Raw genomic sequence first — 59166 nt, 5'->3', positions numbered from 1 at the left:
ATGGTGGTGTGCACCTGTAGTCCTAGCTACTTGGGAGGCTGAGGGGAAGATCGCTTGAGCCCAGGAGGTCAGGCTACAGTGAACTGTGATTGCGCCACTGCACTCCAGCCTGGGCAACAGAAGGAGACCCCATTTTAAAAAAAGGACTGTTTTTGCTCATGAAGTGGTAAATAAGGTGGTGTCACCAGGGCTGAGATTGTCCAAGAGGGACTTGCACCTGGCCACTGTCGTTGGCGGTGAGGAAGAACGTTTGCTAAATTGAACAGCATGGCCAACAGGTCCAGAGTGCAGCAGGAGGAGAGCCTTCCTGAAGTCACTGTCAGCCCGCCAGAGGCTACAAAGAGAAGCTGACTCAGACACATCTGCTCCAGGCCCCAGGAGCAAAGGGCTGGGAAGCGGTGTGGCCTCCACTTGGAGGCACCAGGCCATGAACCCACCCTGCCTGGACCCCTTCAGATAACCGCAGTCTGAGAGAAAGAGGCAGGTACAGGTGGAAGTCAGAGGCCAGAGGTGTGGAGTGGGGAGGACTCCCTCCCAGGGGCCTGGGGGAGCTGAGCAGAGGATATGGGAACCCCTGTAGACGCTCAGGGTGGGGGTCTTCCCGCCTGCCTCCCTACCCCTCCGCTCACCCTGCCCCACATCAGGAAGCTGGGCTGTGGGCCACGGTCTCATATGTCTTTTCTGGTCAATAAAGCCTGGCTCCTGGGGCTGGGGGAGCTGATGGCACTGCCTGCCCCCACCGGTGCACTCTGTCATAATTAAGCGCATGCAGCCTAACTAATTGAGTGGTCAGGATGCTAATTAGTGACTTTATTGAGACTGAAGGAGGGTGAAGGGCAACCTGGCACCAAGCCCCGCTCCCCAGTCTGTACAGCTCTGCTCTCTGCATCCCCAGGAAGCGGCCCCCACCCTCTACCTGGCCCTTGTCCGGCCCCTGTGCCCTCACCTCTGCCTCCTGTTACCCTCAGCCCCAGCTGTTGGCTGTGATGTCTGCACCTCTGGCCTGGGCCCCCAGGCCCTGCCCCTCATCCCACCCCTGGCCTGACCCCCAACTTTGATGGTCCCAAATCTCCCTGGTTCTGGTCACCCCTCCCTGTGCCGGGCTCTCTCCTCTGTCACACACCCCTCAGCATCCCTGCCTAAGGACAGCTGAGCGTCCTGGGGGCTGGGCCTCAGGCCCTCTCCGGGCAGCCTCCTGGGACAGAGTGTGTCCTGGAGCCTCCAGCCACTGGACCTGTCCAGGCTCTGCCCCCAGGGCAGCACACTCACTCCTCACCACAGTGTCCTGGTGCCATCTGTGACCCCCGGCCTCTCCAAGCAGCCACAGGTCCACGGGAACCTGAACATGGCATCAGGTGAGAGGCAGGTGAGCACGGCCAGACCCCACACCCTGGGAGTCCTTCTACTCCGAGTGGCCCCTCCCCAACAGGCTCGTGGGGCAAGGAGAGGGGCTAGGGGGTGGGAAGGCTGACGGAGGGAAGCCAGGGGATAGGTGGAGAGCCTGGGGGTTGGGGACTGTCCTGAGAGACCTCCTGCCACTCTCGTCCAGCCCACCAGCCCGGATCTCCATCCGAGCCAGGCCTGGATCACCAGGGTGGCAGTAGGGCCACACTCTCTTTTCCCTGGAGGAGAGGAGAGGGGCCCTGTAGGTTGGCCACGTGCTCGCTGAGCCTCAGTGACCTCAGCTGTAAGGTGGGTGCTGATGACAGACGTACCTGCTGCGGCGTGGGAGGAGCAGGTGACAGGCTCATTCCCGGTAAGGCGGGCCTGGTCCCCATCCTGGCTGCTCTGCCTGAGGCGCTCTGGGAGAGCAGAGGGGGATCCAGAGGCTGGGACCACCTGAGGAACTTGCTGGGGCTGGAGGGATCCCAGGGCAGAGGCGGGCACGACAGGGCGGGGCGGGCGCCGGGAAGGGAAACGGTGGGCGGGGAATGGGCGGGGCCGATGTCGGAGCGACGGGACCGGGAAGGGGCGGGGTCGAGGCCAGAGGGGCAGAGCCGGGAAGGGGCGGGGCAGATCGGGGCAGGGGCCGTGGCAGGGAAGGGGCCGGGCGGGGACCGGGCGGGGACCTGGGCGAGGCGGGATGGGCTGGTGCTTGAACCCGATCTTAGCCCTAGGACAAGGTCCGGGGGTGGGCTCCTCTCAGAGGGCAGGACACCCACCTCCCCGTGCACCTGCTTCTTCTCCGGTCTCCCGCCCCCTAGCAGCATTCCAGGACCCAGGGTGTCATCGGGTCGGGGAGGGAGGGACTGAGCCTGGGTTTGGGGACATCGGGACAGGGGGAGGGGCTGGCGCTCCCGCCTGGCCGGGACCCCTGGCCTAGAGCGGCTCCACGACCGACAGACTGCAGCGGGCGTGGGGGGTAGGAGCGCGCAGGGCGGGGGCGTCAGATGGCGCCGCCCGGGGCTGCCCCCCGCCCACCGTGAGGAAGCGAGCTGGGGCCCCGGGCTCTGCTTATCTGGAGGGGCCACGTGCCCGCTGCGCCCTGCGGATGGCAGGAAAGGTGACACGCCGACTACCACCGCCGGTGCCCGGGGCTGCCCCGACCTGGAGGGTGGGGCGGGGGTACCGCGCGCGGGCACAGCTGTCTCCCCGCAGTTGTCCGGCTAGGGGGGCCCCGGGCGGCCAGTGCACGTGCGCGGGGTCTGCTCCTGCGGGGTACAAGGGGGACAGCCGCCAGGGTGGGCGAGGGGGAGGCGAGAGCGGAGGCGAGAAATGCGGGCACAGGGTGAGAAGCCTGGGACCTCCTGAGAGGGTGAGGAGAAGGCCTGCCCCCCACGGACACCCTCATGCGGTCTGAGCTTCCGGTGGCCCACTGAACCATCAGCCACTGAGCTCTCCTTGTCAACAGTCCTGGGGCCCCTTGCCACGGAGACCCCAACTGAGCACCCAGCAGGACGATGCCACGCAGGGAAAGATGGCTTGGGTTGGGCCTGGGGAGTCCCTGCCGCCTAGAGGGGTCCCTGGGGAGCGCTAGTAGCACAGCCTGGTAGACTGGGCCTGAGCCAGGCAGTCTTTCGAGGAGGACCCCTCACTCATCGAGGGACCAGCACCCCGATTCCACCCTGTGGGCCGGGCTGGTACCTGCCTTCCCCTCAGGCTGTGGGTGCCAGGACCCCAGGGCCCCTCTTAGTTTCTGCCAGGTCAGCAGCAGAGCCTGTGATGGGGCGTGGAGGGCACAGGCAGCTCGTGCATGGCTGCAGTGGGGCCCGGCACAGGGCGGGAGACCCGGGACAGTGGCTTTGCCCCTGGGGTGGTGGCCAGCCCCACTCGGGTGTGTGATCACCCCTGGTCCCCTTACCAGGAAGGGGCATGACCTACCAGGCAGAGATTCAGGCCCTGTGGTCCTCGGCTCTGAGCTGCACCAGCGCCCAAGCCAGCCCGAGGCAGGCAGGGCAGAGCTTGGTCGAGCAGAGCAGGGGTCCTCCAGCCTTCCCTCCTACCTCTGCCTCCTCCAGGGGTTGTGGGCTGAGGAAGCTTTCGGATGGGGACCCAGGAGAGCCTCTTGGGAATAGCTGAGGCTGCCTGGGGTTGGGGAGGAAGCCTGTGAGGAGGCGGCCTCCTCCACTGTCCCTGAGGGCCACTGTGGGGAGCATGCCCTGGGCAGAGTTCCCTTCCACCTGGGTCCTGCCAGGGAGGCCAGGTCAGCCTACCAGGTCCCCTGGCTGAAGGGGAGGGGCCCCAGCCCTCCCTCCTGGCTGCTGTGGGTGGCCTTGAGCCTCACATCTCACCGGGACCCGTGCTGTGGGTAGAGGTGGGGGTGGGGGCCCCACAGGGGCACATCCCCCCAGTCCTTGGAAGAGGAGATGGTGGCTATGGGCAGTATGAACTGGAAAGCACTTAGGCTGGCCGGGGCCACGCAGGGCCAGGGAGTTGAGGGAGTGAGGGCTGGGGTGCAGCTGTCTTGGTGGCTGGCAAGCAGGAGTGGTCAGGAGGCTGAGGTCCCCGGGGTGTGGCTGCAGAAGGGCCTGCAGGCCTTGGGATTTCAGCCTGCATCTGCGCTGAGCCAGGCGTCCTGCCCCCCCGGGCTGTGATGGGGACACCTCAGATCTGCCTTGGGAGCCCAGGCTGGCAGGGAGAGTGAGCTGGGAGCTGGCACAGTCCTGCCTGGAGGCAAACAGCTGGAGGTGGAGGCCTGGCAGGGGCCTCCTTAGGACCGGGGATGCTAGGAGTGGGTGGGGCTTTCTCCTAGAAACCCCTCGGGCCAATACACTTGATTAAAATAAAAAGAATTTGATTCCAACCAGCGCTCAATGTGTTTTTTTTAAGCAATGAAATTCTTTGCTCATGGTTTCCCCAGTCAAATCCTTTTGAGCAAAGTGGAATGTGTTGGTCACAGACAACTAATTTTCTCAGGGGTTGGGGGACTCGAGGCTGAGACCGAGCAGCCACTGAAGGAGGTGGAGCGCAGCAGGGGCTTCTCAGCTGCAGGTTCCTGAGCCCCTTCCAAGACTCTAGTTCTGTTAGGGTCCCAGTGAGGGGTCCTCGGGAGGAGTCCAGGGACAGGCTCCCTGCAAGCCCCCTCCCCTGCTGTCAGGGGCAGGGACACCAGGAGCTAGCCCCGTGCAGATTTCCAGCCCTGCCCTCGGGATTCCGAGGCCCAGGCCGGCCGAGGAGCTGCAATTTTACAAATACCCGCAACACTGCCACTTGCTCCAAGGGGACACCTGGCATCAGGCCGGACACCTGGCATCAGGTCAGGCATGCAGGATGGGACAAGAAAGGATTGGGATCTTGCTGGGGAAGGCAGGGCAGGCCTCCCTCGCTGACAGGGGATTCCCCAGCAGGGGCAGCAGGCAGGATGGGGGTAGAAGCCCACAGACTTCTGGGAGGGATGTGCCGGGGCCCAGCTGACCACGTGACTGGATCACCAGGGCCCGCAGGAAGCGTAGGGACAGCAGCGTGAGGGAGGGCTTCCTGGTGGAGGTGGCATCTGACATGACCCTGCAGGGACCCACAGCCAGTCAGAGAGGCCAGAGACCAGCTGAGCCAGGGGACCGAATAGCAGGGACACAGGGGCTGGAGAGGTCAGGGCCCCAGCTGGGTGGCAGAGGCAATGCCACCCTTCTCTAATTGTCTCTGACTTGTACACCCCGCCACCCACAGGGCTCCTTGGGGTGTGGGGAAGTCATCCCCAGTCAGCCCAGCCCTCCCGGCCCTGCCAGAGGGAACTGGAGCCTTGGGGTTGGGTTTCAGGCCACTCTGCCTGGCGATGAATAATGCAGCCAACTGAGATTGGAAGGTGACCTCAGCCCTGGGGGTGGGGGGCAACCCCAGAGCCTCCCGCCTGCCCCAGCCTCTCCTCTGATGACCGGGGGTTCCCCCCTGGACCTGCCTGGGTATCCAGCCAGCTGGCGGCCTGGACCTGGACTCCTGTGGCCACCAAATCAGGCTGTGACTGAGGTGGGGGATGGGCATGGGTGGGGCAGCTCCAGGATGGACTGTCTGGGGATGGGGACCCTGCGGCAAGACCCTCCACCAGACGAAGAGGTGGGAGCTTCCCTGGGAGGGTCCCAGGGTGCACACAGCTGTCCCCGGAGTGCCAAAGATTGCACAGGACCACCCAGGCCCTGCCAACGACGGTGACACATCCCCACCTCTGGGTTGTGGGCACCTCCTTTGACACTTGGTGACCTACATGTCAGCATGAACTTCACAGCCCTGAGGACTGTGGGCACCTAAAGGCTCGGGGGCTGGAGGAGCAGGTCACACACAAAGAAGGACATCAGAAAGGCGGGGCCCTCCCCAGGAGCAAGACCACCGACGAACAGCCTCTTCACAATCAGTTTCCACGCCAGGGATTGCCGCCGGGCCACCCGCTGCCATGGGGATTGGAGAAGGACGCTTCAGGGTGGGCAAAGGCTGGGAGGTCTGCCTTCCATGTTCCCTTTCCCTTTGTTTTCCCTTTCTTTCTTTTTTTTTTTTTTTTTTTTTTGATGGAGTCTCACTCTGTCACCCAGGCTGGAGTGCAGTGGTGCGATCTCGGCTCACTGCAACCTCTGCCTCCCTGGCTCAAGCGATTCTTGTGCTTCAGCCTCTTGAGTAGTTGGGATTACAGGCATGTGCTACCATGCTCGGCTAAATTTTTGTATTTTAGTAGAGACAGGGTTTCACCATGTTGCCCAGGGTGGTCTTGAACTACTGAGCTCAGGCGATCCACCCGCCTCAGCCTCCCAAAGTGCTGGGATTACAGGCGTGAGCCACCTTGCCCAGCCCCGCATTCCCTTTCTGAGGGAGCGAGCAGGCAACGCACTCTAGAAATGGGAGAGGAAACTAGGAAGGAAGAAGACGAGGGTTCCAGGAAAAGCCCGGGGAAGCCGCCAAAGGGCAGTGACTGTGTCATCCCAGAACAACAGACATACTGGAGAGAGATGGGCCTGAAGTCCCTCCTTGGTAGGCTGAGTTAGCAGAAGCCTTTGGGGAGTTCGAGACCAGCCTGGTCAACCTGGTGAGACCCTGCCTCTACACAAAATTTAAAAATTAGTTTGGTGTGGTGGCACCAGCCTGTAGTCCCAGCTACTCCGGAGGCTGAGGTGGGGACCGACCGAGACTGAAAGGTGATCTCAGCCCCAGGGGTGGAGAGGGGGCACCGCCAGAACCTCCCACCTGCTTGAGGATCGCTGGAGTCCCAGGAGGTCAAGGCTGCAGGGAGCTGTGATTGTACCACGGCAGTCCAGCCTGGGTGACAGAGCGAGACCCTGTCTCAAAAACAACCCAAAACAGAAGGTCCTGAAATCATGCTGTTGACACTCAGTGTGGGGACAGGCCATGTGCAGGCCAGGACAGAGAGGGGTGAGTGAGCAGGAGAGACGAGAGTGGGGGTGGAGACGAATGGAGACGTGAGAGAGAGGGAAAGAAAGAGACAGAGCGAGACAGAGACAGAGAGTGCATGCCGGACTTCAGGACAGTGCAGCCCTCAGGTCACCATGACTGTGGGCAGTATCTACACTGTATCTACGCTGTCCAGGGTGACCAACCAGACCCACTGCTGTGACCACAGCTGGTGATGACAAGCAAGAGGCAGCTGGGGTCAGGGGCAGGAGATTCCTGTTCTGTTGAAGGAAGGCAAGGGCGACCGTCTAAAGCTGAAAGGAGAACGCTGCGTGGCCGGCCACGGAGAAGCACAGAGAGAAGGCGGGAGTGGCAAGAGGCACCAATGGCAGTGGCCGTGCAGATGGGGCAGCCTCGGCAGGACAGCTGGGCACTGCTTAGGACACTCAGCACACTCTCCCCACACACAGTCCGGGAGCGGCCTCTCAGTGTTCACCCAGATGAGCAGAAACTGACCAACTCCCATGCGGATGTCAGGGCAGCTCTGTTCGTCAGTGCCAAGCCTGGAGCGGGGTTGGGAGATCAGCCCCAAACCTCCATACAGGGGGATGTTACTCAGCACCGCAGGGAAGGAGCTCTCCAGCCCCGGAAAGACCCGGAGGAGCCTTCGAGGCACATTTCTAAGGGCAAGACGCCCTCTGAAAGGGCCACGTGCTGTGAGTGCCACCAGAAGGCACTCTGGGAAAGGCAAAACTACAGGGAAGGGAAGAGTCTGAGGCTGCCAAGGTCGGGAGAAGGAGGGCTGGGGGCACAGCAGGGGTGCTGAGGGTGGTGATGCCCCTCCATGCGGTACCACGACGGTGGAAACAGCAGTGTGCACCAGAACCCACGTGGCACACCTGGCGTGAGCCCCGGTGTCAGTGCAGACTTCCGGCGGGCCCTGTGGCTCATCAGTGATGCCAAACGGAGCACTGTGGGGCTAAGCGGGGGGCGGGGGCAGGTCGAGGGCAAGGCAGCGGCTCTGCACTTTCTGCTCACTTTTCTGTAAATTTTAAAATGCTCAACAAAAAAGTCTATAAATTCTACATTCAAATGGAAACAGGAGAAAGACTTGCAAGCCAGGATGCCCCGCCCCATTGGAGGGGATGCCGGGCAAGGGGGTGCTGAGGGGCTGGGATCCACCTGTCCCAAGGGTCTCCAACCCTCCTCCCAGCCCTGGGTCACAGGTGGGATAACGCTCGGGCTGTGGGCAAGACCACGCTGGATATGCCCCTCCTTTGTCTCTGTCTCTCTTCATCTCCCTGTCTCTTCTCATCGCTCTCCCCTACACCGCCCTCTGTTTCTCCCACCCTGCCTCCCCTCCCCTCCCCTCCCTTCCCCTCCCCTCCCCTCCCCATCTCTGGGCCGGCTCCCCTGACAAGCTGATCAATTGCTCATCACCGCTTGCAGGAGGTTCTAACTCAAGTGTGGCATCTTAATCAGCGCCTCTGCTGTCCCAGGCCACTGACTGCCTGCCCCGGCCAACAAATGAGCCCATTGGCCAGGCCCCCTTGCCACCCCCCAGGCCATGTATGCCTGCTGGGCTCTGCACGCCGTCTGGTGGCTGTAGGGCACAGCACAGCCCGGAGTGTGGAGGGAAGGCGGGGGAGGGGAGGCTGGCGAGGTGTCCCTGAGATCTGGGCACTGGGCAGCTGGGAAGAGGCTCCAGCAGACGCCCCCATCTTGAGCCCGCTGCTCACCCTGGACCCCTTTCTCCCACCTCCCACACGACTGGCATGCCCTGTCACCCTTGCACAGCCTCCTCTCGGCCCTGCAGCCACTCACCCCCGCACAGGGGGCCACAGACCCAGCACGCACACCATGCCCTTGCAGGTCCCCCCTTGCCTGCGAGCCCCTCCCCGCTTGCCGACGGACACTGTGGCTGGACCCGCCCCCACTCAGCTGCACATCCAGGCCCTGGAGGGCAGGGGTCTTAGTCCACTGGGTCACAGCTGTTCCTCAGGGCCCCGTGCTTGGGGGACGCTCAGCAGGGCCTGCTGCTGAATGAATGCACTGAGCTGTCCAAGAGCAGGAGAGCCCGGTGGTTCTAGACCGGAGTCCGGGCGCAGCCCGGGTGGGCACTGGCCTCAGCTTGGGGTGCCTGAGCTGCTCCTCTGAGGAGCGTTCCCAGGTGTGTCTGTTGAGGTTATGAGGGTTCAAGGGACTCCTGGGAGTTGGGGGTCAGGGTCTTTCCTGGAGAGGGGTGTGGAGTGGTGCCTGAAGGCACCGCAGGATGTTGTGAGACAGAGGGAGAACAAGACCCATATGGACTATGCCCCGGGGCTGGAGGGGGCCTGGCACACTCCCACCCCTCCCGCCCTCAGCCAGCCTGTGGGGCCGGCCTGCAGGCACGGGTGTCCCAAGACCTGTGCCCACCCCATCACAGGTTCTTAGTGCTCCTCTCTGCCCAGATGACAGCCCGGTTACCGGGGATGGGGGCGGCGGCGCAACCAGCCCCCAGGTTTTCTGTCCCCTCCCTAGGCTTCTCTGCCCCTCCCTGCTCCAGATGCCCCCCGGTGGGGTCCGAGATGGTATCTCCTCAGGAGCCTGGGACCCCCAGAGTCTCCTTTCCTCAGCCCATGAAACCGTTTGTCTTTCACGGGGCCATCTGGTGACTGCCTCCCCCATCAGACTGGCAGCCTGAGCCGGCCCTTAGCAGGTGCCCAGTGGGGGTGTGGCCCGGAGTCCCCAGGGGCCTCTCTTCTAGGGCTTGTACCCTCCCCCTGCCTGGGCCCGACCCTCAGCCTGTGTCAGTGCCCCCCTGGCTGTGGGGGTGAGTGTGGGCCCTTGAGTACAGCAATGGGGCGGTGCAGGGGCGAACCCCACTGCCCACCCCTTTCCTGCTCCCGAAGCCTCTCCGGGAGATCCCAGCCCCCAGAAGACTGCAGGCCCAAGGTCAGCGGTCTGCGTATTGACAGCGGCCGACCGCCCCGGCTGGCAGGGGAGGGTGGAGGCTGCACGCGGCTCGATGCGGCCCATCTTGTGAGACAATAAATTTGGCCATTGACCCAGCAAGCAGACGTCGATAAATGAATGGTTAATATAAACATTGTCCTTCCCAAATTAATCCGGGCCTCGGGGGCGGGGGCACAGGGCAAGTGGGAAGTTGAAATATGGAGGAAACAGGGCAAGGACAGTGATGTGTGGGTGGCCAGCCTGTCCCAGCCTCCCGGGACACACCCCTGCCAAGGCGAAGTCTTTCTCTCCTCTGGGGGCTCCTGGGCAGGTGTTTGCCCAGTGCCAGGAGGGCAGCCAGCTTTAGCAAACAAAAATCCGGGGGGCAGAGTTACATTTAGATTTCTGATTTAAAAAACAACAAAACCATTTTAGTGTAAGTATATCCCATGCACTGTTTGGGATATACTTATACTTAAAAAAAAAATTCATTGCTTGTCTAAAATTCACAAGTACCTGGGTGTCCTGAATTTTATCTGGAGACCCTGTGTAAAGGGCAGGAGGGGAGTCTGGTGGCCACAGAGCTTGGCTGGGTCCATACCGCCTCAGTCCTGCCCAGCTCTGGTGCCCCTGACACCCCCAACCCTCACGGAGCCACAGCCAGCAGGATCTCAGTGAGCATGGGGGGCAGCCTGGAGCCAGGGCTCAATAGAGGTGGTGACGTCAGACTGATGTCATCATCATGTCCTGCGCTGTGTCTTGGTACGCCTCCACTGACGCTCACCTCTGTGGCCTTTGCTTCCCCACCGAGGGAGGAGGTGGGTTCGGGAGCAGGGTGTGCAATTGAGGACTGCCTCCCAGAGGAGCAGTGGGCATTGGCTGTGGCCCAGGGGTACGCCCTTGCCCCTCTGCGGTGGGGCTTGCGTATCTCTAGGGTACAGGCCAGGGCCCGCACCTCCCATCAAGAACCCTATAAATAAATAAGCTGGTCATATAAATAAACCACAGCCTGCCAGGCAGTCCTGACCCCAGGGCAGCTGCAGTGCCGGGCCAGGCTATCTCTTGTACCCAAGGCCTGCCCACACCCTCTGGGAAGAGTGAAGAAGCTGCCAGAGCCTCCCCACAGGCCCAGAGGAGGCTCCTAGAAGCCCTGGGCCCCCAGCACCCACAGCTGGGCCTGGGTGCTGAACCAAGGGGAACCCCGGGGTTCTGCCGGCTCCCTCCCCCGCACCTGGCACCCAGTCCCACAAGGGCGGTGGCTGGACCCTGTCTGGGCTGCCTGGAGCTTAGCTGGCCTCCCACGAACCCTCCCGCCCAGGTGATAGGCAGCTGAGGCCCAAAGCCCCAGCTGAATGAGCTTGGTCGGGATGGGAGAGCTAACAAATCAGCTCCAGGCTCCCCCAGCCCAGGCAGGTGTCCCCGGGTTCTGGTGCCCCCAGGGTTGGACTGTGGTGGTGCTGGGATGGCCCTGCGCTGCCCTGTAGGCCAGAGAGCCTCCTCCTCCCACGCTTCCTCCCTGCTGTCCTTCTCGGAAGACACCCGCCCCCCTTCCCCGGAGCCTGGGTTGGGGGAGCTGCCCTCAGAGGCCTCCAGCCCAGACCAAGGTGGAAGAGGAAGGCCCCAGGGTCCAAGATGGATGGGCCCCTGGGGCCTTGGCCCCGCCCCAGCCAGGCAGATGGGGAAGCAACTGTCAGCACCTAATGGCCCCCTGTGACAAATAGGGCGGGGGTGCTGGTGGAACTTCCGAATATCCCTGCAGAGCCCCCAAGGGCAGGGCAGTTCCGGCCCAGCATGGAAGGATCAACACCGGGGTCTGGGGACCCGCAGGGCTCTGTCCCCTGCCCCTGAGTTCTTGGGTGGGTTCTGGGGGTCCTGGCAGGGAAGAGGCGGCAGTGGGAGATGTCTGAGGTGGTCCCGGGCTGCCCCACGCCCCCTCCCAGGCTCACTGAGGGGATGCTGAGCTCAGCGCTGGCTGGCTGAGGGCTTTAGGGACCATTAAAAGTGCTCTCTGCTGGCCGCCGTGAGCTGTCCATTTGCTGCTGGCCTGTAGTTACTGCGGCCCCACCCCCACACATCCGCCCTCAAACCCTCACCCTCGGGGCCTCTCTGGCTTCCGCCACCCTTCCTGGGTGAGTGGCCCCCTCCACCTGCCCAGCCAGAAGGATGCCCGCCCCTCACCAGAGCCCCTTGGGGAGACCCTGTGCTGAGCAAAGGTGGCGGGCACAGGACACAGGCTGTGACCCCAGTGACCTAAGGCTCTGAGGCTCCGATTCATAGGGTGGGGCCCGGGGCTGGGAAGGGGAGTGTTTCATGGGAACAGAGTCAGTTTGGGAAGATGGAAGATTCTGGAGGCATGAGGATGTGGGCACGCTTCACACTACTCAGGTGCACCCTCAGAGATGGCTGAAATCCTAACACATTTTACCATAATCACAATTTTAAATAATCAAGCCGTTCTGTGGGGTCCTCTATGGAGGCCCAGCTCTGTCTCAGTGGGACACTGGGCTCGGGAGGTGACTGTTTCAGGACAGCCTGTCCAGGGGCTCACGAGGCCAGCCTAACCCTCGGGGTGACCGAGGGAACTGGGGGACATATGGGTAGGTGGGCCCCTTCCATCACTGCCCCCTAGGAGGAACAGTGACAGTCCAGGAGGGGACAGTGGGAGGGGAGAGCACCCAAGGTTTGCGCAGAAGGGCACGGGCAGGGCCCTGCAGCCCAGCACGCTGTGGGAGTCCCTGGAGGGCAGGCCTGGCCCAGGCCAGACCTGGGAGGGCTCTGGGAAGAGCAGGGCTGGAGGCAGGCGCCATATGCAGTCAGAGTCCAGCTCCTGGAACAGAGGAGTCAATGCTGGGGGTGCGGGGAGGGAGTTCCCTTGCTGGCAGTGGAATCTGGGACCCTCAGGCCACTGGAGCTGCCCTGTCTGGCAGGCAGCCACTGCAGGCCTTTGCTGTCTGCGCCCGCCCTGCACTCTGCACCCTCGCTGGGTTGGGGTCTGGGACAGGGCAGGCTGGAGTGGGAGCACCCCCATGCATGGGGCTCTGGGGTCGGCGGGAGGTCCTCAGGCCTGGGACCCTATCTTGGCAGTGGGATTTGGGGCTCAACAGAAGGAGCAATTCTGCCTCAGTCCAGTCACCGAGGGGCCTTAACTCCCTCCCTGGAGCCCTGGCAGGCGGCTTTGGGCTTCCCTGTCACACAGAGGCCGGGGATGCTGACCTGGCAGTGGGTACAGTGAGGCCACGGGAGGGCTGCCTGTAGAGACAGGGGCCACCGCCAGTCCAGGAGAGATTCAGAGGGCGGCTGGCTCAGCCCGGCCACGATCGACCCCGGGAGGCTCTTCCGAGGTGCATAAAACTGCTTGTTCTCCCAGTTAGAAAAATGGCCCTGCTCCGGGATAATTGATTGATTTTCCTCTTTAGGAATATTCACAAGCGCCAGTTCCAAGAACGGATCAATCCCAGCCTCCTCACAAGTCAGCCACGGGGAGGGGGAGCAGCCAAATGCAACCCCCCCCCCACGGCAGGGCCCACCCAGCCTCCTCTCAGCCCCACCGTGCACCCCCAGACACTGTGCCAGGGCGGGGAAGGGATGGATGCTGGGGGCAGGGGCCGGGCCTGCCCTTGGAGGCTTCAAGTCAAGCCTCAACAGATAGCCCTGAACAGGCCAGTAGGTGAGTGTCTAGGTCCCACCTAGCCAGGTCCCAAATGCTATGTGACCCTGGACAGGTCTCTGGACTTCTCTGGGTGCTAAAATAGGAGCACAAGTCCAGCCCCACGGACCTAAGGGGCTGTATCAGGGTCCTAGGAAACCTTTCAGCTGCTCTTCCAACCCTCTCCCCACAGTGACCAGGCGACCTGCCCCAAGTTCTGGCCCTGCCAAAACCTCCTCTGCAGGCCCCATGAGCTGGCCTGCCTGACCTCCTCTCCCTCCTCTCTACCTCCGCACACCATGCTGTTTCAAGCTTCCTCAGTCAGCCTAAAGAACTCCTATTCATTCTTCAAAACCTCTGCAGTTGCCCCTTCCCAGGGAGAACTGTACTTCTCCCCTTTGGGTAGCTCCATCCTGGCATCTGTGCACCAAGGACTTGCCCCTGGGCAGCTCCCCTCACTCCTCCAGCCCATGGGGATGGAGGGCTTACAGAATAGACGGCTGGGGCCAGGGCTCCTACAGGGCAAGCAAAGACCCAGGTTCCCAGAGTGGGTAGCAAACCAGTCTCGAGTGTTTTCTTCTTGAAGTGCTTGTCTGTTCAGCTGAGCTCACATGGTATGTGCATTATAAAACCCACAACCCAGAAACACACCAGCTTATTCAAGGATTTACCGCAGCCTGGGCAACAGAGTGAGACCCTGTTTCTACAAAAGATAAAAATAAAGTAAAAAAATTAGGCTGGGTGTGGTGGCTTACACCTATAACCCCAGCATTTTGGGAGGCTGAGGCAGGTGGATCACTTGAGGTCAGGAGTTCAAGACCAGCCTGGCCAACATGGTGAAACTCCATCTCTACTAAAAATACAAAATTAGCCAGGCATGGTGGCGCATGCCGTAATCCCAGCTACTTGGGAGGCTGAGGCAGGAGAATCACTTAAACCTGGGCGGCAGAGGTTGCAGTGAGCCGATATCTGCCTTTGCATTCCAGCCTGGGCGACGAGCAAAACTTCGTCTCAAAAACAAAACAAAACAAAAAAGGTTAAAAAATGTTTAAAAATTAGCCAGGCACAGCGGCTCATGCCTGTAATCCCAGCACTTTAGGAGGCTGAGGCAGAAGGATCACTTGGGCCCAGGAGTTCAAGACCAGCCTGGCCAACATAACCAGACCTTGTCTCAACAAGAAATAAAAAAAGCTAGCTGGGTGTGGCGGCACGCGCCTGTGGTCCCCGATGCTTGGGAGGCTGAGGCGGGAGGATTGCTTGAGTCCAGGAGGTAGAGGCTTCGGTGAGCCATGATCGTGCCACTGCACTCCAGCCTGGGTGACAGAGTGAGACCTTGCTAAAAAAAAAAGAAAAAGCCTTTCCCTGTTCAGAACTCATGTGTCCATTACAAACACACAAAGAGGAGACCCAAGCAGATGTGAACCCCAGCTCTCGCACTTTGTCCCACTCCCTCATCTGCTCTGGAGTTGCTGCAATCGCCACTGTCAGGAAATGAGGTCAGCTGTGCACACAGAGAGGAAGGGAACCCCGGCAGAGGGGACTCTGCAGGAGTGGGAGGCAGGGCCCCATCCCAGAAGTGCTCACCGCTAGGATCCTGCTGGGGGAGGGGCCTGGATTTCTTCCCTTACTTGCAAGCCCCGCAGGGCCCTTCCTGGGGAAGCTGCCCCTGACCGACTGCTCCACTGTTCTGGCCACAGCCTTCACCTGGGAGGAACAGACATTCTTTGCCCTGGATGGGCCTGGAGAGGCTGGGTGGACCGTGTCCACCCTCACCAGGGCAGCACCCACTGGCTGCCATGCTTTGTGGGCCAGGCCTTGACCCCAGGTGGATTAATCTCTTCTCTGTCCCATCTGTGTGTCCCTGGCCTCTGTGTCTTATGTGAACTGCCCAGCCAGGACTCCTAAGGGCAATAATGGAGGTGGCCGGGCAGGCCTGGTGAGGAGCTCTGAGCCCTCTTCCTGGGGACAGTGAGCCATAGGCCCTCTAACCGGGCAGGGCCACTGGGCCTCCCTGGGGACACCCCGTGATGGGGGCCCACCTGCCCCACAGCCCCACGGCCCCACAGCCCCACACGCTCTGGGTCAGCCCTGCCTGTTAGCAATTCCAACTGAGAGTGATGTGTCCAGGAGTTCCTGCAGGGGCCCCAGCTGGCCCAGTCTCAGTATCCTGTTGAGGGTCAGTGGCCCACATGTCTGTGCTAAAGTCCCAGGAGTGAGGCCTGGGGGGCTGCCCTGCTGGGCTTAAGAACCCACTGGGGAGATGGGCTGAGTGTTGAAGCCATGTGCCACCAGCTGGCTGCCCGACCTGTCTCTCAGGACGGCGTCCTGCTGTGGCTCCAGGGCCAGGCCACTGTTCCTGCCCCAGCTCCCCAGGGGGCTGAGGACAGCACCAGGCCGGATGATCTGCTATTGATGAGGTGGGGGCGGCAAGGGGCAGGCCAGGTCTGGGTCAGCAGATCTGCTCTGGCATCAGATGTGCCCGGACATTGATCAGACAGACGGGGGCCTGGCTGGGCCTGGGGTGGAGGCGTCCACCCAACAAAGGCTGCGGAGTGAGCACCGACCTGGAGAAGCACCTCCTCCCACCTCAATCCCCACCAGGCACTGCTCCATGGACCCAGAGGCCTGAAGGGACTCCAATGCTGCCTAGGGCAGTGGACAGAGCTGAGGCCTGGCCCCCGTGCTGTGAGTGACACTCAGCCCTGCCCAGGCTGGGCAGGGGGACCCAATCCCTGGCCCGTGAGCTCCACCTTGGCCCCGGGCCGAAGGGTGGGAGGGGCCGTGACCTCTGCACCCAGGGGCAGGTACAGCCCCTTCCCAGGTGCCTGCTGGCCCTGAGGGCCGGGCTTTACTGGCTGCCCAGCCCTGGGCATCCCAGATCCTCCCAGGTGTGAGAAGAGACAGCCCCAAGGGAGACCCTGAGGGGAGGATCCCCAGCAACAGAGAGGGAGGAGGCCTCTCAGAGGCTGTGGGGTGGTGGGGAGAAGGCAGACACAGACCCAGAGAGAAGAAGGGAGCAGGGACCCCAGATACCCACAGACAGACACATCGGGGAAGGATGAAGATTCCAGGACAGAGACAGAGACCAGCAGGAGGGGGTGTGTCCCACCGGCAGGGAGGGGCTGGGAAGCCAGGAATGTGGCTGCTTGTGACATGGGCCCTATGCCAGCCCTGGGCACCCCTCGGAGGTCACCTTGGGGTGGCCCTGCCAGCCTGAGCAGTTCATGGCTGGTGCATGTCATCCACCAGATCGACCATGGGAAGCAGGTGTGCTTGGTGGGCACTGGGAGCCTCTGGGGCCCCGGAGCCAGGCAACCCAGAAAACCAGAGACAGGTCCTGGGGCTGCCACACCCACCCCACCAATCCACCACTAATGAATTGGGATTTGATCCATGAGACCACAGCCATGGCCAGGCTGGCTCCAGCAGGGCTGAGTGAGCCGAGTGCTGGAGCCCCGGAGACAGCTGCACACCGGCTGGGGCGTTGCAGGGTGGGGACTGGCACTGCCCACCACCCCTCATGCTTGAGCCCTTGGGCAAGGACACTCCCTTCTGGGCTGCGGCTCCCCAACTCAACGCAGGTGGGAGCACCCTGAGTGTCCCCTCCTCCCAGCCCTGGTATTGTCCCTCCCTGGCTCCGGCTGCTAGGCTCTGTATGGGCTGCTGCCTGTGCTGGCCCCAGGCCAAGCCAGTGAGGGTGGGGGCAGAAGGCCTGTGAGAGCCAGAACCGAGACACTCCTGGGCGGCCAGTTTGCAGTAGGGCAGGAATCCCAGGAGAACCTCAGGGACCCTTTGGTGAATGGATGGATGGATGGGTGGATGGGTGGATGAGTGGATGGATGGGTGGATGAGTGGATGGATAGGTGGATGAATGGATGGGTGGGTGGATGGATGGCTAGATGGGTGGATGATGGATGGATGGGTGGATTGATGGGTGGATGGACAGATGGACAAGTGGAAGGATGGATGTGTGGATAGATGGATGGGTGGATGGGTGGATGAATGGGTGGATGGATGGATGGATGGATGAACGGGTGGGTGGATGGGTGGATGGATGGATGAATGGGTGGGTGGATGGATGGGTGAGTTGATGGATGGATGGGTGGATGGGCAGGTGGATGGATGGATAGATGGATGGTCGGATGGATGGGTGGATGGGTGGATGGATGGATGGATTGATGGGTGGATGGACGGATGGGTGGATGGATGGGTGGATAGATGGATGGGTGGATGGATAGATGGATGGATGAATGGGTGGGTGGATGGATGGATGGGTGGGTTGATGGATGGGTGGGTGGGTGGATTGATGGATAGATGGATGGTTGGATGGATGGGTGGATGGATGGATGGATGGATTGATGGGTGGATGGATGGATGGGTGGATGGATGGGTGGATAGATGGATTGGTGGATGGATGGATGCATGGATGGATGCATGGATGGATGGATGGATGAGTGGATGGATGGATGGATGGGTGGATGGGTGGGTGGATGGATGGATGGATGGTTGGATGGGTGGATGGATGGATGGATGGATGGATTGATGGGTGGATGGATGGATGGGTGGATAGATGGATGGGTGCATGGATGGATGCATGGATGGATGGATGGATGGATGGATGGATGGATGAGTGGATGGATGGATGGATGGATGGATGGGTGGGTGGATGGGTGGATGGGTGGGTGGATGGATGAGTGGATGGATGGATGCGGTGAGAAGCAGATCGGGAGCTCCAGAGGGAGGGTAAACCTACTGGAAAGTGCAGTCCGGGTGCGCAGGGCCTATACCTGGGGACAGGTGGGGCACAGGCAGGTGGGCCACGTGCCACTGTGGCCTTGGCTGGAGGAGGGTGAGGCAAGGGGGCCAGGGAGAGGGGCCCAGGTGAGGGGAGCTGCCAGATGCACATGGCCTGAGGGCCCCTGGACTACAAGGTGAGGGGTGGTTTCCCTGGAAGTCCTGCCCTGCCCCATGGAGAGCCCTTCAGGGAGGTGGGGACAAGAGAGCTGCTGGCCTTGTCTCTCTGTGAGGGATCAGAGGGAGGGGGCCACTGATGGAGGCAGCTGTCAGGTCCCCAGGGAGAGTTTTAAGGTGAGATTCCAGGAGAGACCAGGGCAAGAGAGACTTTTGTCAATTTAATAAAAAATCCATCTAGACTCCCAGTGCCTCGCCTGTTCCATGTCGGGCACACAGAGATCTCAGGCAACCCCTCTGTCTATGGCTGCCCCACCTGGACGCACCCCATCTCAGCTCAGGTGGGCAGGGGGCAGGGTGAGGTGGAGGGGAGGTCTTCCTCTTGGGGGGAAGGAAGGAGTTCCCTTCGAACCACCTGCTCCAGGCTCCATCAGGGTTGCTGCTGTCCCAAGACCTCCCTGGGGCCACGACGCTGGCTCTGCCTACCTAGTAAGTGACCTGTGTGAGGGCAAAGGGCCTCCAGGTGGGCTGAGGGGGGGACAGGATGTTCCCAGGAGGGAGCTGTCCACGTCTCCTCAGGGTGCCTGGCCACCACAAGGTCACTGTTATGGCTGTACAAACACCTCTTTCCAATATCTCACAGCCCGGTTGGCTCAGCCCCAAGACCAGCAGCCTCCTATGTCGTCCACCCTGTCTCCACACTGCAACATGGTTACTGACCCAGTCATTCACCCCACAGTCACTAAAACTAGGTCACTCACTGCACGGTCACTCACCCCACGGCCACTCACCCACAGTCACTAAAACCAGGTTACTCACCCTCATAGTCACTAAAACCAGGTCACTCAACCTACGATCACTCATCCCAGTCACTCACCCCAGGTCACTAAAATCATGTCACTCACCCCAGGTCACTAAAACCATGTCACTCACCCCAGGTCACTAAAACCATGTCACTCACCCCAGGTCACTAAAACCAGGTCACTCACCCCAGGTCACTAAAACCAGGTCACTCACCCTCACAGTCACTAAAACCAGGTCACTCAACCTATGGTCACTCACCCCACGGTCACTAAAACCATGTCACTCACCCCAGGTCACTAAAACCGAGTCATTCAACCTATAGTCACTCATCTTACGGTCACTCATCCCATGGTCACTCACCCTCACAGTCACCCCAGGCCACTCACCCACGGTCAGTCACGCTCACTGTCACCCCAGGCCACTCACCCACAGTCAGTCACCCTCATGGTCACTTGGTCACTCACTCCACAGCCACTCACTCCAGGCCACTCACCCCGCGGTCACTGAAACCTGGTTGCTCACCCCATGGTCACTCACACCAGGTCACTCACCCCGTGGTCACTCACACCAGGTCACTCACCTCACAGTCACTTGCCACCATCACTGTTAGCCACCCTCACCAACACCACACCAGGCCCTCCGCCACCCCGGCAATGCCACCCTGGCAGCTGATTACCCTGGACACCACCAAAACCAGCGGCGCACTCCCTGTCCCATCCACACCACTGCCCTGTCTACATTCCTTCACCCCAGGGCTCCCCACAGCCTCTGTGTGTGGTCAGGGAGCCAGGGCAGGGGCCCCCAGGGGCTCTGGGCACAGGGCAGGTGTCACTCTCAGGAGTAAGCACCGTGCGGTGATGAATGGTGGGCGGGGGCACTGCCGCGAATTTAACAGCCGGCATCGGATTGTGCGGCTCAGCCTGGAACCAGCGCATTCTGAAGGCTAATGGATTTTTGAGGCCACATTGATTTTTCATTAATTTGGTAAAAATCTTTTTCCTCTCCCCTATAATTCTGTCTTAAAACGCTCCCCCTGACAGCTCGATAAGTCACTCCTGCCTTAATGCATGTCTGGCGCACCGTCTAGGGGCCGAAGGGGGTGTGGGGGGAGCCGGAGCCGCGGGGGCCGCCAATCGCCCCCACCAGGTAAACACTGAGTTATGCCCGGGCGTGCAGCCCAGCCATCACGGGGTGGGTGCCCAGTAGGGTTACCCCGCCAGGCTGCGGGCAAGGCCTCTCTGTGGTGCGGGCCTCAGTGCCTGGGCCACTGGCTCCTGAAGACAGCACAGCCTCTGGGGCAGAGCTCTGTGAGGAGGGGGAAGCCGGAGACCCTACTCCCAGAAGGGGTGGACGGGGCCAGGCCAGAGCCCTGACTCCAGAGGAGATAGCCTTGAGAGGGGCCTGCCCAGGCCTCTTGTCCAGCCTCCCCCAGCAGCTCTCAGGCTCCCAGACCCAGGAGGGCCCACCCCAAGCCCAGCCTGGGCTGCTGACCCGCAGGGGCCCCTGCCTATCTCCCTCCGCTGGGGCTCCCACCCAAAGCCGGGCTGCACTTGCCCTTAGGGGGACAGAGCTCACCACTTCTGCTTAGTTTTGTCCCCTCCCTTCCTCTTTCCCCACTCCTCTCTCTCTCCTCCCGCTCCTCTTCCCCTCCTCCCTGCCCACAGCACAGCCCCTGTGCCCCTAGTCTCCTCAAACTCCTCTCCCAGGGGTCCCCAGGCAGTCCTCCCCTCAGCTCCAGCCCCCAACCCTCTCCCACGGCTTTGGGTGATCCCCAGGTCCCCCTGAGTCCCCCTCCAGCCACACAGTGTGCACCCAGCAGTTTCTTGGAGGCAGCCCCCTGGGCACCCACTGGCATCCTCTGACCAGCGGGCCCACCTTGGGCTGAACCCCCAAGCTGCCCCTCCTCTGCCAACGCCCAGGCTGAGACATCCCCCGGTGCCCTCACACCCCGCCCCCGGCGGGCCCCCACACCCCGCCCCCGGCGCCCCCCACACCCCGCCCGGCGCCCCCCACACCCCGCCCGGCACCCTCATAAGCCGTGCTCTGGGGTGGTGCCCTCTGGTCCTTGGGTGCAGGTGCCAGAAGCACCCACCAGGCATCGGCGCAGTGCCCCAGGCAATGCCCTCTTGGGGCAGCCCCCCATAGGGGCCCAGGTCCCCTTCCACAGGTGGCCTGCCCTCCCCTGCCAGCTCCATCCCTGCCTCTCCTCCCTGCGCCCACACTCCTTCCACACCATGCTCGCCTGGAGGCGCAGCGGGAACCAGGCCTCTCACACCTCCCTGAGCTTCCTCCTGCCCTGAGATGCAATCTCAGCCTCCAGATGGTCAGCCCCGCAGAGCCAGGCCTGTCCTCACCACTGAGAGCCCAGAGCCCAGCGTGGCGGAGAGAGTTTCCAGCAGCTCTCCCGAGCTGAACCTAGGTCAGCCTGCCATGTGTCTCCCAGCTGGTGGCCTGCTCACCCCCGACCTTGACTGCATCTCCCCCACCACTGGCTTCTACTCCCTCCCACAACTGCTCACTGGGAGTTGTGGGCAGAACAGAGATGTGGTCAAGACTGAGCCTGGTCCTCAGGGAGCATCCGGGACCTTGTCAAGGCTCTGAATCTGCAAGGCTCCCTCAGCAGCTCCATCTGCAGATGAAGAGCCTGGGGTCTCCGTGACAAGCTATTAGGCGTCATCTTCTGACTTCCAGGTGCACCTCATGTGTCGTAATGATCACTGGGATGTGCAGGACATAAGCACACACAGAGAGGGGCCAGGGCTCCAGGGGGCTCCTGGGAGGCAAGCATCCGGCAGCAGGTGCTCAGTCATCGCCGATGGGCAATGAGTGGCCATGAGGACAAACAGGAAGGCAGAAGGGCGGCACTGCAGCCTCCACCACCCACCCTTCCCTGAAGAAGTGGGTGCCCCTTCCTCCTGCTGACTTGGAGAGGTCGTCACCCCCGCTGCAGATCCCCAGCCTTGCAGATCCCCAGCCTGTCCCACCTTGCTCTCTGGAGCCAAGAAAAAAACAGTGGAGGCTGGGCGCGGAGGCTGGGTGCGGAGGTTGGGCGCAGAGGCTGGGCGCGGAGGCTGGGCACGGTGGCTCACATCTGTAATGCCAGCACTTTGGCAGGCCAAGGCGGGAGAGGATAGCTTGAGTCCAGGAGCTCAAGACCAGCCTGGACAACACAGTGAAATGTCTCTACAAAAATACAAAAATTAGCCAGGTGTGGTGGCAGGAACCTGTAGTTCCAACTACTTAGGAGGCTGAGGTGGGAGGATTGCTTGATCCCAGGAGGCAGAGGGTGCAGTGAGCCGAGATCGCGCCACTACACTCTGGTCTGGGTGACAGAGCAAGACTCCATCTAAAAAAAACAAACCAAAACAAAAACAGTGGGGACCAAGCAGAGAAGCTAATGCACTGAACACCATGGTGAGGGTCAGGGGACCATCGCCACAGGGCAGCTGCCGAGAGGAGTGAGCTGGAGGTGAGGGTGGCAGTGACGGGGGAACTGATATCACCGGTGACAGCCTCATGGGGACCAGAGATTGGTGTGGGGAGGGTGGGGTATGTGCTGTCCACTCTATGACAGGGGCAGGCGACGTGATGTCAGCAGTGGGTGGGGACAGTGATGTGCCATGTGACCTCGGGTTGGGGAGAGTGGTGGGGGGTGTGACATCAGGAGTTCGGGGGGAATGGTGGTGTGTGTGTGACCTCAGGGGTGGTGGAAGGGGAGGGTGGTTGGGCTGTGACCCTGGTGATGGTGGGGAGGGTAGTGGGGTTGTGGCTTTGGAGTCCCATCTCTTCCTCTCACATCGGGAGGGTTACAGTGGCCACAGGCAGGCGTGAGTGCCCTGGAGGTGGCTAAGGACGCGGCCACAGGCTGTCAGCCTCTCTCCTTGTGCTGAGAAGCTGAGGCTAAACTCAGCCCTCTAAGCTTGTCTGCTACCCGTGGCCTGACCTGGCCCCTGCCACCTCTCCTGTGCACAGCAGCAGTACCTAGGTGACCCAGAGCCCCCAGTTCCACGTCCGCCATTCTGGCTTGAGGCCTCACTGGGTCTAGGCCCCATGCCCTCTTCTCCTCAGGGCCTCTCCCAGCTGCCCACTCGGCACCCCTGTCCTGGGGGTCTGAAGTCCGTGGAGACGGTTTCTATCTGCAGCTTTGCGGAGTGCCCCCAGTCCCCGCCTTCTGCTGGCTCCCCTCCAGGGTCAACCCCCGGGCTCTCTGGACCTCCATGCCATGTCTGCAGATGGTCTGCAGTGCTGTCTGCGCTTGAGGACAGCTGTAGCCTCGCCAGCCCACCGGCCACTGTGGCCCACCTTGCACAGGCACAGATCCTGACCACGGCCATTGGGAACAGGGAAAATATAGTGCTCTGGGGACTGTGGGAGGGTGCAGTGGGAGGGGGGTGCTGGACAAGGCCTGACCCCCAACACCTGCAGGCAGTCTGCATTCACTCATCTTCTGGAACTGCTGGCTTCAGGTGGCGGGAGAGGCTGGGAGGGGGTGAGGAGGAGAGTGAAGTGGGGGACCCTGCCCTTGGCTCACCTCAGTCTATCCCTAGTTCCCACAACCCATCCATCCTCGTGCCCCCCAATCCATCCCCAACCTCACTCCCAGCCCTGTCCATCCCCAGGCTCCCGCCCCCACCCCTCCCCACTCCCTCTCCCTGCGTTAATCCTGCTCACTGCTGACCCAAGCAAAACGGAGTCTGCCTTCTCCCTTCTCGGCAGTTTTCTGTTGGCAAAGCAGAAAGGACGGCAGCGCAGGCTCAGCCCAGCCTCCTGCCTGGGGACCACTCTGAAAATGGAGCATCACCCCCTGGGCCCCGCGCCTGGGCAGGGTGCACACACGCTCCCGATGTGCCATCGGCCCCTGCGCTGCTCAACATCTGTCGTGGGCCCTGACCCTGTGTGGGCATGGGGAGCGGGTCGGGACCATACCGTGGCCTCAGCAGCTCCTGGGCGCCGGCCCCTCCCTGCCAGGCAACATATGCCCCACACATCCAGGCACTCACGGACATGCCGATGCCATGCCTGCCCTCAGCCCATCTGTGACAGTGACCAAAGTGATAAGGCTGGCCCAGAAAGTGGGGGATAAGGCCATGCATGGGGTGTGTCCAGGCCAGGCCATCTGAGGAAGGGACACTAACCCGTCCCTAAAAGCCAAAAAGATGCTAGCCAGAAACGCCCAGGAGTGCACACGCAGGACTTCAAGGGAAGATAACGGGCTCCACAGATGCCGTGGCATGGCGCTGTGGCGGGCAGGCAAGCACCAACACGTGCTGCTGCAGGGATAGCCTCAAGCTGGCTCCTCGGGGCAGCTGTGCCCCCTGGGAAGTCTCAGCTGGTGGCTCTCACCGCACAGCCTGTGGACTGAGTGCTCCCCAGCAGCCAACCCTGCCTTCCCCTAGCCTCGCAGCCTCACCCCGATCCTGCTTTGCTCCCCAGCCTGGGCAGATGGACAGGACCCTGAGCTGCTGCCTCCTGCTAGGGCAGGCTCAGCACAGGTGCCGCCCTGTGTGCTGGCCCCAGGGGCTGCACTGCCCTCTGGTGGGGGACAGGCCACAACTGGCCCCGGGGGTGAAGCTGCAGGTCCTGCCAGGCCTGGTATCACACCCTTGACCAGTCCCTGAGGCCTCCTGGAGCCATGGTGATGCCCCCCACTCCGCCCACCGCTGCCGACTCAGCTGCCTGTGTGGACTTGGAGTGCCCGGGTGGGCTGGACAGGGCAGTCCCCTGTCCAGCAGGCCCCTGCGCCTGGCAGGCAGCCACCGGCTGCTGCAGGGGTGAGGATGGGATGGGGCGCGGTCCCTTCCTGCCGCCCAGGGGCTGTCTGGCAGGACTCCCACAGAGGCCGGAGGGGCATGGTCCGAGTCAGGGGCTGGGCTGGTAGGCATCCGCTTTCTCTTCTGGAGAGGGGCTCACTGCTGCCCCAGGAGCAGCCCCAAGTGGAAGGTGGGGAGGGACCCCCCTCCTGCCCGGCCCTGCCTTGACTAGAACTCTGGACCCCAGATCCCAGGACCTCCGCCCCCCTCCCCCTGGCTGGCAGCAGGACCTCAGGGCCTCCGACATCACCACAGCACCCCTGTGCACCAGGCTTCCTCCACTTCACAGGACGGAGGCAGTGACGGGAGCTGGGTCCCAGCCACGTGTGACTTCAGCTTTGAGGCCCCCCCTCTGTGGCAGAGGGACATGATGGTGGGGAGGCAGCCCCAAGGGAGACCCCTGAGGGGGCAGCAGGGGACAAGATGGCCTGGGGCAGACAGCAGGGCCAGGAGCACAGGCCCAGGCTTGGTGGCAGCCAAGGGAGAGGTGTGTGTGTGTGTGTGTGTGTGTGGGCAGGGGTGGGACGGGTTGGGCGCACCCCAGGGGTCTGTGGTGGGGAGAGGCATGCTCTCCGGGCAAAAGCCCCCTCCCCCAGCCTATGGTGGCCCGGCGCCCAGGAGGCGTGCAGGAGGCGGGTGGCAGCTCTGTCCCCAGCTTGGGTCTGGACAGGCCACAGGAGGTGGGGAGTCCCTGCACTTCCCAGACAGGGCCGCCACCCTGTCATCCCCAATTAGTGCCCAAGGCCTCCTTGATGCACAGTTTTATTAACCAAATTAATATGTGCTGGGAGACCTGCGTGACCTTGGCCCATTCTGCTGAGACAGGGATTTTCCCACGAGGGCAAGTGGGGGACCTGGACCCCCACCCCGGCTCAGGCAGGTTGAAGAGTCCCGCCCTCCCGCCCAGGAGGATCGCACCGCAGCGCCTACGTCTCTGGGACCCCAAACACCCCACTCGCACCCCCATTTTCTTGGCTGAAGCACGAGGGAGGTGGGAGCGCAGGGCCCTGGACCCTGGAACCGGAGCCTGGGATGCAGGGTGGGCTGCTCTCACCTGGGGACCCTCGGAAGGGACTGGACAAGAGGGCAGGGGTCTCGCAGAGCTGGGGGCCGCCTGTCTACCCGGGGTCTGTGCCTCAGCCCTCCCAAGGCGCACCTGCCCGTGCCGCCTCCCAGGGCTCTGCTGAGCGGGTGGCAGCTGCCCCCTAGTGGCTGCAGGGAATGACTCCCGCTAGCCCTGTCCCTTTCGGAATCTGCCAGGTCCTGGGGCCCTCGGTGGGGACCTCTGCTCCGCCTCTGCGGCTCTTCTCGGGTGCAGCTCTGGCCTGCCCTGACTCTGCAGTCCTTCCCATCCCCTCCCCTTGGTGCCCAAGTCCTGAGCCCACTGCTGTGGGGGTCCTGGGGGTGGTGTTCCTGCCGACGGCCTTTGGGGGCCATTGTCCACCCAGCACACGGAGGCCTGGAGGCAGCCTTCACTTCCCCTGCTTGAGACACTGCGAGCTCACGGCCTGTGGAGGCCAGCAGGAGTGGCCCAAGCAGGCTGGGGAGGGCTGGGGGCCCATGCAGGCCCCAGGCTCAGGGGGAGGTGACATGCCCAGGAGCTGGAGGGTGGCACCCATGCTCAGAGCAGGACAGCAAGGCGGGCAGCAGGGCTGGCAGGCTTAGGGCCGCCATGAGACCTGGGCCACGACACTGGGGACTCCTGGGCAAAGGGGACACTTGATGGGTTGACCAGCACAGAGCCCAGGATGACCAGCACAGGGCGCAGAAGTGGGGAGTCCCTTGCTCTGTGCACAGACAGGACAGCAGGAGGTATTTTGGGGGAAGGCCATGTCTGGGACCCTGCCTAGAGGTCTGCGGGTGCTGTGGGTGTGCCTGGCTGCTGCATGGTGGAGGGGCAGCAAGTGAAGGGGTGCCCAGCAGGAATCACTGGGCACCAGGCAGAAACTTGGCTGGAGGCAGGACTGAGACCTCAGGGTCTGTGCCCAGGGCAGCAGCAGGGTAGACAGAGCCCAGGTGTACAGACGGGATGGCTATGAGGAGCACCCCGTGAGGAGCCCTCAGCGCGGGGCAGCCCCAGGAAGCTGACCTCAGACCGGCAGAGGGACTGGCGTCCTTCCTGTGTGTGGGTGAAGAGGCCACAGCTCCCATCACTGAGCTCAGACAGGTCTGACCATAGTCTTTAATGGGCAGGCAGGTGCCCAAGGCAGCCTGCGGCATGAGGCGGAGCAGGCACTGCCCGGAGGTCCTCTGGGTAGGGAGGGCATGCTCAGTGCTTCCCGCCAGCTGGAGCCAGGGCTGAGGTGTGCAGGGAGCCTGGCCCTCACGGCCACCCTGGGTGCTTCGAGGATGAGGGCGGAGCTGGCTTCACTGGGGCACAGGGCTGGGGGCAGCCTCCAGTCTTGCCCTGCTGGGCCTTTCGGCTCCAGTTGAGGAGGGGCCGAGGGTTGGCCCATGTGGATGCTGGGGTCTTGCAACCATGCTCCCTCTGACTCCTTAGAAGTCCCCTGGGGCCCAGCAGGACGGGCCGGCGGTCCCCCTGCAGCAGGGACAGACAGACTGTGGTCAGCCACTGCTGGCCTGTCCCCACCTGCAGCCAGTCTGGGAGGGGTGAGAACCACCTGGGAGGGGCTGGCATGTCGGGGGCTTGTTTGGGGGCTCCCATCAGGGTGGCCAAATAGCAGGGGTCCATGGGTTTCACCCAACCCTGGGTCAGCCATGCTGGGTAGAGGAAACCTCTGGGATGGAGCGCCTGGCCCAGAAGCCTCTAGTCTGAGGATACAGAGGCCCAGTGAGGGGTGGGCTGCAGCATCCTCGGGGTCAAGCCGGGAGCCGCCAGATGGAGGCCACAGCACAGGTGGCCCCTGCCCAGGAGGCGGCCCAGGGAGGGTTACCTGCAGCCCCACCTCCCCTTCCCAATGCTGCTCAAGCATCCAAGGCAGGCCCAGGGCCAGGGTGGGGACAGCAGGCTGGGGACCGCCCCTCCGGGACCCCAGGGGCTCACCAAGCTGGGCAGCCTAGAGCTGGGCAGCAGCGACACCACCTGCAGGCTGGCGCCAGCCTCTCCCGCAGCCTTCAGCTCCGTCACCACCTCCGCATGTCTCCACCACCTGCATGGCTGCCCGTTCACTGACACGATGTAGTCACCCTCCTTCAGGCCAGCCGCCTGTGGGGAGACTCAGACGGTGAGGCGGGGACAGGACACCCTGGCTGGCACCAGGGGCTCAGCCTCAGGGGGCCAGCGGGGCCCTTACCGCGGCCTGGCTTCCTGGAATGACGGCAGCGATGAGGACAGGCGAGTCTCCCCGAAGCGTGAGGCCGAAGCCGCCCTCTCCTCGGGTCAGGTGGACGGGCCCCACCAGCCGCCACCGGTTCTTGGCTGAGAACACAGACAGGGGCCCCTGGCGGGGGCTCAGAGGTCAGAAGCCCAGCTGGGCCACACACTGAGGAGACCCCGCCTGACCAGCACATCCATCCAACCTGTGCACCGAGGGACACCGTGGGGTTCCACAAGGCGGGTGGGGAGGGCTGGACCGCCATCAACGGCCTATCTGAGGCCACGTGCTGGTCAGAGCCACATGGCCCAAGCTGCCTGTGCTGGGGGGTGCCTGGGGATGGGTGTGCTCACCAGCCGATGGAAGATGTCAGGCCCCTTCCCCTGGGACAGGCGTGGCATCCTGGCCTCTGGCTTCTGGTGGGTCTTAGCTGAGAGGGTGGAAGAGCAGAGCTAATCTGGGAGCCTGTGGAGACCTGCCCCGGGGATTTTCCAGGGCGCAGGGCATGACCCTGAGTGCACACAGGCCCCGCCTCTGACCTCCAGGCTGCGCCACTCTGCAATGGCGGGAGGAGCTGCCCCAGGTGTGCCCTGAACACACGGCCCCCTCTGCCCCAAGTGGCTCCCCAAATCCCTCCCTGAAGTCCCAGCCATGCCTGTCCTGGGTCTGTGGGCTTCCCCTCAGGGTAGGAAGCCAGTGCAGAGAGGGAGGTGCTGAGGAGCGTGGTCATCCCCCAGGCCCCTGAAGGGCCCAGCAGCTCTGTGGGCCCCTGCGATCGTGGCTTGGAAAGTGCTGTTTAATTCATCGTGGTGACTGCACCTTTAATGCGATCAGCCTCCCTTTCTCTAGGACAAAGGCCCCCACCCTGGCCGGGGATGCAGCCACCCAGACAGGCCCTGGCTGCTCACGCTGGATGTCGGGGGCCTCGGCAGCCTCACAGAAGTCATCCTCACGGTCGAGCTCCGCATACTTGGCCAGTGAGCGCTGCAGCGTCTGGGAGACCACAGTCCGCAGCAGGTCCACCTCGCGCAGGACGCGGCACAGGGCGTGCAGCCGCAGCGCCTCCTCCTGCCCCAGGATGGCGCGCTTCAGGTGTGCCTTGCCTGCACGCGGGGCACTGGGATGTCACACACCATGTGGGCCCGTGGGCCCTGGGACGCAGCAGAAGGAGTGGGCAACGCCAGGGCTGCGGGGCTCATCACAGCCACTTTCGCTGGGGGCGCGCACCACAGGGGTGAGGAGCTGGCTGTGCAGGAGGGCTCTGCTACGTGCAAAGCAGGGGCCACGGACGAGCTGCTCCCAGTGGTCTCCCACCTGCTCAGAGGCTGCCCAGCACTCCTGGGGCCCCTGCACTAGGCCGTCACCCATCAGGCACAGGCCATCTAGGGATAGGTAGGTGGCCCAACTCATCAGCATGGGACAGCAGGTGGCAAACAGCTTGAGGGTGGTGGGGGACACCCTGCCACTGTTGGTGACCACCTGAGCCCCAGGGCACTCCATCCATGGGCGCCTTACCAAGCTGCCTGCGCTCCTCCAGCTCCTGCGGCAGCACAGGGCCTCGGGGCTTAGAGGAGGTGGGGGGCTGCAGGAAGACCTGCTCGTGCGTGGGGAGCTCTCCCTCGGTCGCTGCTGGGGGACAGAGAGGCCGTGAGCCCTGAGCCGGGGGGCCTTTGCAGTACCATGGGCAAGTGCGGTGGGCACTCACGGGAGCTGTCGCAGAGGGCCATGGCTACGTGGTAGTGGGCCAGGGAGCAGAAGTACTCGGCCTTGACATGCACCAGGGCAGTCCAGGAGACAGGCACGTAGTCATGGACGGGTGGCTGGGCCATGGTCCGGTGCACTAGCCTGTACTCAGCTGCCACCTGCCGGTGGACATGGCAGGCACGCAAGGGCCTCCCGCTGTACGGGTGGTGCCTGCTTCTCCCTACCCAGCCTCCACCTGCTCCGACCACCATCCCAGCAGCCTCCCTGGCACCTCAGTTCCTGCAGCTTCATGCCATCCCCTGGAGGCAGAGGCTCGGGCCCCCAGGCTCCTGACCAGCCCCCCAAGGAGCAGGACAACAGCTGGCTCGGGGCTGACACACAAGGAAGGAGGCGGGAGAGCTCAAGCATGCCTGGACCTGGGCTCTGACCCCAGCTCAGCCCCACCCCCTGCACCCTGACACGGGTGCCTGAGCTCACCTGGGCGGCCTCTTGCGCCAGGCGCAGCTGGGCCAGGCAGTCTCGGGGGGCCATGGAGGCAGGTGGTGAGAGGCCCTCAAACACACATTCCTGGGCCTGGGCCATCATGAGCTGCTCCAGTGCGCAGAGGGACGCAGCGCTCATGTCTGGGCTCGGCGCATGGGAGAAGTTCTCCCTCAGGAGGCTGAAGGCCCCTGCGGAGGGAGGGGTGCTCAGACAGGCAGGGCCTTGCACCTGCCCATCTCTGCCCCATGCAGCACTCAGGGCGGCCAGCTAGGGCTGCTCCTGGGACATGTATGGGCCTGATGTGCTCAGCCCCCCTACCTGAGGAACTGATGTCCTAACCACTCCCCAGAGTGGTCCTGCCCTGCAGAAGGGGCTCTGCAACACCCTGGCACCGCACCCTGCCCCACCGCAGCCCAGGCTGCCCTTACCAGCGGCCCTCTGGAAGGCCTCCATAGCGTGGCAGGCACCCTCGGCGCAGGAGCGGTCCTGGCGCGCCCCAATCTGCGTGTGGAGGGCACCGATGTTGAAGAGAACGCTGCCCTTCTCGAAGGCCAGGGCACGCTGCTGGGCCGGGACCCCAGTAAGTGAGTCGTACCTGCAGTGTTGGGTCAGGCTGGGCGGAGTTCCCAGGGTTCCCGCAGCCGGGCCTCCCCTCCCCAGGATGCCCCCACCCGCAGAGCCCCTACCAGTGGAAGAAGAGCCCGAGGCTCCTGGCAGGGGTGAGGAAGCGCGCATCCAGGAAGCACAGCTGGTTGTAATAGGCTGTGAGCAGCTCCAGGCCCGACTCGTTCCGGCTGGGGGTCCGCATGGCCTGCAGGGCAGGAGCCGCTGCGCCCCACCGCCCTGGCCCACCCCACTCACACACACTGCCCTGGGAAGTCCCGTGGGCACCAGCACCATGAGGGGCAGGGAGGCAAAGCCAGTGAGGCCCCGGGCAGCCGCGACTCCTGAAGGCCAGCGGCGTGCGGCACCGGAGCCACCTGGGAGCCCCTCCACGCCCCCTGGCTGGGTCTGCACACACAGGGCCCCTGGTGCACCCGTCTCCCCACATCCTCAAGATGTCCACACTGAGCTCCTCTGTCTGTTCCTGACTTAAGCTTCAGCCTCTGCATGTGTCTCCCGGGGCTGCAGGAGGGTAGGCGGGTGGGGGAACCACACACCTGCCGCAGGGCCTCCAGCTCCCTGATTTCTGCCTCGTAGGAGGCACCGTCCTCTCCGAAGTGCACCGAGATCAGCTCCTGATGGGGGGCAGGTGTTGGCATCTACAGTACCCCTGGGCCTGGCCTCCTTCCCTGAGGTCTCCCAACCCACCTTGGGGAAAGACTCATGGTGGAGGGTCTGTGCCGCAGAGCAGGCTGGCTGCCATGCAGCATGGGGGCCCTGGGCCCCTCAGTAGAAGCCCCAGAGAAGGGCTGGGGGCCAATGTGTACGGAGGGGCCTGGTGGGTTGATGCAGGTCAGAGCCCCTCTGGCCCTGGGGTTTCCCCAACCCATCACAGAAGCGGGGCCTGGAGACTCAGCGCTACTTTTACGTGCGTTTCCTTATTCATCCCTGTGGCCGGGAGGCAGGTGCCATCTGCCACTCAGTGACTTGGACACGGAACACAGTCAGTGGCTCCTGCGGGGCCCTGCCAGGCAGTGCCAGTCTGTTCTAGCTCTCTCCAGGACCCTCGTGAGCCAGTGCTGGGTGTGTGGCCCCAAGCCGGTGGTGCCCTCCGTGGGCGAGCCTGGACCCTGTGCCCCGGCTGGGGCTTCCAGGCCCCATCCTCCTAGGGCATTGCCCGTCCGAGGGCAGGGCACATGTTCATTCATACCCACTCTGTGGGATCAGCCCCAGCCTGGGGCGCAGGCACCAGTGCGGGCCCTGAACGCAGCAGAGGCTGGGTCCCTGTGGCCATTTCTGCCAGGTCCCTTGTGTCCCTTTTAGCCCTCCCTCCCTCTGGGCCTCAGTTTCGCTATCTGTTCAACCAGACAGCTGGACCAGAAAGCCTCCAAGACCCCCTTGGTCCCAGGACAGGGCCGTGTATCTCAGAGCTCGGAGGCCAGTACCTACCTTCAGCGGTGTAGACCAGTCTAGCTCCTTGGTCTCCTTCAGGCCCAGGGGGATCATGGGGACAGTGACAGCTTCGCTATAACCAGAAGCATCGACTTCAGACTGTAAGGCCAAACCCTGCTGCCCACGGCAGCCCGGGGTCCACTCCTAGGGCTCTGTGGCACAGGGTGCCTTCCTCCCTCATGGGTGTACATGTGCACCTGTGTCCTGGGGGGCGTCCTTGCACCTGTGCACCACCCCCTCCACCGTCCTAAACCGCTCCAGAAGCAAACACACACACACACACAGACACAGACACACACACATGCGCATGCACACACAAACATGCGTGCATACACCTGCACAGACACACACACGTGCACAGACACACACATGTGCACACACACAAATACATGCACACATGTGCACACACAGACACAGACACACACGCGTGCACACACAGACACACACATGCAGACACATATACACAGAGACACACATGCATACATGCACACATACAGGCAAACACACACAGACACACATGCGCACATACACACAGACATGCACATGCATGCACAGACACGTGCACACACAGACACACACGCACACACAGACACATGCAGAGACACACAGACACACGTGCACACACAGACACACAGAGACACACACACGCACACATGCATACACGCACACAGACACAATGCACAGATACACACACACACACAGAGACACACATGCGTGCACACACATGCGTGCACACACATGCACACACGCACGCACACACACGCACATGCACACACACATACACGCACGTGCTGTCCCGGCCCCCATCCGCACCTCCCATGCCGGCCAGGGTCCACGCCACCGCTGAGCTCCTCCAGCTCCTCCTTCAGCAGCTGCAGGTTGGAGTTGACGTAGCTTAGCTCCAGGGCGACCGTCTCTCTCACCCGGTTGTTGCTGGTGGCTCTGAGGGAGGCCGCGGCAGTTGAAAGCCCAGCCCCAAGGCAGAGCCAAAGGCCCCGTGCCCACTGCAGCCCTCCTGCCAGCTGACCTGTTGGAGCTCCAAGCCCACCCTGCAGAGGACGTCACTGACGGGGTCTGCCCCCCATGGGTGGGGCAGGGGCAGCAGTGGGATCCGGGGGCTCACAGGTGATGCCCCCTACAGTTCATCACCCCTGACCCCAGCACCTGCATGTTCTGACTCTGGCCTGGGGGCACCTCCTTCAGCACCACGGCTTTCTTTGGGGCTCATACAGCCCTCGACAGCACTCAAACATCACTCCTTGGATGGTGGGTGAGAGCCACACCCCTCTCTGTGCCTGCATCAGGGCCTGGCAAAGGGACTGGAAGTCCCCAGGGAAGGCTAGGATGGGGGCAGGAAGGTAGCAGGTGCTAAGGGGACCGAGGGGCACTCACACGCACATGTGCGGCTCACAGGCGGGTGCTCTAAGGAAGAGGCAGCCCAGGTCTTCCACCCCTCTCCCAGGTCCCCAACCTTGGGACGCGCCGTCACCTACCACAGCTCAGCCTCAACCATGCCTCTTCTGAGAAGCCCCCACGTGCACTGTTGGGGCTTCCCAAGCTGCACAACCGGCAGGGACCCTGGTTACCTGGCACCTCCAGCCCAGCACAGAGGCCCATGGAGGCAGGTCTGTGAGGGTCATGGCTGAGCATCACGTGTACTGCGTGCCCACCAGGACCCAGCTGCTCATGCACCTGTCTCCCTGACCCAGCCATGGGACAGACATCTGCCTGGGTGGCTGTCCTGCTCCCCTCACCCAGGTGGGCCCTGCTCCCGGGGCCGGGCGGCCTCAAGCACTCACCTGTAGAGGTTCTCAGCACCCGTCCGCATCTGTAGCTCCTTGTCAATCTGCTGGTGAATCTGGGCCCTGCGGCTCTGCAGCTGGCCGCACTGGATCTGCGTCAGGGAGTCACAGCCCTGCAGGGAGGCCACAGACGATCACGGCCCGACCCCGTGGAGCCTGCACCAGGCTGTGCCTCGCCAGCCACTGAGAGGAGTGCATCCTGCCCATGGGTAACGGGGTGGTCACCATGGGCTGGGGCTGGAGCTGGCCTCACAGGGAGGGGCTGGACAGAACTAGTGTGAACACGGGCCTGGCCAGAGCGGGACAGGAGGCAGTCAATGCAGAAGGACATGGTGGTGGTGGTGGGGGGGGACGCTGCTGACTCGTGATGGGGGTCGGCAGGAGGCTGGCACCTGCCAAGGACACCAGGAGCCAGGGTCTCACCAGGCAGCCTGGACAAGTAGGGGCTCCAGGAGCCCTGCAGGAGGCGGCCCACTGCTCCTCACAGCCTTCCTTCCGCACTTCTGGATTTCATTCTGGATCCCCCTCTTGCCCCTCCCAACTTTTTTTCCATCCAACTCACCCACGCCTCCCAATCATTCCCGTGTGGGCTCAAAGGACAGGGTCCCTGAGGCTCTGGGGGAGGCCACTGGCCCCCGATGGTTGGTGCAGAGGCTGCGGTCTGACTTTGGGAATGGTTCTCGAAGTGAACGCACACCTGTGCACTCCCTATCCACAGAGAAATGACTCTGAGCCTTGCACTCAGACTGCAGCCCCACAGCCCTGCCCAGCACCAGCCATGGCGAAAGAGCGGGGCGTGCCCAGCAGGGCCCCTTCTGGACTTTGATGGCTCCTGTGTCTTCAGTGGTGTGAGCGTGCTGGAGCTTAAATTTCACTCCAGGGCGATCCAGTTTCATGCCTCAGCCCACCCCACCCTTGTGGTGTTGGGGTACTGCCCGTGTGATCCTCACGTGTCCCTCTCTCTCGCCACAGCCCCCATGCCCCACTCTTCTCCATGGCCACGTGGGAATGCCTGGGTCTCCACCCCGACAAGATTCTTTGCAGCTACCTGTGGCTGTCCCCTGGGTGGGCTCCCAGGCGTGCTGGCTGGCTTGCCTCTCCAGCACCCACTCCTTCCATGCTTTGAGACCCACAATGCTGCTCAGGGCTCGCTGCTCAGGGACACTGACCGCCCCCCAGCCCTGAGGCGAGCCTGGTCTGTGTCAGGTGCAGCCAACCTGGCCATTTCTGCCAGTCAGCAGCAAGACAAGGCCTCTGGTGGCTCCTGGGACTGCTTCCCACCCTTGTCAGGAAACAGGACCTCTTCTTCCCCAGGACCTTGTCGCGTCTGAAGGTGAATCTTGCCACCATGAAACTGACCTACCACTGCATGAAGCTGCGGATTCATGGGGCCAACGTGCACATGCACTGGGTCTTCCCCTCTGTGGACCCGACACCCTCTCCATGCACACACGTCTCTCAGGCCTTCCTGTCTTCCCCGTAGAGAGCTCACACGTGTTTTCCTGGGTTTTCTCCTAGGTATCTGGAGAGAGTTCTTTTTGCTAATGTGAACGAGATCTTTGTCTGCATTTTCATTAGTTTATCCCCATTATACAGGAATGATTTGATTTCCTAGACAGAAGTCCTGCTCGTCCAGCCCCCCAAGCTCACAGCAGCCAGCTGAGCGGGTGGCCATCTATTATGGGTGAATTGTGTCCCCACAAAAGACAGGTTCAAGTCCTAACTCCCAGTACCTGTGAGTGTAATTTTTCTAGAAATAGGGTCTTTGCAGATATAATGAGTTAAGATGAGGCCACCCTGGAGTAGGGGGTCCTTAATCGCAGTGACAAGGGTCCTTACACGAGGTGGGGAATTTGAACACAGCCACATGGAGGTGGCCATGGGAAGGCAGAGACAGAGACTGGAGGAGGAGGCACCTTCCCCTGGAACCCACACCATCCCCCAAGCCCCTGCACCATCCCCTGGAACCCACGCCATCCCCAAACCCCCACACTGTCCCCTAGAACCCACGCCATCCCCCAAACCCCCACCCCGTCCCCTGGAACCCGCACCGTCCCCCAAACCCCCGCATCATCCCCCAGATGCCTGTACCATCCCCCAAACCCCTGCGCTGTCTGCTGAACACCCGTGCCAGCCCCTGGACACTGTGCCGTCCCCTGGACACCCACACCGGCAGCCTCCTGCTGAGTGCTGGGGTGAGGGAGCCTGACGGAGGTCCCTGAACTGAAGATGAGCCGGCGCTTAGGGGCTGGAGGGAGGGACACAGGCGCTGAGAGGAGGGTGTGCCAGCCCAGGACCCTGGCCTCCCCCAGTCCAGCCCTGCCCCCGTGGACACCACCCAGCAGGGGACGGGCTGATGTGCACTTGGGAACCCTCACCCTGCTCCGGTTTCCCACTCCTGCCTCCTCCAGAAAAGAAATTCCCTCCAGAGCTGCTTCAGGGGCTCGGGCTGGAGAGGCCCACAGGCGGGAGAGAGGCACGGGTGCCTCAGATCTGAGAAGCTCCCCGAACCTGAGGCCCGCCCACCCCCGCCTCCCATCCCTATCTTTCCCACCGGCGCTACCACCTCGAGAGCCTCTGCCCAGTACCTAGGAGACCCCCGTGCCACCCACCGCAGCTACACCCCCTCCCTGCAAAGGCCCCGCTGCAAGGCTCCAGCGGCTTTAAGGGCTCTGGTTGTGCAACAGGCATCAGACACCCAGCCAGGTCCCTGCTCCCCTCCTGGGCCCAGGAGAGCTGCGGGGAGCCTGGTCCCTTGGAGCCCCACAGGCACCTGCTGTGGCCCTGGGCCATTCCTCGGCCTCCCTACCCACAGTGCTCCCTGCAGGCCAAGTGACTTCCCGGCCTACAGGCGGATGAGCAGACCCGAGCCGGACCTTTGAGGCTGGGCAGACCTTGGAGGTGGGCAGCCCATGCCTCACTTTCCACACTGGGCTGAAGGTTGTGCCCAGTGGAAGGGGTGTGGACACAGGCGTTCAGCCCCCTGCTCCTGCTACAACCCTCCGCCCTCTGGAGACAAAGGTGACCTGGAGCTCCCCACCCCCACCTCCATGGTGCCCTGACACCCCACTGTGGCCATTTCCGCCTTGCATTAGGAAAGGACAGAGAAGCTGTGGTCTGTGGGGGTCCTGAGAGGCAGCCACACATGAAGAGCCTGGCCATGCCTCGATGGAGAGGGACGAAGAACAGAGAAAGCCCCCCAACCCTGACAGTGGGGCTCCTCTGCCCAGGAGAAAACAGTGTGGCCGTGGCTAGAATGGGGCTGACCTGGGGACGGGCATGAGGCGGAGACAGTTATTCCAGCCCAGGTCTGGGAACAGCAAAACATCAGAACAGGGCCAGACCTCCACCCTCCCCCAGGATCCCCTGGCCCTGGGCCAGGCAGTCCCGGGGAGAGGCCACCCACCTGGAGCAAACCAGCTTCTTCCCCTCACAGCCCTGGCCCTGGGCACCCTGTATGCTGACACCCACCCATCTCAGGTACCCCTCTCCTCTGCCCCCACTGACGTCTCACCCGAATGCAACAACTGGAAGCCCCAGGAGGGTGGAAGCCCAGCACCTACCCGACCCACCATCTCGGCCCCCAACTGATGAGGGAACAGAATTCAAAGGGCATTGCCGCACAGGGGTCTCCTGGGACACGGGGCTATAAGCAGCACGCATGCCAGAGGAATCATAGACTGGCCACTCACGGCAGGGACTCCCACTCTCTCTGATGCTCCCTGGGGCACCCAGGCACTGGTGGTTCCTGAGCACCCCTCTTCCTGGAGCCCAATCTACCCGGGCAGGGGCCTGGGAATCTGTTTGTAACCAGCACCCAGAGGGTGCTCCTGTCCAGCCAGGCTGGGGAACCTCAGGCTGACCCACTTGGCATGCTGGAGACCAGGTGAGGGGGGCGCAGCCACCCTGCCCACCTGCTGCTCCAACGCTCTCCCTCCGCAGCCTGCTCCCCCTTCTCCTACTGGCCTCCCCAGGAAACCATAGAACCTTCTGCATACAGCCAGGCTGTATTCCCTGTGGTCCCCCCCGGAAGCCCCTGCAGCCCTTGCGGGAGGGACGGCAGCTGGGTTGGCCACCCTGGGCCGTGCCAGGCTTCTCCCCTTCCCAGCTTGGCAGCCTTGGCCACTTACTCACCCTGTTCCTCAGACGGGCTGAGGCCCAGGGCTTGGGAGGCACCAATGGCAGGACTCCAGCTGCGGCGCTGGCCCTGGCACCAGGTAAGCGCTCGCTGGAAGCCCGCTCTCATCACGCCTGGGGCAAATACAAGTCACCCAGACCTGTCCACAGGGCCTAAGGCCCAGGCGTGGCCTCTAAGTGGATGAATGACCGACCCCTGACCCACTGAACTCTGAGCTTTAGGGCCAGTTTGGGGGCCAGCCTGATGGGGGTGGAACAGGCCTCACTCTAGCCCGGCAGCAGGCATCAGGGAAGACTTTCCAGATGGCAGGACAGCCTGAGTGGTGCGTGTGTGACATAGGGCCTGCCTCCGCCCCATTGCCACCTCCCACGGTCCCCTCCCCAGTACCCTGACTGTGGGGTCATTTCTGGACGCTGCGAGAGACGCGGCAGCCTGGAAACAGCTTCTCCCCGACTTTCCAAGGTGGCAGCCCAGGAAGGGCCAGGACAGGGAGCCCAGGCACAGCCCCCAGCCTGAAAAGCGTCACCTCCGGAGCCCTCTGGGACATCTTGTTTGTACAGCCTCCTAAACATTCCACCCAAAACAACATGTGCCGTCCCAGGCCACCTGCAGGCATGGCTGCCCTGACAGATTGAGTTCACAGGGGGCAGGCACAGGCTGCCTCTCTGCCTCCAGTGCCTAGGAGGTGCTGCAGCCTCTGGCACGCCTCGGGGTGGGCAAGAAGGGAGTCCTTGAGGGCTATGGTCAGCATCACCCGCCCAGTGACCTGAAGCCAAGCCCTGGCTGATAGCACCGCCTCCTCCTCTAGGAGACCTAAGCCCAAACACCAAAGCTGAGTAGAACCAGCTCAGGGACAACGCAGTCCGACGTCCCAGAGGGGAGGAGGGCCGCGCGCTATCAAAGGCTCACTCGGGGTGAGGAGCAGGAGCAGCCCCCGGCTGAAAGCCTGTGGCGGGCGTGCGCGCCCAGGGCCTGGCAGGAGGACTGGGGCAGCCTCGAGCTGGTCCGCAGGGAACAAGCAGGCTCTGGGCTGCAGAGCAAGGCCCACAGACGTCCCCTCCTTCCCGGGCAGACTCAGCAGGTCTCCATAGCCCTGCCCACCTCTCCCACTTGCCCAGTCAGCACCCCGGGTTAGGGACTTCAGAAGGCAAGGAGGTTTGGGAAGTGAGGAGAGGCCAGCCGGGAAGACCTCCCTCGGTTTCCCATACCCAGGAGGCTTCGCTGCCCGCTGCTACCAGTGCACCCAATGGGCACGCAGTTCCTGAGCGGGTGCAGAGGGAGGACCGAACTAGGGAAGGAGGCTGTACAGGTGCCGGAAAGGAATACGATGGCGGGTGTGGGGAGGGCGTTCACAGAGCCCAGCCCCACACCCGCCCAGAAGGGGGCCACGAGGAGGGCGTCCCCCCAACCCGCTTCAGCGGTGAGGTTGATCCAGACTTTGGCTCCCCGCATTTCCCGGCTCACATGAGTGGCCTGGAAGCACCTCTACCGAGCTCAGAGGAGGAGGGACGCAGGCTCTGGCCTCAGTTTCCCTGCCTGCGTCGGGGCCGAATGAGACGTAGGAGGGGGGCGCCCAGAACGCGCCTCGACGGGGGGCAGGAAAGGTACGGGATTCCGGGCCCCTCCTCCCGCCGTCGCGCCAGTCCTGCGCACCTGCAGCCCCGGGCTCTCCTCGCCGGCGCCCGCGCCGTCCGGCCTCTCCTCCAGGATCATCGCCGCGCCCGCCGCGCTGGGGGTCCCTCGGGGTCAGCCAGCCCGCCGCTGGCGCAGCGCTCCGCAGCCGGGCCAGGGCCGCCCGCACCACCCGGGCCGCGGGCTCCTGAGTGCCCGCGCCGGTCCCCGACTGTCCCTCCTGGGTGGGGGCGGCCCGCGGCGCGGCTGGGCGGGGCACGGGTCTAGCGTGCGAAGCTGGCCGTTGCCCAATAGGCGGCAATGCCGCTTCGACGGACAGCTATATCAGCCAACCAGAGTTCCAGGAAGGCGGGCTCTGGACGGCCAGCCCCGCCCGCCCGCGGGACGGTAACCCCTGGCAACCGCGGCCGGAACGCCCGCGGCTGGCTGGCAGGTTGTACTGCGCATGCGCCGCAGCGGCCGCTGAGTGTGCGGCAGAAGTTCGGGAAACGGAGAAAAAACTATACGGAACGTCCCAAGCTGAGAGTCAGGGCGGACCTGGACTCGGCGCGCCTGGCTCCTCGGCTCCCTTTGCGAGGACTCCGGGAGTCTGCCCGCTCGCGCCGTTTCGTCCTGTCACCCCGGCAACGGGACCCTCTAAGAGGCTTGTTCCAAAAATGTTCACAATGGGGTTTTTAAAAACGGTTTTGTTAGGGACAAGTGCTTGTGTGAGCTCTCCGACAATGCCTGCTTTCTTCTCTCTGCCCGCGGAGCAGAGGCTCCGGGCCTGGCCCCAGTCCGAGGCGCCTCTGTCGGTGTCGTCCTGCTTCCAAAACCGGCCTTCAGAACACGCCTCCTTCCAGAACCTCCGTCCAGAACCCGCCTCCTTCCAGAACCTCCGTACAGAACCCACATCCTTTTAGCACCTGCCTCTGGAACCCACGTGCTTTCAGAACTACCTGTTTGTAGAACTTGTTTCCAGAACGAACCTGCTTTCCGAATCTCTTTACTTCCAGAGCTTGCTTCCTGGATTGACCTATTTTCAGAACCTACTTTCAGAACCAGCTTGCCTCCAGGACCACCTGCTTGGAGAACTGGCCTGCAGCCCCAGGACCGGACGACTTGAGCCTGCGCAGCTCCCTGCGAGGCTCACCCGGCTGTGTGTGTCCTTCCGGGCCTTCCATACTTCCCTAGGTGTCTGGTGACTCCGGAGCCCGCTCAGATTTCGTGTGGGTATCGCCTCAGCTGAGAACACACCCTTTGAAGAGCAGGAAGGCCAGGGCACAGGCGGTAACCGCGGCTCCTGTTCATCAAGTTCTCTGAAGCCCAGGCCTTGTCCACGTTCACTGCCCCACCACAGGCCCAGCGGAGCCTTGGAGCTGAGCCCTGGGATCATTCTGGTGCCTGTGCTCCCGGCTCCGCAACAAGCACACATGAGCCTGTCATCCCCAGATCTAAATCCTGAAGGCTAAGCTCCGTGGTCTGCCTCAGCCATCTGCAGCAGGCCCCTCCCAGCAACAGCCTTCTCATAAGGCCCCTGCCAGCCACACCAAACCTCCTGGCCAGGGCCTGTCCTCCACTCCTGGCCTTTTGAGACAGGGTCTCACTCTGTTTCCCAGGCCGGAGTGCAGTGGTACGATCACAGCTCACTGCAACCTCCACCTCCTGGGCTCATGTGATCCTCCCACCTCAGCCTCCTGAATAGCTGGGACTACAGGCTTGCACCACCACACCCAGCTAATTTTTGTATATTTTGTAGAGACAAGGTTTCGCCACATTGCCCAGGCTGGTCTCAAACTTCTGGGCTCAAGCAATTCGTCTGCCTCAACCTCCCAAAAGTGCTGGGATTACAGGGATGAGCCACCACACCTGGCTTTTTTTTTTTTCTTTCTCCTGGCCTTTTGGGGCCCTTGAAGTGTCTGCTCCCTGGGAGCCCTTCAGCTTGTCGTCCACCTAGTGGGTTCCCACCTGTCCTTCTCACTTCTGCCTGAATCACACAGGCTACATGAGACCTTCACGCGCCCCCTTCGCCAGCAGCTCTGTGGTCCAAGTTTCCTCAAGGGCAGGGGCTCCTGGCCATCTTACCTGTGGGCCTGAGCATGGGCTGATGCTTCCAGAGTTCACACTGGGTGCACTTGCGTGGGGACTTCCATGTGAGTCATCTCCTTGCAGGCTGCCAAGGTCCTGTACAGCAGAGACCCAAACCCTCCTAGCAGTCTTCAGAGTCGGCTATGTGTACAGGAGGCATTACCATATCAGTGACCGTCAGCAAGCATGTGTGACTGAAATTGTATCCAGTTCTTACATATTTGTTTTGCAGGCTTCTTGGTTCAGCAGATAGAGGCCATTGGGAGGTTAAGAGCAGCTCTCAAACTTTGAGGGTCATAAGACTTCCCCTCCCTGCAGGGTGTTGTTTCCTAAAGGAAAATATTCAATTATTATTTTATTTATTTATTTATTGAGATGGAGTCTTGCTCTTGTTGCCCAGGCTGGAGTGTGTGCGTGTGTGCGTGTGTGTGCGTGTGTGTGTGTGTGTTGGAGGGGGGTGGTGCTGCCTTTTTCTTTGCATGCTTCTTATTACTGGATTTGGCACAGCAAGAATGTATCACTGCACTTAAAAAAATTTAGAGTTTCCTTTTTGTTTTTTAAAATTATTTTAGATTTGGAGGTACATGTGTGGGTTTGTTACATGTGTATTGTGCACTTCTGAAGTTTAAAAATTTAGGGGGAAAAATGAAAGGATGGGAGGTGAGAAAGTAGAGGAGAATTTTGGTGTGACAGGCAGGGAAATGGACAGCGGCGGGAGGGGCACGGCAGTGAGCGCAGGGACCTTTTGCAGATGAGTTGATAATTGCTGATGGGGCTGCTTTATGCTTGTTTTTTTCTTTTGTAATTTATTTAAAAAAAAATTGAGACAGGGTTTCGTCCTGTTGCCTAGGCTGGTCTTGAACTTCTGAGCTCCAGTGATCTGCCTGCCTTGGCCTCCCAAAGTGTTGGGATTATAGGTGTGAGCCACTGTGATTGGCCTTTTTTTTTCTTTTTTTTTGAGATAGGGTCACCCTCTGTCGCCCAGGCTGGAGTGCAGTGGTGTGATCACGGCTCACTTCACTGCAGCCTCAACCTCCCAGGCTCAGACAATCCTCCCACCTCAGTCTCCCAAGTAGCAGGGACTGCTTGCATGCACCACCACATCCAGATAATTTTTGTATTTTTTGTAGAGATGGGGTCTCGCTATGTTGCCCAGGCTTGTCTCAAACTCTGGGCTCAAGCAATTGGCCCACCTTGGCCTCCCAAAGTTCTGGGATTACAGGTGTGAACCGCTGTGCCTGGCCTGCTTTATGCTTTTATATGGACCAGTACTTTGCAAGTGTGAGCCTGGCAGGCTCTTGCTGCAACCAGGAACATGCAGATTTTCCAGATGGGCAGGAACCTGGGCTCCTTTCTGAGCCTCCACATGTCCTGGGAGAAGACCCCAAGGTCTGGAGAGACTGACTGACTCACCCAAGGCCCAGTGGCTGTGAGCGGGAAGCCAGGACTCCTCACAGCGCCAGCTTCTTCCATGCATGCCAGCCCGTCTGCAGAGCCCGGTCAAGCTCAGGGGAACGCCACCACTGAACCAGAGAGGCAGCCGGGAGGAGGGGGTCTAGATAGAAAAATATGGAAAAAGCGGCTGATTCCAGAAATTTCCTGCTTGGCCTGGATTAGGCCATGCTGGGGACTGGCTGCCCCTTGCCCAGTGGGTGCTGGGGCATTCAGGCTTGGGGTCTTTTAGGTCAGCCCTAAAAGCTGATGATTTGATGCCGATCGCTGGTACTTACTTCAGCTTTCCTTCTGGTTGGAAGCCTTAATTAGTGGAGGTTGGTGACACTGTTTATGCACGTCAGTATTTTTTTTAGAATGTGGAGTGGAAGAATTTAACCCAAAGAATTTAACTGGCTGTGTATTTTGGCCACTGTTGCGGCCTATTAAGATCTTGGAGTATGGGTTTGCACCTGTATTTAGAGGTGCACAAACCCACACAAATTCAAGGATAAATAACCGCAAGGCCCGAAGAGAACATGCTGTCCCGCTGCACGCGAGCTGCTCATCTGTGATGAATGGAGTAACAGGTACCACGGGGCGACCAGGAAGCCTTCATCAATGGTGGTAATAGCCACCGATGCATCATCTGTGGAGGCGTCACGAGGGACGGCTGGGGCAGAATCAACAGAACGTGAAAATGAATTGTTTGTAAATACAATCAACAATGTTGTGTTCATGAGAAAGCCATTCATCATTCAGAAACCACCTTTAGTAAAAGATGCACCTGGCTTCCTGGTGAGATGGGGCCATCAATCCCTCCCCAGTCACAGGGTCAGCTCGGGGCTGCCTAAAGCCCCAGAGAACAGACACGCATATTTATTCTTATTTGAAAATAAGAGTCGTTTAAAAAAAAGAGCCACTGAGAACATTAGCTTGCTGGGAGCATGGTAGAAGGAGCCACGTGTGGACAGAGAGAGCTCTTTAAAGCCCTCATCTTCTGGGTGCCCTGCCAGGCCCTGGTGGTGGGGCCTCCGTAAGCAGGGAGCACCAGCCTGCTCTGGGACCTTCCCGGGCTGTGTGTGCTCATGTCCCTCCCGGGTGCTGAGGTGCTGAGTGTGCTTGGGGAGGGAGGGAGATGCCCATGGTTGGCCTGCTGGCTTCTGGAGAACTGCACTTTTCTAGCAAATAAAAGGAAAAGGATATGGGGAAGGGGAACACATGATTGTCCTCGGAATGTGGCAGAGTGGCCTGCTGTGGGCTTTCTTCTGGTTGCCGGTTTCATTCTTAGGACAGTGCCTTGGTGAGGGTGCCCCAGGCACAGCACATTGGGTGTCTGCAGTGGGCACTTACCAGCACTGATCCCGGCAGCTGGATGCACCTGTGGTGTGTTTTATACAACTGAAGCCACCCATGGCCTTCTGTGGTGCAGCCTAGCGCAGAGCCCACCGCCATAGAGCGGTGAAACTGGAACGTGTGTGAGGGTTGCTGGTGGGCTCCACGGGGCGGTGGGAGGAAGAGGTGTAGAGGACTCAGACACTATTTTGGCCTTGGCAGCTCAGAGATGGCTGGTGTGACCATCATATGGGGACGGTTTGGGAGGAGGAGGTTTCGGCAGGCAGAGCCTTGGGTTTGGGATGCTGGGCTGGAGCTTCTGTCACACAGCTCAGGGAAAGGATCCTGAAGGCTGCCGAGTCTTCAGCTCAGGGGCCAGGCTGGAGGCCAAGGTCCACACTGTAGACGTCTTTGCTATACAGTTGCTGGGGACAGAGTGCCAGGACAGTTCACGACAGTGGGCCCAAGGAGGAGGGCAACAGAAACAGGGTCAGGTGGCCCCCAGGAGCCCAGGGAGGAACCAGTTCCAAGGGAAGCCAGTGACCAACACATGCGCCATCTTGCGCCATTGACAGCAAGACCAGGCTGCCAAGAGTGGAGGAGGCTGGTGGAGACCGTGTTGGAAGTGGTCTCAGAGGGCTTTGAGAGTGAGACCTTTTCTTTTTGAGACAGGCTGTCTCATTCTGTTGCCCAGGCTGGAGTGCAGTGGTGTGATCACAACTCACTGCAATCTTGAACTCCTGGGCTCAAACAATCCTCCTGCCTCAGCCTCCCAAGCAGCTGGGATTACAGGTGTGTGCCACCATGCCTGGCTCATTTTTATATTTTTTGTAGAAACAGGGTCTCCCCATGTTGCCCAGGCTGGTCTCGAACTCCTGGGCTCAAGTGATCTGCCAGTCTCGTCAAAGTGTTGAGATTACAGGCATGAGCCACTGCGCCCAGCCAAAGAATGAGAGTGCTTCAATGCAGATTAAAGTGAGCCAGAAGAGCAGAGACGGCCATAGGGAGTGGGCACACCTGAATTCTGAGGACAGGTGCAGTACTGTTTGTGGGGCCAGGGGAGGGCTGATGGGTGGCTGGCATTTAATAGGGGGCCTGAAGGGTTCAACCACAGTAACAGGAGAGAAGATGGAGGGGAGCAGAGGTTTGGTGGGTGGGGGGCACAGGTGGGACAGATGCTGTGTTGGGAGTGTGGGGTGCCTCTGTGGATTGTCCCCAGGTGTCAGTGACACAGGAAGCAAGGCCTCTGCCCAGAGTGGCCAGGGAGGGGAAGCGGGCAGGACGGGCTAAGGACAGGGGCCGGGGCCCAGCCGAGGTACATGGAGGCTCAGAAGACCGAAGGCTGGGCTGGACCAGGACTTAAAGGGAAGAAGAGGGGCAAAGGCCAGCCCGTGGTGGCTCGGATGAGGTTTGTGTCTCACTGAAGTATTGTGATGCACACAAGAAAAAAGTTCTTTTTTAAAAATATTTTATTTTATTTTGAGACGGAGTCTTGCGGCCGGGCATCGTGGCTCACGCCTGTAATCCCAGCACTTTGGGAGGCTGAGGCGGGCAGAAATCACGAGATCAGGAGATCGAGACCATCCTGGCCAACGTGGTGAAACTCCATCTCTACTGAAATACAAAAAATTAGCTGGGTGTGGTGGTGGGTGCCTGTAATCTCAGCTACTTGGGAGGCTGAGGCAGGGGAATCACTTGAACCCGGGAGGCAGAGATTGCAGTGAGCCGAGATCACGCCACTGCACTCCAGCCTGGCGACAGAACGAGACTCCGTCTCAAAAACAAACAAACAAACAAACAAAAAAAGAGACAGAGTCTTGCTCTGTCATCCAGACTGGAGTGCAGTGTTGTGATCTTAGCTCACAGCAACCTCCGTCTCCTGGGCTCAAGAGATTCTCCTGCCTCAGCCTCCTGAGCAGCTGGGATCACAGGCACCCGCCACCACACCTAGCTAATTTTTGTATTTTTAGTAGAGACAGGGTCTCACCATGTTGCCCAGGCTGGTCTCAAACTCCTGGCTTCTAGTGATCCGCCCGCCTCCGTCTCCCAAAGTGCTGGGATTACTGACCACACCCGGCCAAGATAAAAGTTCTTAATTCCAAGGACTGTTAATCATTTGCGACCTAATCTAGATTCAGTCTGGATGGAGCCTCTGATGTCATTACTGAATACCTTGAATACCTTGTTGTCAGCCATTTTTGGATACAATTTATAGTTTTTGAGCCCTTCCCAGACAGTCAACTGAGGCCAAGGCTTTTTCCCCAAATCTGAGACCACCTAGGCATAGCTACCCTCGAAAACGTACATCATCAGGAAATATGGATCATCTATTTACCAAGCAAAAGAGGGGGCGTTATTCAGTGGACTCAAAGCCTTCTTCTCCCGGAAAACCTGTTTCTATTTTCCACGTGTGACTAATTTTTAATCTCGGTGACTGAGCGGTAATGGTGCTGTCACTGATGCTGACGACAGGCTTTTTAAAAAGCATATGATCTATGTTGCCTTCATAGTATCCTTTTTTGGTTATTGTTTCTGTAGCTTTCTGAGTAAAATGAGCTCAGCGTCTGTGTGGCTCTAGCAACCCCGGCGCCACTGTGGAGGAGATGCCATCTGCATGCAAAGGTTCTGCGGTGCCTGCTCCACAGATGGCTGCCTCGCTTGGCCATTACTCACCACAACAGGAAAACAGCTATCTGCCTACGTCCATTTGTTAAGAAGGCAGTAACATGGCATCTTTAATAACCTGAAATAAATGCACTAAAACTTATCACAGAATAGCCAAGTTGTAAAGTGAAGGAGTGTTTGTAATAACCTCCTCTGTCTTCCCCAAGTGTACGTTTTCCAGGCAGTTCTCCTTACCGTGACAGGGCTTTAGGGCCAGAAGACAGCGCCACTCACAGGACCACCCAAACTAGAAGCCTGGGCACCATCCTCAACTCGCTCATTCTCATTTCCACACCCTACTAATTACCAGACACCTCCCCTCAACCTCTGCAGGCCTGCGGTTTAGGCTCCTGCTGTCTCTGGCCTGAGCAAGCCGTTTCCTCCTGACCTGCGAGCAGTGTGCCCACTGGTGCCATCATCTCTCTGCAACATACAGGGGATCATGTGCGGGTGGTGCTCCCCGGTGCCCGCACCATCGTGTCCACATGCGCCGGCCCTTCCCCAGCCCCAACACGCACACACATGTAGTGCGGCTGACGCTCTCAGCACCCTGCCTTTCCCATGCACCCCAACGCCCCCCACCCCCCGCACCTGCAGCTTCCTGCTTGAGGGCTTTTCTCAGTGCTTAGGGGTGCTGGCCTATGCCCCGGGCCTGCTGGAAGTGCAGTTGGCAGAGGTGGGGGCGGCAAGGATGGCCCCTGGAAACCAGAGCAAACCCACTCGGAACTGTGTCCTGTGCTCTCCCAGAGGCCTCTAGGAGGACTAGTCCAGGGGCCCCAGCTCTCACCTGCTCCCCAACACGTGTACTTCCCTACTCCCTTACTTGTGCTTCCTGAGTCCACCTCCCGGATAAAATACCTGCAGGAAGAGCCTGCTTTGGAGGGAGCCGTGCTCCACGCTGGCCACCCGTGGCCACTTGCCGTGCCCTTGTACACAGGGCTCCCTCTCGGCCTGGGGGCCTTCGTCCATTCTGCTACCGTGGCCACATCCGCTCAATTTTCCAGACTCAGCCTCTGGGATCTCACGTCACCCCAGACCCACAGACCCCGACATGGCGCATCCTGCACCCCACGGGTGTGGCCTGGCGGCCCTCCTCCTCCCAAGCACTATGTTCAAGCTGAGTGGAGGCTCTCGCTAGCAACGTGCAGGCTGCTAAGCAGATGCGACCCGGTGACAGCTTGCACCTCAGGCCTTGCTCCTTGAGCTCCTTGCTCCGTGAGCTTTTCTCAAAATACGATCCTTTTTATCTTCAGAGTCGCAAAAGCGCTGCAGGGACTGGCGAGGCTCCACCACGTCGCGGAAACCAACAGCACGGCGGCCCAGGAACGCCCCTCCACCCCGGCCGGCCGCCTCCCACCCACCTCCAGGGTGCCCGTCAGCACCGCGACCCACGGAGCGCGCGAGCCCAGGGGTTCAACCGAGCGCAGCCACCAGACGCTCCGCGTGGCCACCGCGTGGGCCTCTCCTGCGCCCGCACAGCCCGCCCCCTTCCCGGCAGCACCCGCGGCGTCAAGGCAGGCACGTGGCGGCGGCTGCGCATGCGCGGGCTCGGGGCCTTCGCAGCGTGGAGACGCAGACCTCGGGGAAGTGCAGACCTCGGGGAAGCGGGGTCCGGTGGAGCCGTGGTGGAGCGGCTCCGCGTGGGTCCTGGAAGAGCTGCAGAGGAGGTGGGACTCGGCCTGAGGGCGTGGGGCCGCCAGGAGGGAGGGGTCAGGCGGCGCCCTCAGTGGCCCTCTTGCTGTGGGTGACCCAGGTCGCGCTCTTGGTGACGACCTCCCACATCCCACGCCGCTCCGCGACTCCTCCGTGTACCTCCCTCTCCGCGCACCACGCCACCAACGTGTCTCCTCCTCCTCCACGCGCCCCTCCTCCGTGTCCCCCCTCCATGTGCTTCACCCCTCAGTGTTTCCTCCACCTCCGTGGGCCCTCCTTCGGTGTCCCCCCTGCAGGCCCCCTTGTTCTCTTCCCCCTTCGCTGACCCCTCCCCCTCCACAGCCCCTCCCCTCGGTGTCCTCTCCCCTCGCTGCCCCACCCCTCCTCATCGCTCCCTTGGCTCCTACTTACTGCCTGGGCCTTGCACCTGACCAGCGGTGCCGCTCTGGCTGCCTAGGAGGAGGGTCTGGAAACGGCCGTCGCTGATGGGATCCCGCTCTGTCTTCTGCCCCAGAGTGACGGCTTTGGATGCGCTTTGCCCCAGGGCCTTTCTTCATGGAGCTGGCCTTTTCCCTGCCCTTCTCTTTTCCTGGCGCGGTGACCTGCTTCCCTTCTCCTGGATCACTTTGCTGGCGGCCACCTTGTAACACCTCAGGTTTGCAGCTGTTTTTCTTTTTCTTTTGGTCTGACGCATCTAAAGCCGTAAGTTCCCAGCTAAAACCCACGAACAGGCTATTTTCAGGAGTCTCTATGCAGCATTCAAAGTAGTCTACTTAAGGGCCGGTGCGGGGGCTCACACCTATCATCCCAGCACTTTGGGAGACTGAGGCAGGAGGATCGTTTGAGCTCAGGGTTTGAGACCAGCCTGGGCAACATAGTGAGACCCTGTCTCTAAAAAAAAAAAAAAAGAAAAAAGAAAAAGCTTTACTTAATAGTGATTTGAAAAACATGAACATGATGGCATATTACCCCCAGGAATATGCTCCAGACCGGCTAATGGAAACTTTCTAGTGAGCCGAGTTGCGTAGTAATGGCGTCAGGAATAAGCACTATCCATTGGTGGTTGGAGCCAACAGAGGCTCGTGACCAGTTGCCTCTCCTACCCTCTCAGCTGCTGCTGTGTTTTCGGTGTCGCTCCAGCCACAGGTGCAGCAGTGTCCCTGCTGCCTGGGTCCAGGCTCACCTCTGTGGAACGGTCCTGCCGCTCACCTCAGGGCCCTCGGGACATGTGTGTTTTCTTGCGGGTGGGGACACTCAGTTGCAGATAGGTGACGGGAGAGTCAGGGGCCCAATTTGAAGCAGTTGCCAGTGGATGATAAAGTTGCTCTCAAGAGGTAGCAAATACTTTTGGGAAGCAGTGGCCTTTGCATGTTTATGATGATGGATTTTGTTGCTGGGGGTGCTTCACCTGCTTGCCCAGCTTTTGTAACATTCGTGTCTAACCTCATCACTACACGGGTAGAGAATGGGGTAGGAGGAGCTGTCTGGGCTGTAGGTCGTGTCTGAACCACAGCCCAGGATCAGAACAGGGGAGGAATGGGAGGGGCGTGATGTCCCTGCTTTCCTGGGAAGTTTATGTTTCTTCTTGTCAAAAACATCATTTTGGCACTGGTGTTGCCGTTTCTTTTTTGGAGTTACAGGAGCGTATTTCTTTGATTAAAGGAAGAGAGAGAGTACTGGGCAGATAAGGCTGGAAAATGCAAAGAAGCTCAAAGTGAAGGAGCCAAAGCAGAAAAATCAGAGAAGACAGGGCAAAGACCAGATTCCAACCTTTTATTTACTGCGAATGTTTCATTTGTATTTATTTATGTTATTAATTTTGTTTAGAGACAGAGTCTTGCTGTGTCACCCAGGTGGGAGTGCAGTGGTGATCATAGTTTACTATCCTCAAACCCTTGGGCCCAAGTGATCCTCCGCCTCAGCCTCTCCAGCAGCTGGGACCACAGGCATGTGCTACCATGCCCAGCTAATTTTTTTTTTTTTTTTTTTGAGACGGAGTTTTGCTCCTGTCACCCAGGCTGGAGTGCAATGGTACAATCTTGGCTCACTGCAACCTCTGCCTCCCGGTTTCTAGCGATTCTTCTGTCTCAGCCTCCTGAGTAGCTGGGACTACAGTCGTGCGCCACCACACCCGGCTAATTTTGCATTTTTAGTAGATAACGGGATTTCACCATGTTGGCCAGGCTGGTCTAGAACTCCTGACCTCAGGTGATCCGCCCGCCTCAGCCTCCTAAAGTGCTGGGATTACAGGTATGAGCCGCTGCACTTGGCCTAATGTTTTTGTTTTTATTTTTGTAGAAACAAAGCCTCATTATGTTGCTCTGGCTGATCTTGGACTCCTTGCCCCAAGCAGTCCCTGCCTCAGCCTCCCAAAGTGCTAGGATTACAGACGTGAATCACCACACCTGGCCTTAATGTTTCATTTTCAAACTCACAATCTTCAATGTGTTCAATATGTTGTATTCTTAATTTTTGTTTTTACTCATGAACTTTTTTTTTTTTGAGACAGGGTCTCACTTTATTGCCCAGGCTGGAGTGCAGTGGTGATCATAGCTCACTGCAGCCTCAACCTCTTCGGACCAAGTGATCCTCCCACCTCAGCCTCTTGAGTAGCTGGACTACTGGTGTGTACCATCACGCTGGCTAATTCTTTTTAATTTGTGTAGAGATGGGATCTCCCTATCTCCCTATGTTGCCCAGGCTAGTCTAGAACTCCTAGGCTCAAGAGATCCTCCTGCCTCAGCCTCCCAAAGTGCTGGGATTACAAGTGTAAGCCACTGCGCTCAGCCTCATGAAGCTTTTTTGTTTGTTTGTTTGTTTTTGAGATGGAGTCTCGCTCTGTCGCCCAGGCTGGAGTGCAGTGGCACAATCTCGGCTCACTGCAAGCTCCGCCTCCCGGGTTCACACCATTCTTCTGCCTCAATCTCTTGAGTAGCTAGGACTACAGGTGCCCGCCACCACGCCTGGCTAATTTTTTCTATTTTTTAGTAGAGACGGGGTTTCACTGTGTTAGCCAGGATGGTCTTGATTTCCTGACCTCATGATCCATCCTCCTCAGCCTCCCAAAGTGCTGGGATTACAGGCGTGAGCCACCGCACCCAGCCTTTTTTTTTTTTTTTGAGACAGAGTCTCACTCTGTTGCCCGGGCTGGAGTTCAGTGGCGCGATCTCAGCTCACCACAACTTCTGCCTCCTGGGTTCAATCTATTCTCCTGCCTCAGCCTCCCAAGTAGCTGGGACTACAGGTGCACGCCACCATGACCAGCTAATTTTAGTATTTTTAGTAGAGATGGGGTTTCACTATGTTGGCCAGGCTGGTCTCAAACTCCTGACCTTGTGATCCGCCCGCCTCAGCCTCCCATAGTGCTGGGATTATAGGCGTGAGCCACTGCGCCTGGATGAACCTTTTTTAAATGAATATTTTACAAGTATAAAAAGCTTTTTTGATCATTTACTTAGATAAATTTAAAAATATGTACTTTGTGTTCACACAAGGTGCATTTATGCCAAATTTCAGGAGGGTTGGATCTGCTGCCAGCATGCTGCCTGTGTCGTGTGTGGGGTGTAGAAGGAGCTGGAGTTAGGTGTGGGGACTGCACGCTTGTCCGTCCTGGGAGGGTTGGTTACTGGTTACCTGGAATCTGTTGACAGCTGCTGCCAGGCTTTGGTTGAACTGTAACGGCAGCAGCCGCGGGCCGGGGAGCGAGTGGCCTGGGCCTGGCCGGCCCCGTCCTCCGAGTTGTGTCTGTCTGCCCGCTGGCCACATGCAGGAGGCCGTGGTGGGGTTCATCCTAGTGTTTTCACAGAAGTTCTGTTTATTATGACATGGAAATGTCCTCAGCGTAACCCTGTTCTCTTGTGACTTATAGCAGTGCTTGAGAGAAGAAAATAAATTCTCCACTTCAAAAGAAAATCCAGGGCGGGACAATCCTGCTGTCGGGTAAGGTTTGTTCTCTTTATCCCTTTTCTAAGAGCAAGGTGAAATGGGGCGGTGAGGGAATGGGGGGAGCGAGGGCACGGGGTGAGATCAGCTTTCGTCCTGAGAGCCTGGCCTTCGCAGTGGGATTGGGACCTGCCTCCTGTTCTTTTTCTAGTCTTTGTTTCCGCTGGAGCGGAGTTAGGAATCCACAGGACTGTGGAGCAGGTTCATAACGTGAGCCGCCTCTGACAGGTGCAGAAATCCGGCTCTTGCACATTCGTGTCGGGGCCCAGAGGTAACAAGGGGGTCTGGCATCTCCCTCATGTGCCAGGGGCCCTTTCTGTTTGTTTTTGTTTTAGATAAATGATCTTGTCAGATTGTTACTGTGGTAACAATCAGCGTGACCACATCTTTTTCAAAGATTAGAACCAAAAAAAGGTTGAAAGGCATTAGGCCTACAGTCCTCACTCACCTTTCTGTCCCTCTGCTCTCTTCTCTCTTGCTTTCTTGTGTCAGATAATCATGTCAGATAATCCAGCAGAACAAAGCAAAGTGCCTGATGGAAAAATGGTTAGCTTTTGCTTTTGAGAAATGTGGTACCTCCATGGCTCGATGGCAGGCTGTGTGCATCCATTCACGGCGAGTAGAATCTAAGGTAGGATGAGTCAATCTGAGCTAATTGTGTTGTTTTAAGTAAGGTTTCCATAGATGAACTAAGCACCTGGCCTTGGAACGCAGGAGCTGTTTAATGCGGTGTTTGCTCTGCGTCATGTCAGATTGTGTTTGCTGATTTCCGGTACCTGCCCTCTGGTGAGGAGCTGGGCTGTCCCCGGTTGTGTCTGCCATGTGCCACTTCCGCACTCTCCTGCCATCCCGGCTGTGAGCTGGGAATGTAATTCTAAGTAGGCGGGTGGTGCACAGGCCACACCTCCCAGGTTGCTGAATCTGTTAATGAAGGCAGAAATGGAGACTTTTATGGTGAAATATCCCAAGCGTTAAATGTTGCTGCAACTTCACAAAATTGCGTGGCTGTTTTCTGTACATCACTTTCCTTTTTTTCTTTTCTTTTTGTTCTGTTTTTGTCTTTTTCATTTTTTGTCACTTTTTTTTTCTGTCCGTAAGTGTGGTCTGACCACGCAGCAGCCTCAGACTTGCTCTGGACCTGTTCTGGTTCTGGGAGCTGCCCACTTCTCAGATGACTCTGCTCAGTTAAACTTTGTCAAAATTTAATTTATCTAAAGTTTTTCTTTTTTTTTTGAAATGGAGTTTCACTCTTGCTGCCCAGGCTGGAGTGCAATGGCACTATCTTGGCTCACCGCAACTTCCACCTCCCAGGTTCAAGCGATTCTCCTGCCTCAGCCTCCCTAGTAGCTGGGATTATAGGCATGCACCACCACGCCTGGCTAATTTTGTATTTTTAGTAGAGACAGGGTTTCTTCATGTTGGTCAGGCTGGTCTCGAACTCCCGACCTTAGGTGATCCGCCTGCCTCTGCCTCCCAAAGTGCTGGGATTACAGGCGTGAGCCACTGTGCCCGGCTAACGTTTTTCTTTTAATGTTCCCATTTTCCATTCCCCCAGCCCCTGGCAACCACTAATCTACTTTCTATTTCCATGGATTTGCTTGTTCTGGATATTTCCTGTAAACAGAATCCTGCAGTATTTTTCCTTTTGTGCCTGGCTTCTTTCATGTCAGGTGTTTTCAAGATCCATCCACACTGTGCTGTGTTAACACTTCATTCCTTCACAGCTGAAAACACCCTGCTGCATGTGTATCTGGGATTCGTTGATCCGTTCGTCTGTTGATGTACATTTGGGTTGTTTCTACCATTGGGCTATTGTGAATAATGCGGCTACAAGTATTTCTTTATAAGTATTTGTCTGAATACCTCTTTGCAGTGCTTTTGGGTACATAGCTAGAAGTGGAATTTCTGGCTCCTGTGGTAATTTCGTGTTGAAATTACTGAAGAACCAACAGACTTTTTTTTTTTTTTTTTTTTTTTTTTTGAGATGGAGTCTCTCTTTGTCGCTCAGGCTGGAGTGCAGTGGTGTGATCTCGGCTCCCTGCAACCTCTGCCTCCTGGATTCAAGCGATCCTCCTGCCTCAGCCTCCCGAGTAGCTGGGATTACAGGCACCCGCCACCACGCCTGGCTAATTTTTGTATTTTTAGTAGAGATGGGGTTTCACCATGTTGGCCAGGCTGGTCTCGAACTCCTGACCTCAAGTCATCCCAAAGTGTTGGGACAGGCGTGAGCCACCCTGTCCGGCCCCAACAAACTTTTTTAAAGCAGCATTACCATTTTACATTCCCACCAGCATTGTACAAGGAGTCCAGTTTTTTTTACACATTCTTGCCAACACTTATTTTCTGTCTTTTTCATTATGGCCATTCTGGTTGGTGTAAAGTGGTAACTCAGTGTAACTCACTGTAGATTTGATTTGCATTTACCTAGTGATTAGTGATACTAAGCATCTTTTCATGTGTTTATTGGCCATTTGTATCTCATCTTTGAAGAAATGTTTATTTACATTCTTTACCTTTTTTTTTTTTTAAAGAGACAGGGTCTCACTTTGTTGCCCAGGCTGGAGTGCAGTGACCCCATCATAGCTCACTGCAACCTTAAACTCCTGGGCTCAAGCCACCCTCCCGCTTCAGCCTCCTGAGTAGCTGGGAATATAGGTGTGTGTCACCATGCCCAGCTAATTTTTTAAATTTTTGGTAGAGATGGGGTCTCCCCATCTTGCCCAGGCTGGTCTCAAACTTGTGGGCTCAAGTGATCCTCCCACTTTGGCTTCTCAAAGTGCTGGGATTACAGGTGTGAGCCACCCCACCTGGCCCTTTACCTGGTTTTAATTGGATTATTTGTTTTTTATTGTTGAGTTGTAAGAGTTTTTTGTATATTCCGGATACTAGACCCCCATCTGTGGATTGTCTTTTTGCTTTCTTGATGGTGTCTTTTGAAGCACAAAAGTGTTTAGTTGATTTCTTTTACCTGAGTTCAATTTATGTGTTTTATCTTTGATTGTTTGTGCTTTGCGTGTGTATGTTTTTAAAAACCATTATCTGCCTATGATCCCAGCACTTTGGGAGGCTGAGGCAGGAGGATCACTTGAGGCCAGGAGATTGAGACCAGGCTTGGCATTGAAGTGAGACTGTGACTCGACGAAAAATTTAAAAATCAGCTGGGCATTGTGGTGAGCACATGTAGTCCCAGCTATGGTAAGCTGAGGTGGAAGGATTGCTGGAGCCTGGGAGTTCAAGGCTGCAGTGAACTATGATTGTGCCACTTTACTGCAGCCTGTGTGACAGAGTGAGACCCAGCCTAAACAAACCAACCAACCCAAAAACCATGATCTAATTCAGGGTCATAAAGATTTATACCTATGTTTTTTTCTAAGAGTTTTATAGCTTTGGCTCTTACATTTAGGCCTTTGATCCACTTTGAGTTAATGTTTGCATTTGATGTGAGGAAGAGGTCTAACTTCATTCTATGCGTGTGGATAGTCAGCACCCCTTGTTGAAAAGACTGTTCTTTCCCCATTGAATGGTCTGACATCCTTGTTGAAATCAGTTGCCCATAGGTGTGTGGGTTTATTTCCGGACTCTGAGTGGACCCACCGGTCTCTGTCCTTCTGACAGTGCCCCACTGTCTTCATCACTGTAGCCCTAAAGTTTCGAAATCAGGAAGTATTAATCCTCTAATTTGGTCTTCTTTTTAAAAGATTGTTTGACCCTGGGTCAAACAATCTGGGTCCTTTGTGTTTCCCTCTGAATTTTAGGATCAGGTTGTCAATTTCTGCAAAAACACTAGCTGGAATTTTCATGGGGATTGCATTGAGTTTTTCAATCCGTTTGGAGAGTATTGTTGTCTTTTATTTATTTTGAGACAGAGTTTCACTCTTGTTGCCCAGGCTAGAGTGCAACGGCACAATCTCAGCTCACCACAACCTCCACCTCCCGGGTTCAAGCGATTCTCCTGCCTCAGCCTCCTGAGTAGCTGGGATTACAGCATGTGCCACCACACTCAGCTAATTTTGTATTTTTAGTAGAGAGGGGGTTTCTCCATGTTGGTCAGGCTGGTCTCGAACTCCCGACCTCAGGTGATCCACCCGCCTCGGCCTCCCAAAGTGCTGGGATTACAGGCATAAGCCACTCCACCTGGCCGAGTATTGCTGTCTTAACCATATGAAGTCATGTAGTCCATGAACACAGGATAGCTGTTCATTTATTTAGGGTGTCTTTAATTTCTTCTGGCAATGTTTTACAGTTTTCAGAGTATAAGCTTTATATCTCTTGTTAAATTTATTGCTCAGTATTTTCTTTTGTTGATGCTATTGTAAATGGAATTGTTTTACTTTCCTTTTCTTTCTTTTTTTTTTTTTTTTTTGACTGGGTCTCACTCTGTCCCCCAGACTGGAGTGCAGTGGCATGATCTTGGCTCACCACAAGCTCTTCCTTCCAGGCTCAAGTGATTCTCCTGCCTTTGCCTCAGCCTCCCGAGTAGCTGGGATTACAGGCACGCGCCACTACTGCCAGGCTAATTTTTGTATTTTTAGTAGAGACGGGGTTTCGCCGTGTTGGCTGGGCTGGTCTCGAACTCCTGACCTCAGGTGATCCACCCACGTTGGCCTCCCAAAGTGCTGGGATTACAGGCCTGAGCCACCGCGCCCAGCCAAGAAAAAGTTTTTATGACACTTGTTAAAGATGGTAAGGCAGACTTTTCCAGGAGAGGACTCTGTAATGGGGTTTTGCAGTAGGGGAGAGAGATTGAGCTCAACTCCAAATACAACAAAGACATGGGGATGTACAGCCAAGAAGCAGAGTTGGAAAGTTACCATGAGGAGACATCCAGGGTAGGGGTTCTTGCTGAAGGCAGGCCAGAGTGATGAGCTGTAGAGGCTGAGGGAGGAGGAATTTAACCCGATGCTGAAGGAGATCAGATACCAAGGTGGGCGTTTTCACTGAAGCAACCAGCAGGAGTCTTGCTGAAACTGGACTAAGTAGGTCAAGGACTAAGCCAAGGTCAGGGCCTGGTTGAAGAGGAGGACCCAGGAGCCAGACTCAAGTGTGGTCGAGGACAGTCTCTGTCAGTGGGGAGTGCTTATAATTCTACTGCATATGCTTGAAATTTTCCAAAATAGTAAGTTTTCTAAAAATTTAAATTGAAGTAAATTACATTAAAAATAAAAAGAGAACCAAAAAGTCTATTCAAATGCATTGGACTTTGTTTCAATTCTGATTTACAGAAAGATTTTTTAAATGATGAGACAATTAGGGAATTTGAGCACTCCGTGGATATTCGATAATAAGGAATTTGTTTTTTAAAGTGTGATAGTGTGCCGGGTGCGGTGGCTCACGCCTATAATCCCAGCACTTTGGGAGGCCTAGGCAGGTGGATCATGAGGTCAGGAGTTCAAGACCAGCCTGGCCAACATGGCGAAACCCCGTCTCTACTAAAAATACAAAAATTAGCCAGGCATGGTGGCAGGCACCTGTAATCCCAGCTACTCGGGAGGCTGAGGCAGGAGAATCGCTTGAACCCAGGAGACGGAGGTTGCAGTGAGCCGAGACCGTGCCACTGAACTCCAACCTGTGTGACAGAACGAGACTCAGTCTTAAAATAATAAAATAAAAGAAAAAAGAAAAGAAAGAGTGGTGGTGTTTAGTGGTTGTGTTCTTTAATTGTTTTTGTGGAGAGCGCGATGAATTTGCCTGTCATCCTTGCACAGCGGCCATGCGAATCTTCTCTGTATTGTTCCACTTTTAGTGCATGTGCTGCCGAAGTGGGCACGTGGTTGTGGTCTTTAAAAGAAGAGTTCGTATCTTTGGACATCATTGGAAATGTTTGTGGGTGAAACGATGTGCTGTCTTGGAGCTGCTTCAGAATAACCTAGTGGGGAGAGAAGAGGGTGGGCACTCAATGGAAAGAGATGGGATGTGAGCTGATAAGTTTTGAATTGGTGTAATGGGGTTTTGGGAGTGTATTAATACTTGTCAGATTCAAATGAAAATACACAGATGAGGCCCAGCACGGTGGCTCACACCTGTAATCCCAGCACTTTAGGAGGCTGAGGTGGGCAGATGAGTTGAGGTCAGGAGTTCGAGACCAGCCTGGCCAACATGGCGAAACCCT

At 59.2% G+C, this 59166-nt stretch overlaps 1 protein-coding gene, 1 long non-coding RNA gene and 1 other non-coding gene across 7 annotated transcripts in view; all 3 read right to left on the bottom strand.

Moving 5' to 3' along the window:
* Positions 1-1859, bottom strand: part of LOC129043143 (uncharacterized) — a 14479-nt gene extending 12620 nt beyond the window's left edge. The window contains exon 1 of the long non-coding RNA XR_010127134.1: positions 1716-1859. This is a non-coding gene — a long non-coding RNA (uncharacterized LOC129043143). The remainder of the gene's footprint in view (positions 1-1715) is intronic.
* Positions 1860-27030: 25171 nt separating this feature from the next.
* On the bottom strand, positions 27031-40213 carry RHPN1 (rhophilin Rho GTPase binding protein 1). Of its 5 annotated transcripts, XM_054497921.2 has the most exons (16): positions 39987-40213; positions 35555-35717; positions 34193-34308; positions 33207-33335; positions 32391-32466; positions 31499-31576; positions 31025-31149; positions 30767-30933; positions 30333-30526; positions 29857-30013; positions 29667-29780; positions 29060-29254; positions 28505-28581; positions 28131-28277; positions 27881-28042; positions 27031-27415 (listed from the first exon to the last, which is right to left on the bottom strand). In XM_054497921.2, exons 3-16 carry the CDS (start codon positions 34219-34221, stop codon positions 27200-27202), a joined length of 1866 nt encoding a protein of 621 aa, XP_054353896.1. In that variant the 5' UTR covers positions 34222-34308; positions 35555-35717; positions 39987-40213; the 3' UTR covers positions 27031-27199. The 5 variants fall into 5 exon arrangements, with proteins under 5 accessions (XP_054353896.1, XP_054353894.1, XP_054353895.1 ...); XM_054497919.2 differs by lacking the exon at positions 35555-35717; XM_054497920.2 differs by lacking the exon at positions 35555-35717 and having other exon boundaries at positions 29667-29777.
* Positions 40214-58717: 18504 nt separating this feature from the next.
* On the bottom strand, positions 58718-58824 carry LOC129043270 (U6 spliceosomal RNA). The gene has a single exon (XR_008504369.1). It is a non-coding gene; the product is annotated as a U6 spliceosomal RNA (small nuclear RNA).
* Between the last annotated feature and the right edge of the window lie 342 nt (positions 58825-59166).

This window comes from Pongo pygmaeus, chromosome 7 (assembly GCF_028885625.2).
Source record: "Pongo pygmaeus isolate AG05252 chromosome 7, NHGRI_mPonPyg2-v2.0_pri, whole genome shotgun sequence".
Classification (NCBI taxonomy): domain Eukaryota; kingdom Metazoa; phylum Chordata; class Mammalia; order Primates; family Hominidae; genus Pongo; species Pongo pygmaeus.
Note: the sequence above shows the minus strand (reverse complement) of the source record. Positions and strands in the feature narration are given on the sequence as shown.

Excerpts from the sequence above, each read along its gene's own strand:
- RHPN1 (XM_054497919.2), bottom strand. The coding sequence starts at position 40,046 with ATGATCCTGGAGGAGAGGCCGGACGGCGCGGGCGCCGGCGAGGAGAGC. Across the intron at positions 31,150-31,498 it reads AGCTGGAGGCCCTGCGGCAG|GCCATGCGGACCCCCAGCCG; the intron begins GTGTGTGGTTCC and ends CCTGCCCTGCAG. Across the intron at positions 27,416-27,880 it reads GCTCTAGGCTGCCCAGCTTG|GGGGACCGCCGGCCCGTCCT; the intron begins GTGAGCCCCTGG and ends TCCCTGCTGCAG.